Source organism: Phoca vitulina, unplaced genomic scaffold (assembly GCF_004348235.1).
Source record: "Phoca vitulina isolate PV1807 unplaced genomic scaffold, GSC_HSeal_1.0 scaffold33, whole genome shotgun sequence".
NCBI lineage: Eukaryota > Metazoa > Chordata > Mammalia > Carnivora > Phocidae > Phoca > Phoca vitulina.
The window spans coordinates 2047058-2110072 of NW_022589736.1; the positions used below are offsets into that span (position 1 = coordinate 2047058).

Genomic DNA, 63015 nt, shown 5'->3' on the forward strand with positions numbered 1-63015 from the left:
GAAATGAACAAAAGTGGGCAGATTTTGATGAGGAATTGGCACTTGAGGGAGGAGATTTCCCTCTGTGTGTGTAGCTTTGCCCTGAAGACAGCCAGAGGCGAGGCTGCAGTGTGCCAGGGCTCAGGCTCCAGCAGAGATTCCCACCGTCTTTCTGGCCGAAGGAGGAAGGAGTCCACGATAAGCAGACACCAGAGAATGAGTGGAGAACTCTGGAAAGGAGAGAGCCAGAGGAGAGGACCCCAAATTCTGTGTTTGAAGGCTACCCAAGACTCTTGCTGACCCCTGAGTCATGCACGTGCAGGGCATACTGAAACAGCTCAGCCAAAGATGAAATACGGACGGAGATGGACCTCTGCCCACCTCAGGGTTTGCAGACCTCACAGCTCAAGCCCGAACACATTCAATGCCACCGAAACCAAAAGCAGCCACAGTTTTCATAGGAATATAACAGAACGCAGTGTCTCTACAACCTGATGGTCACAGCGTTCGTGATAAAATCCAAGACTGTGTCAACTATACTTAGCTACTTGTCAGAGGAAGAGCCAGGAAACGGTGACTCATCCTCAGAGGAAAGGAATCCACTGAGGCCAATGCCAAGATGAGTCGGTTATTAGAATTATCACACAAGGTTTTTTCTTAAGATTTTATTTTTAAGTACTGTCCACACCCAACATGGGGCTCGAACTCACAACCCCGAGATCAAGAGTCACACAGCCTACCACCACCGACCAGGCAGTCAGGCGCCCCATGAGACAAGGATTTTAAAGCAGCTACTACAACTGTACTCAACTGGGTAATGGAAAGTAGGCTTTCATGAATGGAGATGTAGGAAATACACACACGCGCGTATGACCAAATAGGAAGTTTTAGAACAACCTGGAATTTTAAAATCCACAGGATGGACTTAATAACAAGATTAATCACTTCCAATTGAGTTAAATGGATTTTGAGGTATGGAAATTTCCTTTGCGAGTCCACTGAGGGGCTGTGGTTTGAGCTCACAACATTCAACCGCTGCAGATGTGTATGGGCGCGGGGAGCCCATTTCTTGCTCCAGCTCTGACAGCATGGGAAGGACATAAACCACGTCCCTTGCGGCTCACATAACATTAGTTGTTGAAATGATGGTAACGCGTTATAGGTTTTGCATACAAGTGCTTCTTTCCCTTGTAAACTTAGGTTGAATTCATTAAGAGGCATCAAACATGAAGGAAAAATTAAATTCCAAAGCAATTTGGTGTGTGATCATTTAGGTGAAAGGAGGTTCTTCACAGTGAATACACTGGCAGATATTGGATTGTGCACTTCAGAGGGGTAAGCTGTGTGCTGTGGGAATTATAGCTCAGGAAAGCTGTTTTTAAAACATAGGCCAAAGGCAAGAATACACAAAGGGAAGAGGACAGTCTCTTCAACAAATGGTGTTGGGAAATCGGACAGCCACGTGCAGAAGAATGAAACTGGACCATTTTTTTTACACCATACACAAAAATAAACTCAAAATGGATGAAATACCTAAATGTGAGACCTGAAACCATAAAAATCCTAGAAGAGCGCACAGGCAATAACTTAACCGACATCGGCTGTAGCAACTTCTTTCTAGATATGTCTCCCGAGGGAAAGGAAATACAAGCAAAACTAAACTGTTGGGACTACACCAAAATAAAAAGGTTCTGCCCAGTGGAAGAAACAATCAACAAAACTAAAATGCAGCCTATGGAATGGGAGAAGATATTCGCAAACAACATATCTGATAGAGGGTTAGTATCCCAAATATATAAAGAACTTAGCAAACTCAACACCCAAAAAGAATAATCTATTTAAAAAGTGGGCAGAAGGCATGAACAGACATTTTTCCAAAGACACAGAGATGGCCAACAGACACATGAAAAGATGCTCATCATCACTCGTCATCAGGAAAATACAAATCAAAACTACAATGAGATACCACCTCACACCTGTCAAAATGGCTAAAATCAACAACAGGTGTTGGGGAGGATGCGGAGAAAGGGGAACCCTCCTACACTGTTGGTGGGAACACAAACTGGTGCAGCCACTCTGGAAAACAGTATGGAGGTTCCTCAAAAAAGTCAAAAATAGAACTACTCTACGATCCAACAATTGCACTACTGTTTACCCAAAGAATATAAGAACACTAATTCAAAGGGATATACGTACCCTGATGTTTATTGCAGCATAATTTACAACAGCGAAATTAGGGAAGGGGCGCCTGGGCGGCTCAGTCGTTAAGCGTCTGCCTTCGGCTCGGGTCATGATCCCAGGGTCCTGGGATCGAGCCCCGCATCGGGCTCCCTGCTCTGCGGGAAGCCTGCTTCTCCCACTCCCCCTGCTTGTGTTCCCTCTCTCACTGTCTCTCTCTCTGTTAAAAAATAAATAAAAAATCTTAAAAAAAAAAAAATTAGGAAAGAAACCCGAGTGTCCATCGATAAATGAATGGATAAAGTACAGGTGGCATATATACAAGGGAATATTACTCAGCCATAAAAAAGAATGAGATCTTGTCATTTCCAACAAATGGATGGAGCTAGAGAGTATTATGCCAAGTGAAATAAGTCAATCAGAGAAAGACAAATATCATATGATTTCACTCATATGTGGAATTTAAGAAACAAACAAACAAAGGGAAAAGAAGAGAGACAAGCCAAGAAATAGACTCTTGAGAAGAAACATGGTTACCAGAGGAGAGGCGGGTGGGGAGAAAGGTTAAGTAAGTAATGGGGATTAAGGAGCGCACCTGTCATGATGAGCACAAAGTAATGGATAGAATTGTTGAATCACTGTATCGTACACCTGAAATTATTATAACACTGTGTGTTAACTACACTGGAATTAAAATATAAATAAATAAGCAAACAAATCAATAAATAAGGCCAAGGGTTTGAAGAGACACTTCACAAAAGAAGATGTGTGAATAACCAATCAACACATGGAAAGATGCCCAACATCGCCACTCAGGGAAGGCAAATCAAATCCACAAGACATGCACTCACCTCAGTGAGTAAATTTATTTTTTTTAAAGATTTTATTTATTTATTTGACAGAGAGAGCAAGAGAGCACAAGCAGGGACAACAGTAGAGGGAGAAGGAGAAGCAGGCTCCCCGCCAAGCAGGGAGCCCGATGTGGGGCTCAATCCCAGGACCCTGAGATCATGACCTGAGCCGAAGGCAGACGCTTAACCATCTGAGCCACCCAGGCGCCCCACAGTGAGTAAATTTAAAGTGCAGAGTCTGCTTGTCCCTCTCCCTCTGCCCTTCTCCCTGCTCATGCTCTTCGCTCGCTTGCTCGTTCTCTCTCAAATAAAAAAATAAAATCTTTAAGAAAAAAATAAAGGGGCTGACAACGCCAAGTGTTGGCCGAGATATGGAGCAACCCGAACTCTCATACAATGCTGGCAGATGTACGTGTTAATACAGTCACTTTTGTTTTGCATTTACTTTTTTTTTTTTAAGATTTTATTTATGAGGCGAGTGCCTTCTGCTCAGGTCATAATCCCGGAGTCCTGGGATCGAGTCTCACATTGGGCTCCCAGCTCGGCGGGGAGCCTGCTTCGCCCTCTGACCCTCTCCCTTCTCATACTGTTTCTCTCTCTCTCTCAAATAAAATCTTAAAAAAAAAAAAGATTTTATTTATTTATTCATGAGAAACAGAGAGAGAGAGGGAGGGAGAGAGGCAGAGGGTCCCGCCGGTGCCGCTGGCTGGTCAGCCCTGGACTCCTGGAGATGATCAGATTACACTGAAGTGCGTCCACACCAGCAGTCAAACCAGGAGTGACTATTTGTCCAACTCCGGAGGCTGATTATCGGTAACTGTGACTTCATCAGAATTCAGGATTCCTGTTCAACAGACACTTGGCAGCTGACAGGCAGACGTGAACCAGGTGCGGGACGCCCAATGCCTCAAAGCGCCCGAGGCTCAGTGAGCACCTGGAACGCAGGGAAAACAGGAGCCCGGGCAACCACAGACATTCCAGTTCGAACAGGGAGATTCACAAAATTAGAAGGGTGGGTGGTAACAGGTGCTGGTGACCCTCGGAGGGACAGACCGACAGCAGACGTGCGGAGCGGAGCCCTCGCCTGGCTCCCACCGCCCTCCCCGGCAACGTCACAACTCGGAGGCTCGGTCCCTCCCAGGGTCGTCCTCGGCGGCCTCGGCCGGTGGCACTCAGGCGCGCCGCTGCCTTTGCCTTCCTCGTGCACGACCTGTTTGTCCTTGCTCTCCATCAGGCGTGGGCTGTATTTGCCCCCAGGCTGTCACTGGTCCTGTCGCTCTTTGGGTCAACAAATTTGGGACTTTATTCTGCACAAGAAGAAAAAGCCTCTTTTTCTTTTACGTTCACATGACTAAATCCTGGTCACTCCTGGTTTGACTGCTGGTGTGGAAGTACTTCAGTGTAATCTGATCATCCCCATGAGTCCAGGGGTGACCAGCCAGCAGCCCCAGCAGGACCCACGTTTCTCGGGGGCAACGTCTGTTGCCCCGAGTTCCATAGGCGGTCTCCTGTCTGATTTCTCGGAACATCTGTCCCCTGATGTGGGCAAAATAGAAAAAGGGACCAGAGTCTGCTGGCCTGGAGCCTGGAGCAGACCTGTCATGAGTCTCTGCACCAGGCTGCCTCTTCCTGGAAGCCTTCCTTGGCTGGCCCAGCCTTCTTGACTCTGGGAGGTCAGCCCCTCTCCTCTGAGCCACAGTTTCCTCCATGATGCCAGTCCAGAGCACGACATTCATTCCGTCAATGAAGAACCACTGGAGATGGCTTTTTAATCCCCATTTTACGGAGAAGAAAACTGAGGCCCAGAGACCTCTAATGACTGGCCAGAGCACACCTAAAAACCAGGTCTCCTGGCTTTGGTGGAGGAGCATGGGGACAGTTCTGGTGTCAGGCACCCTTGGGGCCAAGTTCTTGCTCAGCTGCAGCCCTCCGTTTCCAGCTCTGCAGAATGGGCATCAGCGTGCAGGGGAGCCGCACGCCTGGCACAGGGTGGGGTGTCTGCCATCAGCGGGCTCTGCATGCTGGACAGCTTTGCTTCTTCAGAGCTTCGCCGACTTCAGCAAATGCCTGCAACTGAGCCCCAGCTTCAAGGGCGTGCGGGGGCCCCTTCCTGCCCCCCAGAACTGGCCAGGTCCAGTTGGTGGGCAGGAGAGCTTCTCTTCCCAGGCTGCGGGACTGCAGCCATCAGTGAGACAGTCAGGCTGGCCTGAGGCTGACTGTGGACAGAGCCTGTGCGAGGGCTGGGTGGCTGCAGCTCGTCTCCAGGCCCAGCAGACGTCCCCTGCCCTGCTGAGCCTGACCTTTGCTCACAGTGACAGACCCACTTGTCTTCTTGGACATTCTGGGAGTGTCTGCAGAGGCCACGGCTGAGGCTGCCAGCCCTGTGGGCTTCTGTATGCCGTGGATCCCCAGGGCTGCAGGGGCTGGAGCGGCCTCACTGGAGGAAATGCTCCGGTCGGGCCCTGCCCAGTCCTCCCACCACTACCTCCCAGGGGTCCGCACCAGCGTCCCAGAGGCTGCACTCCATTGCCTGGGGCCAGAGCTCCCACCATGGCCATCACTGAACTCAAGGGCTGGTTCTGAGGGCCACTGACCCTCTTCCCGGCCTCTGCAACTCCTGTCCCAGCTCAGTGCCTGCTCCCAGCTGGGGCCCCTGTGCAGCCCCCCACACACACACACACAACAGGGGCAGGACTGTTGGCAGGTCTGGACTGCTTCATCCAGGGGTGAGGAATACAGGCCGGGGCCCGGGGGGGTGGGGCACATGGGCCAGGACTCAGGGTGGGGGTGTGTGTGGGCCGGGGCCCGGGGTGGGGGTGGGCCAGGATCAGGTTTGACCTGGGTGCCCACCTGCCTGTTGGGGCTGCCGTCCCGAGCCCTGGGCTATGAGGCCCAGTGGAACCTGTGTCCCCCACTGGCCCCCGGGTGCTGGGTCTCCAGGCCCTCTCCCTGACCATCACCCCCCTCAGCATGACTAATCTGGCCACCTTCATGCCTTCTGAAAGGAGCAGAGGTTGCTCATGAGCAGCTAGATGGGGGGGCAGCACGCCTCCAGCACAGCACAACAGTATGGGGGGGAGGGGGCCATCCCAGGGCTGACCCCAGATCTCTCCTTGGGCCCTGCTGACCCTGCCCCAGCCGGCTGCACTGGCCAAGATGAGCGCTGGCCCCACGCACACACTCCCTGGCTGGCTTCCGGGACGCATTGGCGTCTGTGAGTAGCTGATCCCTGTTCCTCAGGCCTGGTGGGGTGAACCTGGCCGTGGGGTCTTCTGCTCTGCAGAGTGGCTCCCTACCCCCGTCTACACCGAGGCAGCTGGCTCCTTTGTCCCAGTGCCCCCAGCATAAGGAAGACCTCATCTTCTATAGAGTGTGGGGGACCCCCCAGCCCACCTACTCCCAGCTACTACAGCCCGAGCTAGCTGAGCTGGAGGGTGTCCTCAAAGGAGACGTTCAGGGCAGGAGGGAAGGGAGCCTGGCTGGGGGTCTTCTGAGGAGGGCCCATGACCTCATGAGCTGGGATCTCTCCAGGCTCAGCTCTGGGGCCCAGTGCTCAGGGCGACCCTCCCACAGGGAACAGGCCAGGCCTGACCTTCACAAACCAACAAAAACACCATGCAGAGAAAACCAAGTGGGCTGCTGATGGCCCTCCAGTCACTGTGCTGGGCAGGCCCCCTGAGCTATCCCGGGGTGCTGATGAGCCAGCCCCACCCCGAACCCCATGGAGCACCTTCCAGGGTCCTTGCAGAGCCGGAGGCCTGGGGGGCAGGTGGCAGGCAGGACAGCGTCAGAGGGGCCACGCCCAGGGCCGGGGAGAGGTGTCCACAGAGGTGGGGAGTCAGGAGGGGGCTCAGACATGTCCGCAGGGCAGGGATAATGCCCATGTCCCCAAAAAGGTGTCCCAGAGGACCACCTGGTGCTGCTGGCTGCCAAGGGGTGAGACGTGAACGTCTCATGTGTGTGACCCTCAGCCCCAGGGAGGTCTGGATGGTCGGCCCTTCCCGTCTCTGAGCCTGTCGTCTTCCCAGGGCCAGCCCAGGGGGGGCAGCACTGGGGCCCCTACACCCCCACCAGGGGTTCCTGGACTGACAGGCCCGCCGTGAGCCCGGATGGGGCCAGTGATGGCGGAGGGGGTTGCTCCCTCCAGAAGCCAAGCTCCCAGAGCCGCTGGGTGAGCCCGCAGAGCTGAAGCTCGTGAACACCAGGTGTCCGTGGGCCCTGAGGTCTGGGGTCTCCCAACAGGACCCCGCCCCACCAGCAGCCCCGCAGTTCTGCCACCAGGCATGCGCTGCCCAGACCCCCCATATGGCTCACTTGATGACTTGGGGCCTGAATACGGACTGTGGGGGCAGCGAGGCTGCCGGCCTGGCCTTGACATGCTCTCATGGTGGGCGGGGTGAAGCGTGCCACAGAGCAGCTGCCGACCTGCCCCCACACAGCCCGGGCACAGCTGGCTCGCGCAGGCCTGCGGTGCCCCACGCCGTGTGCCACGGGGCCTAACCAGCCTCCGGCCCAACCTCCCGTGAGCACACCGTGTGCTCGCCATGCTTCCCGGGCCACGGTCCCGCAGGCCCCGAGACACAGACTGGCCGTCCTGGCTCTCTCCTTCCAGCACCTGGTTGGGCAAACCCGTGGGGGGCTTCTCCCTCCCTCTCAGCCTACCTGCTGGCGTGGCACCCCCAGAGACGCAGCCTCTGTGCCCCGTGCTCGGCTTCCGTGCCTGTGGATGTGTGTGCAGTGGTGAGGCCTTCTTGGCGACTGGCGCCTTCCTCTGCTTCTTGCACCAGTGGGTGCAGAGGGAGGCCCCCAGAAGCGCCCGCGCCCTCTCTCTGACCCCCTGCCCCCCCGCCCGCCGGCCCCGTGCCCACAGCATTCTCTCCCTTGGAAGAGCAGGTCACGGCAGGCCTTCTCATTAGCTGCTAATTGCAGCATGCGCTGGGACTCCCCGGGGCCGTTGCCGGATCACACCTGTTGACAAGATGTGGCGGCCCCAGCGGGAAGGCGCCGTGTGCTGATTATTCCGCTAATGATGTGCTCATTGCCCACGGTAATTTCCTTCAACAAATAAACGCTGTGTCTGTTCAGCCCTGGGACAATTCTGGCTTCACGAGGAGCCCAGGGTGCGCCTGGGGTTTGGGAGGCCTCCTTGTTTGGGTGTGAGGTTGGCCTTGTTCTACATGACTGACATGCAGCGGGAAGTCCCTCCCTTGTGGGCCCTGGTTGTCCCCCCCCACCCCTGTGTCCGGCGCCGGGGCCGGGGGCCTCCATGCAGGCCCCAACTGTCTGGGTGGGTCCACTGGGCAGACAGACACCCCACCCCAGTGGGCCACTCCTAAGCACACGTCCCTCCCCCTACACCCATGCAGAGCAGGGGAAGCAAACCCCACTTCTACTTCGCAGCATCTCGGGGGGCCTTGAGACACCATACAGTAGCACTGGAGAATGTAGTAAATGTTTTGAAATCACATATTTGAGAAAAATTTTTTATTAAGTTTTTTATTTATTTAAGCAATTTCCACACTCAACATGGGGCTTGAGCTCATGACCCCAAGATCAAGAGTTGCACGGTCTTCTGACTGACCCAGACAGGAGCCCCTAAACATTTTTTGGTTAAGACAAAACATCTTTTACTCTTCCTGACCCTGGATTGTTGTAATCCTACTGCACATGGGCTGTCTGCCCCCCCCAAAGACACCTGCGGGCCCCAGCCTGGCTTTCCAGACAGCCTAGCAGGTGTGGTCCATCCCAGCCCCGCCCCCCAGGGCCAGCGCAGTCTGTGTGAGAGGTGGGCTATGACCTGGGGAGACACATCCCATTATGCAGCTGTCCTCTGACCTCTGAGGGTGCCACAAAAACTTGGACATGAGGGCTGTGGTGGGTTGAACAGTGCCCCCAAAATAACATGTCCCCCAAACCTGTAAATGGGACCTCACTTGGAAATAGGGTCTTTGCAGATGTAATTAAGTTGAGGGTTTTGAGATGAGATCCTGCTGGGTAGTAGGCTGGGCCCTGAATCCAATGACAGGTGTTCTTAGGAGGAGGAGACACACAGGAGCCCCGGGACGGAGCCGCGGAGGCTGGAGGGATGGAGCCACGTGCCCAGGGCTGCCCGGGGCCACCAGGAGCTGGACCAGGCAGGAGGGATCCTTTGGAAGGACCTGGCAACACCTTGGCCTCAGACCTGTGGCCTCAAGAACTGAGAGGATAAACTTCTATTGTTGTAAACCCCCCATTGTGACCCCCTGTTGCAGCAGCGCTGGACCCTAACACAGGGCCAGCCCCTCCGACGGTGAGACTGTGATGTCCGCCTGCCGGAGGGGACGGCAGCTCCATGCACCTCGGTGGAAACCGTGCCTGTTCCCACCCAAAGATCTGCTGGCCAGCTTCGGGCAAAGGGGGTCCTGTGGGCACACCTAGAGCAGAGGCCAAGCTCTGCATCTGTCCCAGCTCAGGGAGAGGGGTGCCCGCACCCAGTCCCAGCATCCTGGCAGCTGCCCAGGCTGGCTGCAGGGCCCTCAGTTTCCTCCACGTGTTGAAACCCTGGCATTGCACGTGGGAAGTGTATGGCAAATACTCACTAATGATGATGATGAAACAATCTGCAGGTGTGAGAGCAGGTGCACAGAGGAGGCAGGCATGGTGTTGGCTCAAGAGCCTCAGGGTCTCCAGGGGCCCTCATCGTGTGTGTGTGCACACGACATCAGAGACCCCCAGTCAGATTTTCTGAACCAGATGCTGTTTCGGTCACCCAGGCACTCCCCAGGGACAGTGGGACTGAGGGTTCGAAACCAGGTGGACCCAGGTGCACTCACTGTCCCGATCTCTTGGAGACACCTTGGGGCAGCCAGTTTTGAGATATAGACACATATCATACAATCCACCCACTTAAACTGTGCAATTCAACGGTTTTTGATACTTTCCATTATTTTTAAATTGTAGTAAAATGTATGCAATAGAATTTGCCACAGTGCCCCCGCGTACGCGCACAAGTCCATGGTGTTAGTTGTGTTCACGGTGTGGTGCAACCATACCTCTCTCTCCAACCCTTTTCATCACCGCACACCGAAACCTCCTCCCCAGCCCCTGGCAACCTCCAAGCTACTTACTGTCTCTACGGAGTTGACTATTCTGCACACGTCCTGGAAATGGAATCCTGCATTTGGGGCTTTCTGGGTGGCTCCCCTCACCGAGCATCATGTTTTTGGGGGTCATCCACGTGGCAGCAGGGGTCAGTGGTTCATCCTGCTTTACGGTTGAGTACTAATCCATGGGCAGGGATGGACCACAATTCGTTTCTCCACTCATCTGCTGATGGACAATTGGGCTGTTCCCACCTTTTGTCCACCCCACCCTTTGCTCCATTTGGTTTGTACCTACAGACTTGGGTTCCAGGGGACAGAGAGATTGAAGCCTGCCCTGCATAGACGTGGGCTCTGACATCTACATGATGCACTCCCCCATTCCAGTGTTGGGAGAACGTTCCCTGCACTCCCAGCCTCAGCCAGAGCCCCTCCCGTGTAAATCCTCTCCATCACGCCCTAAGGTTATTCCGAGCTCGCCTACTTCTAAAAATCACTTGGGATTGTTCAGATTTCAGGCATCATATCTCAGACCTTGGTCAGGTGTTACCAGGACAGGGGATGGGTGGGGCCTGGAAGCCCACCTGGTATAGCTGCGGGGGAAAGCCACCCCTCCACAGCCCCAGCTGCTGAACAGGAAAGTCCAGTCCTGGCAGCCAAGAGAAGAAGCGCAGCTCCCCCCGCCCCCCCAAAAGGCTGCCCCAGCAGCTGGGCCTTGGCTCTCTGGACCTCCAAGAAAACCCACAAGCGGGTGTGGGAGTCACCACACAAGCCCACACTGGGGCAGGAACTCCAAGAAGAGTGGGAGCACCGGTCAGTCTGGGCCCTGCGACTCGACATTACGCCCGATGTTCTGGGGCTGAGCCCAGCGGGGTTCGCAGGACATGCCAGACTCAGCTACTGGAGTTCTCCGGAAAGCCCCAATAAAAAGTGGTCATTAAATTTAAAACTGGACTTGACTCGGTTTGCAGTGGCTCAAGACCTGAGTCTGTTGCATACTAGAAAATCTGACAGGGAAATGGTTTTCTCGGGCTGGTCTCCAAAGTAACAGAAGAGGGCGTCGGAGGCCGGGACAGAAGCGCCTCGAGCGCCCTCTCGGAACCCCAAGGCTCCATGCCGAGCCTCTGCAGAGTGAGGAGCCGCTGCCTGTCCCTGTCACTCTCATTGTCCTCACTCTGCAACACAGATTGGGTGCCCATGAGTGCCAGGCGCCCTTCTGGGGTCTTGAGCGCCTGTGGGACCAAGTAAAGCAAGGCTGCTGCCTCTGCGAGCTCCCAGGTCAAGGACTGCAGGGCCGCACACCTGGCGGGCAGGTGAGCCCTGGGGGAGCGAGACGTCACTCCGGTCTACTTGGCCCTTCCTCCCGATCCCAGGAGGCGGGGAAGGCCACAGGCTCTTCCGCGGGGCAGGGCGCGCCAGCAGGGGGCACGCGCCCCCCAGGTCCGGCGGGGGGGCAGATGCGCATGCGCCGCGCGGGGCACTTTCCGGCAGCGTGGCGGAAAGAGCCTGCCGTTTCGCGCCGTTTGGCGACTTCTGCGCTCCGAGCCCAGCGGCAGTACGGCAGCCATGGCGTCGCCCTTTAGCGGGGCGCTGCAGCTGACGGACCTGGATGACTTCATCGGGCCGTCTCAGGTGGGCCGGCCCGCCTGGACAGCGGCCGTGTCTGGGGCGGGGCCCCCCTGCCCCCTCAGTTTCTTCCCCTGAGAAACGGGATCGGAACCCAGGGACCCCCGCCCGCGCTCCCCGGGCCTCCGGCGTTCTGGCCAGCTTCCTGCCGATGGGAAACCGAGGCCAGGGATGGCGATGCCCCGAGCCGGGTTACTGCTCCGCAAGGCATCGAGGAGCGAAGCGAGGCCAAGTCCGCGGGTGTGGGGTCGGGGCGAGCGGGTGAGGGGCGTGCCGAGTGCCCTGTCACTGTGGGTCCCCGGAAGCCGGGGGGAGCCGGGCAGGGCCGCCAGAGTCACCCCGCTGGGCAGCGGCGGGCTCGGGGCCAGGACGACCCTGTCCGCTTCCTCTGGTAGACAGCTGGGACCATCCCACCGGTCTGGAGGGCAGGGGAGTTGGTCCCCTGGAGTCACCTGCCTTGACTGGGGCCCAGTACACGTCAGGGTGTGCGGTCGTCGTTGACAGAGCTTGCCCCTAAGGGAGGCAGGACGGCCACACTTGAAAGTGGGTGTCGTCCTTATCTGGTGTACCTGCCTATCAAGCGCACCAGCTGCGCTGGACCAGGGCTGGGAGGGCCATAGCTGAGGAGTACCGGGAGGAGGGAAAGGGTGGGGCTGGTCACAGCACCGTGGACAGGGCGTTCTGGGCCGAATCATCCCTGGGAAGGCAACGGCCAAAGAGGTTCTCGTAGTGACAGTGAGACCGCAAGAACTCGGGGAGTTGGGAAGAAAAATGAACTTGCACTGGGCACTGGGCAGGGCGGTGACCTCCAAGCAAAGCGTTCCTGCAGAGGTGCAGGAATGATGGTTCCTGGGTGTCCTCTTAGTGACCAGTCCACGTGCTGAGAACAAGAATAAAGGTCAGAGCCAGCAGGCGTGCAGGGGGTTAGCCTGCGGCCCGGTAACGCCGGCCTTCATCTGACTATGAGCTGCAGAGTAACCGCTGGTGCCGGCGGGGTGTTAGAATGTGTGCCCCGTGTGCACGCAGGGTCAGCAGCCATCCTGCTGAGACTGCTTCTGTGGCCAGAGGAGAGGAGTCGGGCGTGGTGGCATGACCATCAGGTTGTCCCTCTTCTTGGGGAACCTCCACGCACTCAGGCCACCATTTAGGGTCTCTTCCTGGTATAGGACTGCATCAAGCCCATGAAGGTGGATAAGAGACCAGGAAGTGGCGTGGCCAAGATCCACATCGAAGATGATGGGAGTTACTTCCAGGTCAGTCAGGTAAGTTCCAGCCCAGATGACCAAAAACATGTTTTTGCTGCTCTTTCCAGTCATGAGTACGGTGATCATGAGACCTTTCACAGTGGTCAGATTCACTGTCACCAAGGCCAGGAGGGCAGGGATGGGACTGGGGTAGGGGTGGAGGGGCACAGAGGCCCTCTCTCTCCGTGAGTTCTAATTGTGTGGGATTTTCCAGTTCAGACAGCTTGTTTTTGGTGAACATCTGCTTTTTGAATAATTACGCAATAACAAGATCCTAGTCTAAGGACTGTCTGCTATTTGGACCCTCAAGAACGTCTGTGCCATCCCATGACCACAGACATGGGCATACCTGGTCCAGGAACTCCTCCCAAGCAGGGGAGGAGCCTCAGGGTGGCACATGGTAGGGCTGGACCCGGGGTTCAAGCATTCCCAGGGAGAGAGCCAGCCGTTTGCTCAGGCCAGGAGCGTGACCCCGCAGCACACCACAGCTCCTGCCCAAGCCCATCACAGCACAGGGAAACGCCACCTCAGGGTTGGGGGGGGTCCCACAAGGGAAGGTGAGGTGGGGGCACCAGTGGGCCCTGCCGTCCCAAGCAGCCGTGGCTGATTTGGAGGGAAGTTGGGAAACTTATTGGTCTCTTGACACAAAACCAAAGCCTGGGCCTTTAGGCCCATCTAACTCAAAAAATATGCACTGAGCTCAAATTGTGGCTTTGATGTGAAGCGCCACCCTGATGAGCTGGGCTGGAAGGGAGTCCCCATCTCCTCAGCCCTCTGGTCACATTCTGGGCTCTGCAGCTTGCCCTGGCTCAACCCTTCCTGAGTCTACAGAGGGAGTAAAGGGGCTCAGCTGGGATCGCTTGCATCTAGAGACAGTTGCAGAATATCAGCCTGGAGACCCACGTCCAACACAAAGTTCTGCAACTGTTTGGCCCTCTGGCTTTTGCTGCCTGTGTGTCTGTCCCCGTCTGGGGCTGGTGCTCACTGGGCAGAGTGCTGCCACACTCTGCCCTCTGCCCCTTCATCTCAGCCTTGCCTTTCTCATCCTCCCGTTGGAGCCTGGCCTTTGACATTTTCCTATCTTCACAGCCCCACGAGTGCAGACTAGGAACCTCTGGCAAGTCACCCGCTCTTCTGCAGATTTCACGCCCACATTCCACCCCTGACAGGCTACAGGCCTCATTAATACAATTCTGATGTGCCAAGTGAGCTTATGCCAAAGTTAGAATTTGATGGAGCTAGAATATGTATAGAATGTACGAATTTCTGTGACAAATATTTAATTTTTAGAAAGTCGGTGGCATTCAAAGCCAGCCAACTACCATGTTGCTTGTCGGTGTTGCAAGCCAGAGAATAAAAGTTTCCTGTAGGTTCCATTATCCCAAGAGCTCATGTCCTTGTGCAGAGGGCCCTGTTGAATACTGAGTGCCTGTGCTTCCAGGATGGAGGGACTCAGAAGCTGGAGAAGGCCAAGATCTCGCTGGATGACTGCCTGGCATGCAGTGGCTGTGTCACCTCAGCGGAGACTGTGCTCATCACTCAGCAAAGCCACGAGGAGCTGCGGAAAGTTCTAGATGCCAATAAGGTAAGTGGTGGGCGGTCTTGGAGACTTTTTTAACCTGACACCGACCCCAGTATACTTTGCTCTTGCTGTCAAGGGCCGCTGATCTCCAGGTCACTCCCACATTTTTAAAGGGGCGTCAGTGGGATGTCAGTGAAGTACTTGTCATACTTGAACATTGAAGCGTTGGGCCCTACACGTATATAGAAACGACATGCCCTGGCAGTAGGGCATGCACTCACCAGCACTGGACCACTGGGGATCAGTGTGAAACACTCCGAGTGAGCACATGTCCCTTGCTTTGCAGACGGCGGCCCCCGATCAGCAGAAGCTGGTTGTGGTTTCTGTCTCACCCCAATCCAGAGCGTCGCTGGCCGCAAGATTTCAGCTGAGCCCTGCAGACGCTGCCAAGAAGCTGACTGCATTCTTTAAGAAACTCGGTAGGCACCAAACGTCGTGTGAGCACTGTAGCTCAGCAGGGGGGGGGGGGGCCCGCGAGGGGGCACCTCCGGCCTCCGAGTCACTGAGCTCAAACACACCAGAACCCTCCGAGTTGACCTCAGCCCAAAGCTTTGGTTTGACACAGGAGAGCTGTGCCTTTTAAGAGAGAGCCTTCTGAATCCTCTGCTTTCCTGGTCTGGAACTCGCCTGCTCCTCGTGTTGTTTTTAAATGATCACCATCGAGGCCCATTTCCCAGGTTCCTGGCAGGTTCCTGCTCAGGTCGACTTTGGTCGACCTCTGTGAGCCACGAGCTGGGCTGGGAGGTTGTGGGCTTTGTGCCACCAGGGGCGTGGCCTGGTCCTGGACAAGTCATGGTGGGATCAGCTCCCTGGGGCATGGTCAGCTGTGCCTCACCATTCAGCCACCCTTCATGTGGGTGAGGTGGGTGCTTGCTTTCCAGGGGTGCACTACGTGTTCGATACCGCCTTCTCGAGGAACTTCAGTCTCCTTGAGAGCCAGAGAGAATTTGTGCAGCGGTTCCGAGGACAGGCCAACTCCACGCAGGCCTTGCCTGTGCTCACGTCCGCCTGCCCAGGTGTGTCCACGCTGCTGGATGCGGGGAACGGGAATGCTGGGGAGGGGGGCAGCGCAGGCTTCTGGCAGGATGGCTTCCTTGGCAGAAGGAGGCACCCTGAGAGTCACTTAGCTCCCCAAGACCGTGATCTCACGGATGCTAGCAGCACAAGACAGTGGCAGCAGGGCAGGGACGTTCTGTAACGGGACCGTAACTCCTTGTACGAGTCGGTCTGTCCTAAAATGTCCTGGCACTCATTGCCTAGCTGGTGAGATGCTCCGTTTGTTCCGTGTCGGCCTCAGGCTGGATTTGCTATGCTGAGAAGACGCACGGGAGCTTCCTCATCCCTTACCTCAGCACTGCCCGGTCCCCACAGCAGGTCATGGGCTCCCTGGTCAAGGACTTCTTTGCCCAGCAGCAGGTAACGGGAATGTTCCAGCTGTGAACAATTCACTGTCATTATCCTGAAAGATAAGCCAAGAGTTACAGTGTCCACAGACCCATACAAAGAATCTTGGTTACATCCTGGCCACTGGCCGGCTCTGCCACCCCCGCCTTACCCAGTGGGCCCCTTTACTGTTGGGTCAGGTAGCGACTCCACATTTCCACATCTCTCGGCAGCATTTGACCCCCGACAGGATCTACCATGTGACAGTGATGCCCTGCTATGACAAAAAGCTGGAAGCTTCCAGACCAGACTTCTTCAGCCAGGAGCACCAGACTCGTGACGTGGATTGCGTTGTCACCACAGGTTGGGTCCTGCCGTCCTGAGCCCAGGGCATGAATGGCGTTGCCTGGGTCCTGCCCATCGGCTCTGGCTGGAGCTGCCATCCCCTGTGCATGAGGCACCCCCCGGCACTACCTGGGCGTTTGCTCTAAAACAGTCTGCATGGGGAGGTGGGCGGAGATTCTTGTCAGCCGCTCTCACATGGGTCACCCCATTTCTGAGTTGAGCAGCCTCACAGAGTCTCCCAAGTGCTTAAAATCCAGAAAAGTAAATGCTCAGGACCCCAAACAGTGGGGGGAAGGCCTCCCTGCGTGAACACGTGCCCCTGTCCACCTTGTGGGGAGCTGTGACCACCCCGCTGCAGGCGCACCCTAGGGATGGGCATGCCCACCCCCCGCCATGTTGCTCTGAGGGTGGGCTGCGGGTCTGGGGAGCAGGCTGGCTCTTCTGAGGGGCTTCAGAAGTGGGCCTTCCTTGCCTCTGTGCCTGGGTTCATCCTCCACCCACAAGCCAGGAGGTGGACGTTTGGGTGTCCATCTGCCGGGGACGCAGATGATGTGGGTTTCCACGATGTTGTTTTTATCGAGATCTCAACTGAAGAGCGTCTGTGCTGGGGTCTTCTTGTAGGGGAAGTCTTCAAGTTGCTCGAGGAAGAAGGGGTCTCCCTCTCGCAACTGGAGCCAGCCCCCCTGGACAGTCTGTGAGTCACCTCCTAGTATGGTGGAGCCTGGCGTCAGGGTCTCCTGCTGTGGGTTTGGGGGCTGCAGGTGTCTCAACAAGCAAAAGTGAGCACGTGGGAGTAGGCAGCGTCCCCTCCCTTTCTCTTCCCCACCATGGCTTCCTTCTAGTTGGTCCCATGTTTGCCCTGTGGTCTGTCTCGGGTGTCCACAGAGGTAATCAAGTTCATGAGATGGCCAGTGGACAGCTAACTGATGGTCATCAGAGCTGACCCCAACTTGACACAGGTCTGCATTCCCCAAAACAGGTTACTCAACAGAGGGACAATCTTTCTCCCACCTGAGCTACCTCCTGACACACAGACAAAACCCCCAGGTTTTGGGCTCCTTTTCCATTTAGAAAAGCAACTCTCTCAAACATGAGACAGAAGTCACCCAAAATCTCTGTGGACAGCAGCCCTGCTGCCACCTGAGGCCGTGCTCTGCTCCCCAGGTGCAGCAGCGCGTCTGCCCAAGAGCCCACCAGCCATCGGGGCGGGGGTTCTGGGGGCTACCTGGAGCACGTGTTCCAGCATGCAGCCCGGGAGCTCTTTGGAATCCACGTGGATGAGGTCACCTACAGACCCCTGAGGTCAGTGAGAAGGGCTGGAGCTTGGGGACAGGGGACAGGGCAGCCCAGCTCGGGCAGCCTTGGCCCTGGGTCCCCTCGCTGAGGTGGGCTTGGAGGACAGCAGGCTGGGTTTGGTGAAGACGCAGGGCACCAGGTAGGAGCTGAGCCCTCCTCTCTGGCCGGAGCTCTCCAGGGCTCTGCCTCCCCATCATAGTGGTCGAGAGCCCCCAGAGGCCATGGTGGCAGGGTCCGTCCCCACATAATGCCCCCTTCCACAGACGGGGGGCCGGGGGCTGTCTGACAAGGCCATCCTCGGGAGGGAGGCAGTTCCCATTCTAAAGATCAGGACACTGAGCGGAAGTGAGCTTTCTGCCCTCCCCTTCCATCACCATCCCCCCGTGGAGGAGCCTGTCAGGGTGGCCCATGTGCCTGCAGGGGTGGGAAGCAGGAGGGAACCTGGCCTGTGCCCCCCTCAGGAACAAGGACTTCCAGGAGGTGACCCTGGAGAAGGAGGGCCGCGTCCTGCTGCACTTTGCCGCAGCCTACGGTTTCCGCAACATCCAGAACCTGGTGCAGAAGCTCAAGCGAGGGCGCTGCCCGTACCATTACGTGGAGGTCATGGCCTGCCCCGCAGGTAGCTGTGGCACGGAGGCCCTTTCTAGCATCAGGGCTGTAGGCAGGGTCCCACCCGGGCAGGGGGGCTGGAAGTGGAGCCCTGTCCTCGCCCCGACCTGGGTGGTCAGGAGAGCCAGTGTGGGGGGGCCTGTGCCGTATCCCCTGCGCAGGCATCCCCGTCATGACCATGCTCTTGCCTGCCCCGCTCACAGGCTGTCTGAACGGCGGAGGCCAGCTCAAGGCCCTCGGCACGCCCAGCAAGGAGCTTCTCCAGCACGTGGAGATGCTGTACGGCATGGTCAGGACCGAGGCGCCGGAGGAGGCGCCTGGCGTCCAGGAACTGTACAGGTGCTGGCTGCAGGGCGAGGGCTCGGAGCGGGCTGGCCACCTGCTGCACACGAGCTACCACGCGGTGGAGAAGGCCAGCTCTGGCCTCAGCATCAGGTGGTAGGAGGCCTCCTCGCAGGGCTGCTGGGCCCAGCACAGCCCATACTGGGACTCCCACGAAGCTCATGTCCTGAGACCCCAGGGATCGCCCCCAAACCACTGACTGCGCTAACCCACACAGAAACGGGACTCAGGACCCAGTCGGGCAAGGTGACCTCCAGCCTGCCCTCACCCAGACTCCCTAGGGCAGGGGGCCGGCGGTCCCACAAGGTCCCAGAACCTCCCCATGGGCCCAGGTCTGCGAGCAGTGTCCTCGCTGCTCCTGCCTGGAGACCCAGGTGAGGCCCAGTCCCGTGGGCAGCTTAAGGCAGAGCGAAAGTGGGACTCCTCATCCCCATTCCTGGAGTCACCCCTGAAGCTGGGTCTGCCAGGCTGGGGGCAACCCACCTGCCCTGGACAGCAGAGAACGCTGGCCGGAGAGGGGCACCCAGCCCACTGAGCCCCATGCTGGGGATGGCGTACCTGCCCCACCTGGAACTGGGCGTTGAGGACGCCGTGGCCTCGGACCTGACAACGCGCATTTCTGGGCAGAGTTCCAGGCGAGAAGCAGGCTCTGTTAGAGAGACCCTGTGAGATGAGGCACTAAGTCCATCTCCACAGCTGGGTTACGGGGGTGGGGGAGAGGCAGATTGGGGTAAGCCCGCCAGGCCTGTTGTCACAGAGCTCCCAATCTAATAAAGGGATCTCTCTGAAAACGGCTCCGAGTCCAAGAGCATTGACCAGCGTCAAGAACCTTTCACAGCTTTATTCAAAGTTTGGAAGCCCTGTGCACTCCAGCACGCTGCTTCCGAAACGCCCAGGCCTCGGGGCTCACATGCACCCCAGAGAGGGGCCTCACATGTCCAGTGCCAGGGTGCCCCCCCTCCAAGGCTGGACAGCCAGCTGGGTAGGGCCATGGAAGGTTCCAGAGGCAATCCTCCTATGGGCTCAGTCGGCTGAGGTTTGAAGGAGAGATGTGCTGCCTGCCCCCACAGCAGGTCTACTTGGGGCTCATTTCTGTCGAGGTGTGCCCAGGAGCCCCCACTGCAGTGCCAGGAGAGCCCGAGCCTGTGGCTGCACCGGCTCAGCCGCCCGCTGGAAGCTCGCCCGCTCCTTGCAGAGTGCCTCCAGGACCTCAGCTGGGGCTCCCTTCCCCGTGAACTTGCGCACAGGCTCTTCTCTGTGGGGAAAGGGGACGCCGTGGGGAGTCTGTTGGGGAACTGCCAGGGGGTGTTAGCAGAGGACACTTAAAGAGCAGCCGCTCCCTGGTGCCAGTCAGCCCAATAACCAGTCCCCTGGCACCTCGTGCAGTGCCCAAATGACGCCAAGGAGGACCAAAGGACAGCAGGCCAGCCGCGAGGCATCCTGCTCTGCGGCACAGCCCCTGGGGTGGGCACGGGGCCCCCATAAGGCCTGGGACGCCGACCAGTACTCACGCCACCCTTAGGAAGGGGTTGTAGAGGAGCTCCTCGCTCAGGGTGGATGGCACTGTGGGCATGTCATCCTCGTCCCTCTTCTGGAATGACCACAGGCCCTTGTCACAGCCTTGTCTTGAGAGCCCCAGGCAACTTGGCTCCGCTCCTTCTACTCACCCCTTCCTGGGGGCGGGAGCAGAAGAAGGGCTACCTCGCCCCATCCGGCCCTTGAGGGCAGCCACCCCTGGGCCAGTCCTACCAGCTGCCCAGGCCCCTATCCAAAGCCAACCACTCCTCCCCTCCCCAGCAGGAGCCTCAGTCAGTGGTACAGCCCGGGCTAAGCCAGGTCTGGTCAAGTCTGACTCCCCCTGCAGTGCCCCTCCTCTGCCCCAACCTTCATCCACCCTCCAAACCTCTAGGAGAGAGGGAGGGGTGGCCGCACCTTAGCCCATGACAGCTTGGCTCTCACGTGGTCATTGCCGGGCTCCACTTTCTGTGCAAACTCAAGGTTGCCCAGCGTGTGCTCATGGCCACAGAACACCTTCTGGAGAAAGGAGGCACTCAGGGGGTGCACAATGCTGCCACAGGCAGAGATGAAGGAGGCGCTCACCCGGGCTGGCCTGGCCCCTCCCTGGACCCCAGCACCCCGTGCCTGGTCTGCCTTGGCTCCTCGGCTGATGAGTGTTCATTCTGCACCCCTGTGGCACAAGTCACGGACAGAGCCTCCAGGTTGTGCAGGGCGACTGGACCCTGCAGGAGGGGAAGGGATGGCCGCTCACCGTCTCCGGGGGCAGGCTGCCCAAGGTCTCCGTCAGGCTCTCATACATCTGCTGAGCTGTGCTCTCCAGGCGCAAGCCACAGCCGGCCACCGACAGCGCATCCCCTGGGGAGGACAGCAGGTCAGAGAAGGTGGGGCAAGGTCAGAGGGAGGCGGGGCTGGCGGGGCGGGGCAGCCAGTACCCGAGAACACCGCGGGCGGATCCGGACACTCCTCTTCCCACAGGAAGTAGCTCATGTGGCCGGAGGTGTGGCCCGGCGTCAGGAGACAGCGCACGTGGATGGCCCCAAACTGCGGCAGAGGGGCGGGCGGCTGGTGAGGCGGGAGGGCCCAAGGCGATTCCCCGCCCTCCCGGGCGCGCGCTCACCCGCAGCTCCTCGCCGTGCGCCAGCCTGCGGGTCAGCGCGCAGATGCGCTCGTCCGCGCCCAGCACAGCCAGCCCTGGCCGCAGCCGCGCCAGCTCCGCGTTTCCCCGCGCGTGGTCCCTGCGGACGGGCGGGAGCAGGATCACGCCGGGCTCGGGGTGGGGCAGGGGCGATGCCCTCGCGCCTCGGCCCGCCCCGACCGCGCTCACCAGTGGTGGTGGGTGGTCAGCACGGTGGTCAGTGATACCCCCTCCCGGCCCACGATCTCCAGCAGCTGAAAGGGACGGAGTTAGGGAGATTTGGTAGGGCCAGGTGGCCGCCCCCACCCCCCGCCCCCAACTAGGGCGCCAGGTGTGATGTACACAGAGTCCCAGGCGGGCCAGGGGGCGTAGGGGTAAGGGAGACCCCGCAGACAATAAATGAGCTCCCAGGGCGTACGACAACAGGCACCAAGGAGGGGAAAACGGAGGTCAGAGGTGGTCCTAACTTCAGGGCAGACCCAAGATAATCGGGGAACCGTAATCGCCAAGTACCCAGAGATGAGAGAACAGGGGAAGGGCCTGCTCCAACCACAGTTGTCGGGGGACCCCAGCGGCGCTCCCCGCCGCCCACAGGTTGCCCTCACCCTCTTGGGCACGGCCACGTCCACGGCCACAGCCTCCCGCGTGCGCTCCTCAATGACCAGGTACATGTAGTTATCCTCGAGCACAGGGATGACCTTGACCTTCATGGTCGCAGAGCTCAGGCACCCCGCGTCTTCTCGAGAGGCCCCCAGGCTTTCGAACCCCTTCCTCAGGGCGGGGGCTTCCCTCTCCAGGCCAAGGCAGGGCTGTGCAAGGGAGGGGTCAGCTCCACACACACATTGAGGGCCAGAAAGGGAGCCCGCTCGCTGCTCCACGGACGTCCCGGAGGAGCGGTGCGGAAGCCCACGCCCCAGGCTCAAGCCCGGACGGCCAGCGCGGACGCCAGCCCCCGGCGACAGCGACGCCGTCGCCGCCCGCCGCGCAGGCCCCGCCCCTCGCGACGACGCAACCGCCCGGGCCCCGCCCGTCCCGCGCCGCGGGCCCCGCCTTCCCCCTTGAACCACGCCCTCCTGTGCCACTCTGTGCATCGCGCCTAGGCCACGCCCCTCCCCAGGCCCGCCCCGCCCCCTAGGTCCCCCTGCCGCCGCGGCGAGACACCGGCCCGAACCGTTTCCTTACCCGCAGGGGCTACGCCAGCGCGGACCGTCTCAAAGACGGCCGGACAGACACGGGCCTCAGACACTGGCCACGGGACCTGAACGGAGCACGGCGCTCGGCCCGGCTGTCGCCAACGGCCTGTGCCCCGGCGCAGGGAGCAAGCGTGCGCGGGCTGGGGCGCGCGCGTTCCCGATGGGGGCCGCACGCACGTCCGGACCCGCAGCTCCCGGCCCTCCGGCGCCGCCTCCGCGAAGCCCTCCTGGCGCCGGGGCTGAGCCAGTCCTGAGTCCCCCAGCCCCTTGACTGGAACGTCTGCGCCCCCTTCCCTCGGGCTGGGGGCGGGGGAACCTTACAGTTCGTTCACCTGCCCATCCCAGCGCCCAACCAGAAACAGTAGGCACGCAGAATGCGCCTACTCTGTGAACCCCCATGGCAGGGCAGGCACCCTGCGCGAGGACAGCAGTGACAGCCGCGGTCGCTCCATTCTGTGCTGGGCCTTCTCATGAACTCCTGGTTCCATCAGTGCCCAGGATAAATGCTGCGGCGCCGGAAACCAGAAAGGATGGGGAAGCCATATACGGAAAGAGCTGAGGGAGTTCGCCTCCCCTCGAATGCCCTCGTGGGCGGGGCCCCCAGAGCTCCGGGGATCAGCAGGGGACCAACAGAGGCCTTGGCAACACAAGCCACAGTGTTGCAGCAACAGGCCAGTAGGTAAGGCGGCACTGCACCTGGGGAGGCCAGAGTCCCTTCTGTCTATGGAGCATGCAGCAGCCACAGGCCCCAGGCCAGCGCCCCGACCTGGGGCCAGTGAGAACGTGAGTCCCTCCAGGACACTTCTGCTTCTGCCATGGGGTCGGGGGTTCAGCCTATACCCTCAGAGGCCAGGAGAAACTGCCCTAGCTCAGGCAGTGTGTGTGTGGAGGGGTATTGGGGAGGGGGGAGTGCATGGCTGGTGGCTCCTTGGGAGTGGAGTCCACTGCCCAAGCCTGAGACCCAACTGGGGGGGGGGGGATGCCTCTCCAGGTTCTGCCACAAGCAGAGGACTGGACAACCAGCCTCAAGACAGAGCTTCCCTCAGATCTAGAGCTGAGTGAGGAGCACCAACTGCAGGTGGGTGTGGGGGCCCTAGAGTGCTAGCTAGCAAGAGGGAGGGTCCCACAGGCACCACCTCTTACCCTGGCCACCCACAGATCTCCAAGGAGTTGGTCGACCTGCAGATCACAACGCATCACCTGCGGGAGCAGCATGAGGCTGAACTCTTCAAGCTGAAGAGTGAGGTGGGTGCTGGTATGTGCCCACATGTGCCAGCCCGAGCACATGGAGGGAGGGTGCATACCTAGGACCAGTGCTGTGAGGGGTCCAGGTACACCCATGTGATTGTACACACTCATGCAGTGTCTGTGAGTCCCCACGTCTCCTGTGTGTGCTGTGTCCCTGTATGTACCCAGATGATGTTGACCTACCCTGGGTGGCCTGGCAGGCAGGTGCACCTGTTCACCCTGGTCACCCTGCAGGTCCTACGGCTGGAGAGCCGGGTGCTGGAGCTGGAACTGCATGGTGATTGCGCAGCCCCCCCCGAGGCTGGCCTGGGGCACCACCAGGAGCTGGCCCAGGGGCTCCAGCACAAGGCCTGGGAGCAGGGACACTCCGTCCACCACAGACCTCAGGTCACCATGAGTGCATGGAGGGCCTGGCTGGGTGGGAGCCCAACAGGGGTGCAGCAGAGGCACAGTGAGGTTGGGACCGACTCTCTCATACAGGCACAGCCTGAGGACTTCCTGACCCCTAGGGATGAACAGCAGAAGCTGGGGAACAGCGTGAGTGTGCAGCCACCTAGCCTGGGGATCTGTCCAGATTTCTCCCAGCCCAGGGTGGTGTTGGGCAGTGCCAGGAACCCAGAGCTTGTGTACCCCGCAGCTGCAGGGAGAATGGAAGCGGGTGCTGGAGCAGCACAAGGCCCAGAAGCAGGCACTGGAGACACGTGTGTGAGTGGCTGCCTCACTTGGGATGGAGGGGATCCAGACCGCACCAGGCTCAGAGTGGCTTTTCCCAAGAGCAGAGGGAGGGACCCTGGGCCCAGCAGAGCTTCACATGCTTGTCCACAGGGCAGACCTGGGCCGGCGACTGCAGGGAGCCCAACAGGAGGCCAGGACAGCTGGGCAGCGACTAGCCGCACAAGCCATGGTGAGGCCCAGCGTGACCCACTTTGAGATCTAGTAGGTGGTGTCCTACAGTCTACAAAGGTCCACCCTGTGGTGTGTCGGTTCAAGGCTGCCTCCACCCCCAGGTGTTGTCTGCCTGCCAAGGCCAGCTGCGCCAGTCTGAGGCAGAGAACGCCCAGCTGCAGTTGCAGCTCAAGAAACTGAACGAGGAGCATGCCGTCCAGCTGCAGCGCTGTGCCCGAGCCGTGGCCGTGAGCACCGGGTGGGGTGGCCCTGTGGTGAGAGGGAGGCCTCGCGTCCTGGGGAGTCCAAGCCCAGCCTGGGTGGGTCCGCCTGCAGCTCGGCCCCCTCCGCGGATTGTGGGAAGCAGTGTGCGCCCGGCAAGCCCCGCCCCCTCGGCCCTGGCCCCAGCCCCGCCCCACCCCCTCCAGGAGTATGCAAACGGCGTGGGCCGGGAGCCGGCCGCGGCAACCCTCCGCACATTCCTGGAGACCACTCTGGAGGACATGCGGGCAGCGCACCGCCGCCGTGAGCAGCAGTTGGCCCGGGCTGCTCGTGCCTACCGCAAGCGCCTGGCAGATATGAGCCGTAGACACGAGGAGCTGCTGGCCGCCTGCAGGTGGGCCCCTCCCTGAGACGGGCACCTGGGGTGGGGTGGCCCTATGTGACTTGGCACGTGGCTTAGTGTGCGGCAGGTGCTGGCCGACTCCACTGGGGCAGCCAGGACCCCCAAAGCTACTTTTGATGCAGCCACCTCACACCTGGAGCCACTGTCTCTGCACCTGGTCTCCGAACTTGGCCACCTGGGAGCGGCCCAGGCCAGGCTGGAGACAAAGCTCTGGAAGCTCCAGGCCCAGGTGAGCTCTCCCTGCTGCCCTACACTGGCCTTGGAGCACAGCACCCCAGAACACACCCCAGGCCCATCCCAGGCTCAGCAAAGACCCCATCCCTGAGCAGCCTGCCTCATTCAGCCAACAGAGAATCCCTCCCACAGCCCACCAGGCTCATGATGCTGCTCTTGTTCCTACAGAAGGGGCCCAATGAAGCCTCCCAGGGGGGCACGTCAGAGCCACAGTGAGTACCCTGGGGTGGGTGGTGGGGGGACCTGCAGGGAGATCATTCATTTATTCCCCCAACCCTAAGCCCTGGGTGGGGCTTTGGTTGCGGTGGTGAACAAGGTGGCCCATCTGTGCCCTTGGGTTTCAGTCTGTATGGGAGACATCAATAATCACAGAAAGCCAAGTACCTGGGTGAAGTGGGGCCCTGACAGGAGAGGGGCTAACCTTGAATGGGAGGGTCAGGGAGATCACCTGAGAAAGGCACATTTCAGTGAGACCCAGGGGACCTAAGGATGAAGAGGTGTGGTGGATGGCCAGCAGAGGCCCTGGCCCCGGGACAGGACAGAAGCAGGCTGCCTGGTGGCTTTTGCAGCCCTTGCTTCTGGGCCTCCATGTTCCGAACTGTGCAATGGGCAGGGGCTGGTATCAGCTCAACTCCCAGAGTTTTGAGAAATAAACCCCTAGAATGGGGGGAGGCCCCCCATCAACATTCATACAGCACCGGGGTCACTGTCTGGCCTTGTGGCTTAGCCCTCCGTGAGCGGCCAGTAGGCCCTCTGGACCTGGGCTGCCCTGCCCCCATGTACCTACTGATGGCTCAAAGGCCCAAGCAGGGCCCAGAGTGGCCAGGTGGGCCCATGCTGTCCTGACCTTGCTCCCAGCAGGCAAGTCAGCATCTAAGTGCCCCAACTTGAGCAAGGTGATTGACCAACACCTGGCCTAATGCTGGCCCTCATACCTGCCCCTCCCTCTCTCCTCACAGGGGCCAGGAAGCTGCATCCTGGGCCCAGATCCACCAGAAGCTCCAAGACTTCTCCCGTGGCACCCAGGTAATAGGCAAGGCCTGGCTGGGGGCCCCTTCTCATACTTTGTCCAGCCTCATAGCTTATGCCCTCCCCATGGCAGGCGGAGCTGGAACGCGAGCGGGCGCAGCTGCTAGTACGGGCCACGATGGCTGAGGAGCAACTTTCTGAGCTACAGGAGTATGTGGGCCAGCACCTCGGCAGGTGGGCCTCAGTCCCAGGTAACAGAGCCGGGCTTGTGCACAGCCAGGCAGGTAACTAATCCTGACCCCTCCAAGCAGGTACAGACAGGAGATCCTGAGGCTGAGGAAGCTCATGGGTACAGAGAACGCGTGGAAAGTGGGGGCCACAGCTCCCATCAAGCCCCAGCACCCAAAGACCCGAAGCCGCTAGCCAGCTGTCACTCAGAGCAGAACTCTTCACAGCCAGCATGGAGCCCTCCTCACAGCACCCCCTTGGGGGGGGGGGGTCATTCCACCCAGCCCTCCACCCAACAAGAGTCAGGACAGAGTCCACCGAGTCTTTATTGTGTCCAAATGGTCAGCCGCCCTGAGAATTGGGGGCCCCAGGGACTGATGCAGAACTGGGTCCTGCGGAGGCCTGACCAGCCAACCCACCACTACGGACATCATAGGCCCAGACACGGTCCACACCCTCACCCATCACAGCCACAGGCTGCCACGTGGGGAGGGGGTAGCGCCCCGACACCACTCGGGCCCCTTGGGGCAGCTCTGCCTGCAGCTTGTCTTCCAGCAGTGGGAGCTGTGGGAGAGAGCAGGAGGGTAGGGTATGCACAATGGAACACGGCTGCCCTGCCCATCCTCCTCCAGGCCCAGCACACACACGGAGGATGGCCTGGGCCTCCCCTGTAGCTAGCAGACCCCAGACCTACCACGCTAGGGGCCAGGAACACTGACAAGTTGTGGCAGTCCCTCAGGTTCACCTGCAAGAGGAGGGGAGTAGAGCCCCGGCCAAGGAGGTCTGGTGGGCATGTGGGCACTGTGGCTTCCAAGTCCTGGCCCCAGCCCACGCAGGTGGCAGGGGAACCTGGGGTTGTCAACACCGTGGCCAACCAGCACTGGAAGTGTGGAGGTCAGGTGCAGGGTCTGAGGGGCTCCCGGACTCCCTGGGTTACCTTCCAGAGGTCCTCACGGCGGTAGCAGACGCTGCCGGCACAGCCCGCCCTCCAGGCATGCAGCCGAGCCAGCCCCACTAGCCACGGGTTCAGCTCGTAGCCCACAGCTGGGCGGAGACCGCACCTGTGGGCGGCCAGCACCTGTGGGCACAGGAGACTGTGGGGACCAGAAGGAGGTGCGCTGGCAAGAACCGCCCCCCCCCCGCCACACACACACACACACACACACACACACACTCCTTACGATCCTGCCATCGCCAGCACCTGTGGGCACAGGAGACTGTGGGGACCAGAAGGAGGTGCGCTGGCAAGAACCGCCCCCCCCCCGCCACACACACACACACACACACACACACACACTCCTTACGATCCTGCCATCGCCAGCACCTGTGGGCACAGGAGACTGTGGGGACCAGAAGGAGGTGCGCTGGCAAGAACCGCCCCCCCCCCGCCACACACACACACACACACACACTCTCTCTCTCTCTCTCTCTCTCTCTCTCTCTCCTTACGATCCTGCCATCGCCAGAGCCCAGGTCCACCATCTTTCCCGGCCGACCTCGCAGCAGCGACAACACATGGTCCACCTGCCGCTCACTCGCACCGACATAGGGCACCTGGGCAAGGAGGCAGGCGAGGCTGGGTCCCCAAGCCTGAGTCACACGGCGGGGCGGGGAGGGAGGGCGCGGAGCCGGCCTCCGGAGCCTCCTGTCTGGGCGCGGGCGCCCTGCCCCACCTGCAGCCGGCCCCCACGCCCCGCTGGCCCCGAGGGGCAGCCCCCGGGCCCCGCACCTGTAGTCGCAGCGGCACTCGACGGAAGCCGGGCTGCAGCAGCAGCGCCCACACGGCGTAGGCGGCCAGGCCTGAGCCCACCGCCGCCTGCAGCAGCTCCAGCGCGCCCAGCCGCCGCTCGCGCAGCTCCGTCAGCGCCTCGCCTGGTTCGTCCTGCTCCATGGCTGCGGGCCGCGCGGCTCAGGGTCGTCCCGCCCCAACGTCCCTCCCGGGCTCGGGTCCGAGACCCTCACGCCGGCCGGGAGCTGGATGGCACCCTCGCCCCCGCCCCGTGCCCACCCGGCTCCTAACGGAGACGCCGGAAGTGGCGGGACCGAGGCCTCGGCGGGGCGCCGGAAGCGGCCCTACCCTGGCGTTCCGCCCGGGCCCGGGGCCCTTCCCGCGCGTTCCGCCCGGGCCCGGGGCCCTTCCCGCGCGTTCCGGGCCGCGGAGCTTGGCCCCGCCGGGTCCCGCTCGAAGCCTGCGCTCGCCAGCCCTCTCGGCCCAGTCCGCGCCCCCCCTGGCACGGGGACCCGTGGACCACACGTCCCCGCGCGGGGAGACACGACAGAAGCGCCGACCTCAGAGAGGGCTAGACGCTCCAGGGAAACGGGGTGCTGCGGCTCAGGGGAAGGGGAGCCCTCCCGGGGGTTCCCGCGGGCCCTGCGCGAGCGGCCGGTTTGGCGTGCCTGGAGCCCGGGGGGAAGGAGGCTCCTTTTCGGGGGTGGGGAGGCCGTCCTGGGGAGGCGCGTGTCCGCCCACAGGACACCCCGAAGGCCAGCCCAGCCAGGGGCAGGTGCAGGGAGGACACCTTCCGGCTCCTTCCCACAGCTGAAGGCAGTCAGTCCGAGTGCGCAGGGACTGGAGGCTGCGCCGGGGCCTGAGGAAGTTGGGCGCTCCGCTGAGAGGCAGGGTTGACCAGGAGATTGAGCGGACACTCCGTGAGTGTGGTAGGAGGGGAGCTGGCTCAGCCACGGGAGTGCGAGAAAGAGCCCCAAGAGGGGGAGATCACCTTCCTTCTCCAAAAAATGTCCTAACATATGAGATTCGAGAGGTGACTTGGCAAAGCCTGGGAGTGGGAGAAGCCAGCTGGGGGGACAGAGCCCTGAGCCAGGACCTCCTCCTCATCCCACCTGAGGCCAGGTGTCTCATGGATGGTAGGGACTTGGACCCATCTGCTGCCCTGGTCAAGAGCCTCGGCGTCAGACAATATAAACATGCCCAAGACCGCTGCCCCCACCCCCAAGTACAGACGGCCCCACGTGCCTGCCTGTACTTGGCCCCAGCTGCCACCAGTCCTGAAAGACAGGTGTCCCCGGGAGGCAGGGAACCCCAGTGCCCTGCTCCCAAGACCACTGGGGGGGGTGGCCCCACCTGGCTCATAGCATTCTGTCTCCTTTGGGACTGTCACAGGGCCCTCCCCAGAAAGAAAGGTTGTGTACTGGGCTCTAGGCTGGGCGTGCTTACATGGCACCCTGCTCTTGTGTCTTCTGTTCCTTGCATTATTGCCACGGCCTAGAGCAGCACCTGACAGACACTCAATAAAAATGTGTTGACTGAATGAACGCACCCAACCCGATTCCTCAGTGCACACCCCACAACGCTCATGTTCACATCCTGCACTCTGCTCCTCCGCCTTTGGGCACTGGGCAGCTGGGTGTGTACCCGTGCGAGTGCGCGTGCCCGGAGGTGCCCCACAGGCCAGTTTCCGTAGCCCATGGCCCCCACATACATGCTCACCCGCACCGTTTCCCCTTGGCCCCTTCCCCCAGGGCAGGCATGAAGCCCCTGGCCCAGGACTTTGAGGCATGTCTTGGAGCACGCTGGGGGCTCCTTCGGCCCTGTTAGCCATACCCACAACTGCCCTTTGTGCACTTTATGAACAGAGAACTGGTTGCAAAGTCAGCACTTTCTCCGGGGAGGGTGTGTGCATGGGAGGCTCAGGCACTTCCTGGGGCAGGTGCGTAGAGACCACTGTCCAACCAAGAGCCCACCCCAGAGCAGCTGCCCCACATTTTTTTAGACAGGTGGTCTGAGAGGCAGTCCACAGTGACCCCTAGTGTGGCCAGGCATCTCCTTCCAATGAAAGGCTGTAGAGAGTTGACAGGACACACACCAAGTCAGGACAGACACCAAGGGTGAGGATGCTGCTTAGCCCTCGAGAGGAAGCCGTCCTTGGGGCCAGTCTGGACAGTGCAAAAACCTCCCGATAGGAGGAGGAGGATCAGAAGTGTACACTCATCTTCTCTGCTCTTTGCTAAGATACTCTTTGGTGAGGGGAAAGGGGCAGACGGGGAGACAGCCGTCTGCAGACCAGGGAAGAAGTCCAGGCTGGAGATCAAAATGTAGGGTCATCAATATCCTGATGGTTTTTAAAGCCACAAGGCTGGTCCAGCTCTCCAGTGAGAGAATATTAACGGTGAGGAGGAGAAGTCTAGTGCCTGAGCATGGAGCACGGAGCACCCCATGTTTGGGAGTTCGGGAAGAAGGGAGCAGCAGTGAACTTCAGCAGGGGCAGGTGGGCAGAAACCCACAGGAGCCTACCTCCCCTACCCATAATTGTCAGCCGAATCTGGAGGAAGGGGCCCTGCCTCAGTTCCTGCCTGAAAGATGACACGGCCTCTGGCCTCCATCCTCACTGTCAGCCCCTTCCTTAGTGTAGACTGGCAGGTAAGGATGGGACGCTGCTTCTGGGGCTCAGCGCATCAGCCCATGCATCCCCCCACCACAACCTGAGCTTTGGCTCTCTTGGGAAGTGTGGGGGTGGGGTGAGCAGAGGCAGCTTGTCCCCAGTTTAGGAGCCCCTGCATGCACCCCCACCCCAGGGGCATTCAGCCCAGGGCCCTGGGCTTTGTCCCAAACTGCACTGGCCTTTTGTGTGGCTGAGGCTGAGGAGGAAGGCAGAGGCAGCAACAATAGGGCCAGTGGCAGGAAAGGTTCCTTAGAGACCCCATCGTATGCCCCTGCCCTCCAGAAATGGGCAACATGCCTGGCTCTACAGGGGAGGCCCCACTCCCCCGAGGCTTCCAGCCATGTAGGGATGCTCTGCACGTCGCAAGGCCCTCCGGACAGAGGGGCCCATTCTTCCCCGAGGCTGGGATGGGGCCAGGATGACTCTGCTGGGCTCCCAGTGGACTACAGCAAGAAGTCCAGCACCCTGCCAGATTGCAACCCCCTTCCCTCACAGGCTAGGAGTGGTGTCTGCCTACCTGCCCCCCACTAAGGGACCCCACCCACCTCAGACCTTGGGAGTTACAGCCCTTTTCCACTCCCACTCCCACATAGAGGGGAGGCTCCCTGCTTCCCCCCAAGCCAAGCAGCAGCTCCTCCCCAAGGCACAGGCCTGGGCCATTCCCACTCACTAGCTGGGTGGCCTTAGACAAGGCACCACTGCCCTGAGCCTCAGTGTCCTACTCTGCAGCAGAAATCGGAGCAGTCCCAGGGCTATGGAGGCTCAGAGGAGGTAAGGGTCAGCTCAGGCATGGGACACTCCATCTACGCTGGCTAAGGAAATCAGTGTTCTTATTGGTTATCACTCTCACCTCAGAAGCAGCTGGTACCACCTGGAGGCGACCCCTCCCTACTCCCCCTCGACCAGCCCCTCCTCAGTGCCCTGCTCCCAGGCTCCTCAGTCCAGGGCCACCTCACAGGGGTGGAGGTGGTTGGCGTGGGCAGCCGCAGAGGCACGGCTGAATTCCTGGAAGCGAGGTGCACAGCCCAGCCAGGCCTCACCGAAGTGGCTCCAGCCCATGAAGAGGAAGCGGCCGGGGCCAGTGCAGACACTGAAGTGCAGCGGGGTGTGAATGGAGGCCTGCACGTGGCCCCCGGACTCCCCCACCCGGAACAGTGGCAGTGTCTGTCAGAGGACATGGGCAGCCGCCACCACGGTAACAGACTCCTGCAGCTCTGTGTCGTGGCCAACCCTGTGGATGGTTCCAGTGATCACTGTGGGGAGACACACTGGCCAGTGGCATGCAGGGGAGGATGGAGGGTGGACCCCAGGCTCCCCCCACGGCAGAGACACTCACCAAAGTCGCTGGTGCACGCGGCCAGCAGGAGCTCAGGGTCACTGCAGGGCCTGCAGGCACCTGGCATGAAGGGGACATGGTGAGGGTAGGTCCTGCCTTCTCCTGGACCACCCTAGGCCGCCCCCAGCTGGAGGCAGGAGGGAAAGGGCAGGCCACCAGACCCTCCCCTGCCTGATGACAACTGGGGACCGGAGGGAGCATGTGGGCACCTGACACTTGAATGCTCACACATGCACAGACATGGGTCTAGGGGCTGTGCCCAGCGTACGGGCACGAGGACTCACGCACTGGGGGTGGGTGTCCAGGGGCACACTCTCACACACCCATCTTAACATGTGCACACCAGCACACCCCTGTGGCTTCCCAGAGCTGTATCCTTGGGCCCAAAGACACCAGCCCAACCCAGGTGGGTGGCAGGAGGCTATCGTGAGCTTTGGAGTCTCTGGCCTGGGGCCCAATGCAGAACAGAAAGACCCCCAACCCCTGTGGGGTCAGGCTCCACGTTCTAGGAAAGTAAAGAGCTGGGCCTGGTGCCCTACAGGGAGGCAAGGCAGCATCTCCATGGTGACCAGACACACACTGGACTTTTGTTGTATTGGACTGGGGGAAGGGAGGGAGGTCACTGCTGGGCCAAGGAGCCCTGGACAGCTTTGGCTAGAGGCTTTGATTCTGTCCCCCATCATCCCCTCCCCCCACCCCTCAAGGACCAAGAGTCCTGCCCGCCCTTTCCCTAAGCTGAATCCTGAGAGATTGCCCACACCTCTCTCTGTCTCTTGGACCTGTCCTCACTAGCTGTGTGATCTTTAGTAACCCACTTCACTCTCATGCCTCAGTTTCTCCCTCTGTACGATGGGGATGACAGGCACATCACCACCCAGCCCATCACTCACCATCAGCACCAAGACCGTGGGCCTGTGGAGGCAGTTCTGGATACCTGTCCTCGTGCATTTCAAAGCGGAAAGAGGCCACGCAGCAGCTGATGTCTGGGTGCTGGGTGGCCTGCAGGAAGAGGGACCGGCGCTCACGGGGACCCCAGCGCACGCATCGGCCCCGCGCTGGGCCCAAACCCTCAGCCAGCAGCAGCTCCAGGGCGTCGCCCGCCCGCCCGCCGGCTCCTCGAAGACTTGCGCGCCTGCGAAGGACCGCGCCGGGCACAAGGAAGGCGGTGCTGGAGCGCCTGAGGGAGTCGGGAGTCGGAGCTGGCCAGGGTCAGGCGCAGCGCCCCGGCCGGGTACAGCCACTGGATCACGCCCTCCGAACAGGCCAGGGACAGCTGCCCCACGCTGCCCGGCTCCTGGGTCAGGCCGCTGGGGACAGGACAGGACGAGAGGCGCTGAGGCGGGCGGCTCGCGTCCGCCCCCGGCGCAGCCCCCTCGTCCTGCACCCTCCCCCGAAGCCAGAAGCAGCTGCGTCCACCTGGTTCTCTGGACCCCGGGGGCGCGGAGGGGCCCCACAGCCCCAGAGCGCGGCCTTCTGGGGCTTCGTACCTGCCGCTCCAGCCGCAGCGGTCCTCCGGGTAGCCGGCGCAGGTGGCGGTGGCCAGGAGGCCCGAGCAGAGCGCGCGCCCAGCAGCGCAAGGAGCGCCTTGGCGCGGGCGGGCGGGGCGGCGGCGGGAGCACCCCGGGCTCCGGCCGGCTCCGCGCACCGTTCCGCCCGCGCCCCACCTCTGGCCCGCAGCCCCGTGGGGGCCAAGAGCGGGAGGCGACGGGCCGGGCACGGCCAATCGCGGCGCGGCCCAGGAACTTTCCACCAATCGCAGCGGCGCTCGTGGGGGCGGGAGGCCGAGCCTCGGCTATGGTGGCGCGGAGGACAGAGCTCCAGGCTCTGTGTGCTGTGTCGCCCTCTCGCACCCCCCGCCCCGCATTGCCGTATGCGCCCTTGTCCTCGAGCCATAGGCCGGGATAGGGGTGGGAGTAAAGCCCACTGGAACCTGTCTGGGGGGTAGGAGGAAGAGCGGCTCATCTCGGGTGGCCCTTTCCAAGAGTGGCCCTGGGCTTCCAGTCTCCATGCTGCCCCAGCCTGGCCCTGCTGATTGGTCCCAAGAGATGGCACCTAGGGATGAGGGGCCAGATGCTGGGCCGGTGGGCACCATGGAGAAGCAGAAGCCAAAGGACAGCCCTGAGCTCCAGAATCAGGCCCCCGGGAGGTCCAGACAAGCTGAAATGGGGCCAAGACACGTGTAGGCTGAGGGGAGTATCTGGGAGCCCAGAGATTTCTTGGTAGCAAGGACTTCCCCTGAGGGGAGGGGTGGAACAGAGAGCCAGATAGGCACTGGGGAGAATTCCAGGCAGGGGAGAGGAGCAGACTGCCTAGGCAAAGGCCAGAACAGGGTAAAATCCCTGGGTCAGATCACTGAGGCCCTAGGCACAAAGCCAGGAGTCCAACCACGTACTCGAATCCTTGGGGTCATTGAGAGCTTTAACCAAGGTCTGCAGGAAACTGCATAGCTTGCAAACCAAGGTCTGCACTCTCTGCCACCTATGGGTGTGAGCCCTCCACCCCACTATTCACCTACCCCAGCCCTGCAGCTACCCCTGAGCCTGAAGGGCATGGCTGACAGATGAGGGAGGTGGCCCCAAGGGGAAGGGTGAGACACCCACAGGCTACAAGAGACCCCTTGCTCTGGACAACGAGAGTGAGGAGCTGCCATCCCAACAGCCACAGGGCAGGTGCAACCTCAGTGTCTATCGACAGATGAATGAATAAATAAAATGCGGTCCGTCCAACAGTGGACTATGATTCCACCTTAAAGAGGAAGGAGATTTGGGGGCGCCTGGCTGGCTCAGGTCGTGATCAGGGGTCCTGGGGTCGAGCCCTACATCGGGCTCCTTGCTCAGTGGGGAGCCTGCTTCTCCTTCTGCCTGCCATTCCCCCTGCTTGTGCTCTCTCTGTGTCTCTCTGACAAATCCATAAATAAAATATTTTAAAGAAATAAAAATAAAAATAAAAAAATAAAAAATCTAGGGTCCCCTGGGTGGCTCAGTTGGTTAAGCATCTGTCTTTAGCTCAGGTTATGATCTCAGGGTCCTGGGATTGAGCCCCACGTCCCAGGCTCCCTGCTCAGCAGGGAGTCTGCTCCTCCCTCTCCCTCTGCCCCCCCCCCCGACCCGTGCTCTTTCTCTCTCTCTCGTAAATAAATAAAATCTAAAAAAAAAAAAACTATTAAAAAATTTTTTTTAATTTAAAAAAAAAGGAAGGAGATGTGGACACCTGCCACAGCACGGATGAACCTTGAGGGCATTCTGCTGAGTGCAATCAGCCAGACACAAAAGGACAAATACCACATGATTCCACCGCTAGGAGCCCTGGAGTTGTCAAGTTCATAGAGACAGAAGGTAGGTGGTGGGTGCCAGGGGCTGCAGCAGGGGGTGGGGAGAGGGTGTGTAATGGAGACAGGGCTTCAGGTGGAAAGATGGAAAGATGGGCCGTCTGCACAGCGATGGGAATGTGCCAAACACTACTCAACTGTGCACTTACTTAAAAATGGTGAGGATGCGGGGCGCCTGGGTGGCTCAGATGGTTGAGCGTCTGCTTTCAGCTCAGGTCATGATCCCAGGGTCCTGGGATCGAGCCCCGCGTCGGGCTCCATGCTCAGCAGGGAGCCTGCTTCTCCTTCTCCCTCTGCCTCTCTCCCTGCTCATGCTTTCTCTCTCTCTCTGTATCTCTGTGTCTCAAATGAATAAATAAAATCTTTAAAAAAAAAAAAATGGTGAGGATGCATAATTGTAAAAGTAAAGTAAAAATGCAAGAGGTAGACAGGGCCAGTGCTGGGCACGTAGAAGGTAAAAGAGGCGCCAGGAGGAGGAGGAAAGAGGGCACTCCGGTCAGCACCACAGCTGCCCTGGCCAAGGGGCACGTGTCCCCTTCCCACCTTCTGACCAGGCCTTGGGGCCCGAGCCCCTGCCCAGGTCTCCGAGGCAGATGGTGGCTCTGGGCGCCCTCTGGCGGCAGTGCGAGGAGTCACCCACCCCGGCCGGCCTGGGGCCCCTGGCCCCCCTTGCCAGCTTTCCCACAGAGAATGAGTCCATGCCTGTGGGTGCGAGGGAAGGGTTCCTGGCCAGTGGCCTGGTCTGGAAGGGGCACGCACGTGGCCCTGGGCCACTCCTCATCACCAGGCTTCCCCTGCCCAGGCCTCTTGCCCAGGGCCCGTGATAATGCCAAATGTCACCCACAGAAAACCTGGACAGGGGCCACCTGTCTTCACAGGTGCTGTCCCCCAACAGCAAAGTACCTGGGTGGCGTTAGCCATCAAAGATCTGCTGCCCACGGGACAGGGAGCCCAGAAGGCCATGCCTGCCCTGGATCGGCAGTGACCAGACACACTGCAGGTGCTCAGTAAACACACGGGCAAGGAGCGTGTGCACCAGTGAGCGAATGGGTGAGTGGATGACACCCCAAACCTCAGGCAACTCCCCCAGTGTCTATGCTCAGTATGGGGGCTCCTTCACAGGCCCTGGGCCAGAGGCCTGGGTCAGGGTCCTGACCCTCCAAAAGGGCCTCTCTTCATTCCCACCCAAACCCTAGTTCTTGGCAGGGGCTGCAGCTGATGCTGGGGCAACAAGCTGCATCTCAGCTGAGCCCCACACTCCAGCAGGGGGGTGACCCCAAACGGCAAAGGGCACCTGACCGGAAGCCCGCAGTACTGGAGGCATAAGGAAGGAGCACTCATGACCAAGTCAGGTGCTGAGCTGGTCAAGGACCCGGGGGGGGGGGGGGGCGACAGGAAGGCGGGGCAGATCTGATGGCTGATGAGGGCAGGAAGACGGCCCAGGTCCAAGAAACAGGGCGAGGGTCCCAAGGACAGTATGGAGCTGAGGGCAGACCAGGAACCAAGAAGGTGGCCAGTGAGAGAGGAGTGGAGGGCCAGCCCCAGGCCCATCGGCCATGGGAGAGCTAGGACTTGGCCTGGAGGAGACAGTGAACCGGGCTGAAATGATGAGACAGCCCAGAGAAGGAAGTCAAGGTGTTTCTCTTGCATGAGACCCACGTGGGCTCTCATTTCAGCAACAGCGGGGGGAAAACAGGCCAGCCCTGACCGAGTCCCCAGCTGAGCCCGCGGCCACCCAGACCCTTGCAGCCAGGACCAGCTGAGTGTGTGCTGCTCCAGCTGGTCCAGAGCAGCGTGCTGCACCCCTGGGGCGGGGCTGAGGGCTGGGGTCAGCAGAGACAGTTCCCCAACTAAATGCCAGGGGGTGCCAGGAGCCTGCCAGCACCTGGGCCGCCCAGTGATGGGCTCTGGTGGTGCCCACCATGAGCACTGGCCTGGATTGTCTCTACCCAGCTTGACCCAGGGAGTCCCAGGGTTCTGGAGTGACCAGCCTGCCCAGAGACCCCATTAGGGACATGGTCGTGTCTGGCAACTCCTCTGGCTCCCCGCCAGCTGCACCCCATTCCCCTGACCCTCACCCCCAGCGGAACCGGGCCTTGCCCACCTATGGATGCTGTATCTGGAGACACGTGGCAGCAAGGTTCCTGTCATGGGGATGTGTTCTTCCCTGTGACAAGAAATCCACCCCCAACACACCTTGCATCTTGTGGAGGAGCCAAAAATGCAGCTGCAGATTGAGTTGCAGCTGAGCTAAAAATAACCGCTAGGCTCCAGCCAGGGCCCAGGAAAATATCCCATTGCTAGGAGACAGCCGTTCCTGGGAGACGGCCATTGCTAGGCGACGGGGTTGCCGTGGTGACAGCTGGGCCCTGAGTCATGCTCCACCCTGGCCGCCCCGCCCCTCTGCCCCTGGCGGGTGGGGCCTGGGTCCGGGGAGGAGGAAAGGTTGGAGGCAGAAGTCGGCAGGCAGCCAAGGGGCCCACACTCTGATGCCCACAGTCACCATGGCCACCCGGGCTTCCCCGTTCTCACTGCTGCGGGCGCCCACTCTGGCAGCTGAGCGGCGAGGACAGCTGACCGCACCCCCCCGTGCCCCACACGGTCCCCCCACCAGGCGCTGGGGCGTGGGGGCAGGGAGGGTTGCAGTGTCCATCTGGCCCTGTGCCTCCAGAGCAGGAGGCTTCACAGTGGGCCATTTACAATCAGACATGCGGCTCTCACCGCCTATGCTGTCCTAGGTGCCGCACTGACCTTCAGGGCACCCCCGGGGACCCCAGACCTATTTGCCAGGAGGGGAAGTACTTGCCTGAGCACCCCCCCCTGCCCCCATGGAGAGGAGGATTTGAGCCAGGCAGGTGGCTCCAGAGCACATGCACCCAGAGCCCCCCAGAGCAGCAGCTTGAGGACCCTCCTGTGAAGAGCCTCAGGAAGTCCAGAGTGGCTGCCCCACTCCTCAGGAGCCATGAGGCTTGACCCTTCATGGGCAGACCCAACCCCTGAGGTGACAGTGGCCCCCTCTCTCATGGGAGGGTCTCAGGGTGGGATGCACCAACAGCTTTTGCTCCTCACCCTCCCATGACTAAAGAACTGGAAACCTCCTGCAGTCTGCACTGGGGAGACTCCTCCGTGTCCAGGCATCAGGACAAGGAGTGCTGCAGTGAGGGGTGCTCCAGGTGAGGAGTGCTGCAGGTGAGGGGTGCTCCAGGTGAGGAGTGCTGCAGGTGAAGGGTGCTGCAGGTGAGGGGTGCTCCCAGTGAGGGGTGCTCCAGGTAAAGGAGTGCTGCAGGTGAGGGGTGCTCCAGGTGAGGGGTGCTGCAGGTGAAGAGTGCTCCAGGTAAAGGAGTGCTGCAGGTGAGGGGTGCTCCAGGTGAGGGGTGCTCCAGGTAAAGGAGTGCTCCAGGTGAGGGGCGCTCCAGGTGAGGTGATGCCAAGGGTAGGAATGTGGCCCTGGTGGCTGAAGTTCCAAGAGCAAGGGACCAGGTGTCCGGCAAAGCTGCGGTCAGTGGTGCGGGAGACTCAGGCTTTCTCGGGCCACAGCAAAGAGCAGACAGAGCCCTGGGAGCATGGAGGCTGTGTCTACACTGCCAAGCGATGCCCCTGCACCGGGGAGAATGGGAGCTGCCCATCGGCTGTGGTGGAGAAAGAGAAGCCAGCTGGTACAGGGCAGGGTGACAGCGGTGGGGAGGGGGCGGCATCCACAGGTACTGGGGAGGTTACTTCCACATTCCTCCGAAACAAGGTCTTTCTTTGCTCAGATTCGTCCAAGGCGGGGAGACTTCTCGGGCCCCACTGAGGGCAGAACGTGCTCTCTGCCCGAGGCCCTGGCACCTGCTGAGGGACAGAAGAGCCTGGAAGCGGGAGGTGAAGCCCCGCCCTGCTGGTCACCATCCCCGCTGGGGTCCACACGTGTGGAGGCTGAACTGGGAGGTCAGCCTGCTGGACCTGCACACCACAAGTGACTGTACGGGTCAGACAACACTGTCCCAGGCACCCCAAAGGCCTTCATGCATCCATTCTGACTGCCCACACCAAGCTCCCTGTTTTGACCAGAGTCCGCACTAGGGCAAGACCGTGATTCCTCAGCCCCTGCCACACGGGAGAGCCGCCTTCACCCCAGCCTTGGCAAACTGGCTCCCATGCCCTGCACACAGCACAGGCGGCACCCAGCTCCCAAACAGCCAGGGTCCAGCCAGCGTGGCTCCCCGCTTCAGCTGCCCCCACCTCACGCCAGCCCCACTGGGTCCTGCTTCCCCTCAAAATGCTGCAAACACCAGCTGTTTTCATTTCTCTCACTCTCTCTCAGGGGCTTCCTTAAGGCTCTTTCCCTAATGTGAAGACCCCTGTCTGCTCTCCCACACCTGATCCCTCCACAGTCTCTGCTCCCGGGAGACCCCAGGATGGGTACCATTAGCCTCCATTCTCCACTCTGAGCCTGCTGGGAGGTCTGGCATCTCCAGTGGCCAGGAGAGAGCCCTGCACACCCTCCCTCTGCACCCCACCCCGGCTCCTCTCCCAGCCTGGTCCCTACAAAGTGGCCACCACCACCTGCCTCCAAGGGGTTCCAGGCTCAAGACCTCAAAACCTAAAGCCCTGTGCGCACTCCTTCCTGGATAACTTCGCCCACCTCTCATCCTTGGGGTTTCCCGTGAAGTGTCCTGTCCTCAGGAGCCACACCACCACCACCCTCCCGGGGTCACCATCACGTGGCCCTCTTGAACTTCCATCGCACTTGTCACCCTCTGAAATGGTCTGGTGGTTGTTTCTCGGCTCTGCGGAGTGGGGGGACACTGAGGGGGGTTTCTGGGCCTGGCACCCAGCAGGTGCGCGGGAGATGTGAGCGCCATGGAGGCTGCCTGGCCGCCCGCTCCGCCCCGCTAAGCAGGAAAGCTGGGAGGGTGAGGGTTGGACAGTCCTCGCCCCCGCAGGTGGCATCCAAGGGTCGGGATGCGCGGAGCTGGCCCCCCGCTCCACAAGACCGCGCACCCCCGGGGCCAGTCGCCGGCGCCAAAGAGCTCGAGTCCTCTTCCCCCGCAGGATTCCGGGACCCCACTGCTCCGCGCAGGCAGGGCTCTCCCCTGGCCAGCTCTCCGGCCGCGCGCCCTGCCCGCCCCGCCCCGCCGTGCGCGCGGGTTTGTTGTTGTGCGGGCGCCCGCGGAGAAGGGGTGGGGGAGCTGCCGGGCCGGCGCGTGCCCGTGGGCGCCGCGGCGGGAGCGCGCGGGGCGCGCGGCAGGGCGCGGCGGGCGGGGCGGGGCTCGGCATCCTCGGCGCCCCCGCCCGGGCTCGCCAACCGGATTGGCTCCCGGCGCCGGGAGCGCGCGAGGGCGCGGCGCGTAGAGCCGGGCGGGGGGCGCGCGCGGCGCCGCCGGCGGCCGCGGAGGAGCGCGGGGAGGAGGGCGAGGGGAGGGAGGAGGCGCCCGCCCGGCTCCCTGCAAAGCGGCCTTATTTATCTGGGCACTGCCTCAGCCTCCCCGGTGGGAGGCTCGGGGCAGCCGATCCTCTCCCACCGGGGAGCTCCTCTCGGGCGCGGCCGAGGGGGCCGGCCAGGCCGGGGCGCGGGGCGCGGCAAGGCCCTGCCGGCCAGGCCAGCACCTCGGCCGCCTCCCCGCTTCGCCAGCGCCCATGCTGGGCTCCCCATGACGAGAAGACGCCCGGCGGACAGCGTGGCATGAGCCAGGTGCCCGGGCCGAGGTAAGGTGTGTGCACCGGGCCAGGCTGCGGGGCGGGGAAGGGGCCAGGCCGCGCCATCGCGGCGGCCACAATGAGGATTGGGGAGGGGGCTTCGGAGGGGGCCGCCACCCCCCCCCCCCACGGGGTCTCACATAGGCGCAGTCCCTTCCCAGGCCCAGGTCACCGGGCCTCTGGCCCTGACAGGCCCTCCCACAGATCCTGATCCCAGCGCCGCCTGGTTGAAGCATGCTCCCCAAAGCAACTGGACCAGGGCTGTGGGCTGGTGCCACCTGCCTACAGCCCTGGGGAAGCAGAATTGCAGGCCCCGAGCCCACCAGGTTGGGTGAGGTCCTGGACTTCCTTTGAGCTCTGAGCTCCCCTCCCCACCCAACACCATGAGCCCCTGGGCCTATGAGACAGGTGTTAGATACAATTACACTCCAGGAGGAGCCATGCGGATGCATGGCCGGGGGCTAGTCTGCCCTGGGCACCTGGGCCTGTGTGGAGCTGCCACAGCAGGAGAATGAGAGGGAAGGCCTGGCCATGTGCCTGTTCTGGAGGAGGGGTCGGGCTTTGGCCAAGGTTGGAGGGCTTCAGAAGGAGAACTGGGCACCCTGAGGCTTGCTGGGTGGGGGGGTCTGGCCTCCTGGGATTTGGGGGGAAGAGAGCCCCCACCCATCACCCCAAGAGGAAAGAAGGCCTAGCTGTTGGAGCCTCAGGGAGCCCATGGCCCAGTGGCCACTCCTCTAGCCCCTCCCGGCCTCTGCACAGGAAGCCTTCCCTCCAAAGAGAGAGCAGATGGCGGATGCCGCTTCACCTGCCCACTCGGTCAGTCCCCTCCTGCTACCCGCCACCTCCTAGGCCCCTTCTTTCAGCCAACCCCTTTGAGCAGAGGCCTGGGCTGGGACTCTGGGAGGGCCAAGGCTTGATGGAGACTTGCTGGCCTGGCAGGAGATGGCCATAGGGCTGGACCAGGTGCTGTGGGGAGGAGGGAGATCCAAACCCCCATCATAAACCTGGGCAGCGCAGGGCAGCCTGTTCAGGTCCCAGGGGGCCCGGGGACTCAGCTGCCTGCTATCTCCACTACTCGGCTCCCCTCGTCCTCAGCCACCTCTTACTTGGGCCAGGCAGGCCTCTCAGCACCTATAATGCTGGGCAGGCCCACTGGACAGGCGCTCCCCTCCAGTTCATGCCCACTTCTAGAGCACTTCAGTGAGTCCCATCTCCCAGTGCAATGAGAAAACAAGTAGTCCTGAGGCCAGGGGACCTAGGCCCCTCAAGACTACTGGCCTAGGCCCAGCAACCCTGTGCTGCTGAGAGCCAGGGAGACACTCACCCCAAGGTGGGGCACTGCTCAGCTGCCTGCAGCCCCATCTTGTCACACGTGGGTGCTCACTGCTGTGTTTCAGAGGGGAAGAGTGGAGGTGGCAGTGAAGGAAGGCTCTGTGGGCTAAGTGGGTGGTTCAGCACCTTCCCCACCGCTGACGAGGAGGAGCTTCAGCCAGACCAGCCACAAAGAGTGGGCTTGGGCCACACGGCCTCACTTGGCAGGGAAGAGGGGGAGGGTTTGAGGCAGCCGCCCAAAGAAGCAGGCACTAGATGCCCCCAGTCTAGGCACTGGGAGAGGGGGGTGCTCAGATCCTTCAGAGTAGAAGAACCAAGATGATGCTTGGAGCCCAAGCTCATTCCCCAAAGTGCCCAGTCTCACATGGCTGAGCTGTCCTGAGCGTGACCACAGGACTCGGTCTGATGAAGCACCAATTCTGGTCTCTTTTGAGGCCACGTGCTCACTTCCTGGAGCCCCTGGTGCACGGGTGGGGCAGCTTGCACCCCAGAAGCATCTCTGAGCTGGGGGCGGGAAGGGAGCATTCTGCTGGCTCATGTGCAAAGTGGCTGTGATGTGAATGTGCCTGAGTCACGGGGCATGGAGTTTGTCAGCCCGTGCTGTGTCCCCAGTCCCAAGCTACCCTGGTTGTCACAACTGTCCCTGGGGCTGTCACCGCAGATCAACCTGATGTGAATTTCTCTGGCTACCCACGCCCTGCCCAGCTCCACGGCCCTCAGTGGGTGGGCAGGGAGAAACGGTCAGTGCAGGTCCTATTGGGGCCAGACCGCTCCAGCGCTCCGGGCAGGCTGTGTCAGACTGAGCATCAGAGATGAGGGAAGAGATCTCTGAGTTGGGAGCCATGAGGACTGGGGGGTTTCCTAGGCATGAGCAGTCCAAAAGGAGCGTGTCCTGGGAGTGAGCATGCAGCTTGCAGCCTCTGGAGTGAGAGCAGGGGCACGACAGAGACAGTGCTGGGAGAGACCAGCAGCCCAAGGTCCCGGGCTGGGAGGACACAGGGGACTGAAGAAGCAGAACAGGGCACAGAAAGGAGGGAAGTACCCCTGGCCAGCAGCAGGCTGGCTGGATGCCCAGCATTGCCCTCTGCACCTCAGGGCCTGAGTCAGGCAGGGAGTCAGACAGACTAGGGGTCCTAGGATCAAATCCCAGCTCTGTGCAACTTCTGAAAATTCAGTCCCCGACTCTCCCTTTCCCCACTTGTGGTCAGGAAGTGTGTGAAGGGCTTGGACCAGCAATAGGGGAGTGGCACTGGGAAGAGCAGGGCAGGACCAGCTCCTCCCTCCCTTCTGGTGGCTCCTGTCCCCTCCTTGGATCTGGCCAGATTATGGGGGATGGGCAGCCAGCCTCCTTACCGTGCAACTCCCAAAGTGGGGACTCAGCCAAAAACGAGGTGTAAGCTGTCCTCTTCCCAAGGGTCTGAATAATTGCAAGGCTCGCCCCAAACGCCAGGTTCTTGGGAGCCTTTTCAGAGTCTCTGGCACCCAGACTCTGGCCCACCCTCACTGTGGACACTGGCCTCTGTCACAACCAAGATTAACAAACTGAGCTACACCCCCCTACCATCCACCTGCCCTCTTCTGAATCTGGCCTGTCCTCCACCAAGCCTCCTGGGTCCCTGGCAGCCATACCCCTTTCTTCATGACCCTGCTGACTGCCATTCCTCATTCATTCATTCATTCATTCATTCAGCAAGCATTCAGAGACCATTCAGCCATGGTGCTGCCTGTCTTCAAGAGGTCCTTAGCCAAGGGAAGAGACAGATGGGTTGACGTAATGACTGAGACCCTGGAGATGCTTTTCTTGGTGCTGGGGAGTCCCACAGTGGGAGACAGGGGATGGCAGTCACACTGAGGTGTGGAGGATAAGGAGCTGGCAGGGTTAAGAAGCAGGGAGGCCTCCTGAGCCAGCAGGGGGACCAGCATGTGCCCAGGCAAAGAGAGAGAGGGGAGGAGGAATACTGAACAGCAGGTCTGGCTGGACTGTAGGGTCAAGGCTGGGGAGGAGCCAGAGGTGAAGCTGTAAGGGCAACATGCTAGGTCTCGGGGCCCAGTGACTTGACAGCAAAAGAGGCAGCTCCTCTCAAAGCCTCAGCGTGGACATCTGCAGACTGTCAGCCTGGAAGCCACCAAGTTCTGGAGTCCTCCCAGGAGACTTGAGCCCCCGCAGCCTATCCCAGGAGGACCTCCTCCAGAATTCCGCTCCACACGGAGGCACAACACACCAGGGGCTGAGGCTGAGAATAGTGCAAGTTTGGCCATCTTTTTAAAACGCCTCTTTTCCTAGCGTTAGCTCCTGGTGCTTATTTCTAAAGGAGGAGGCAGTCCGCATCAGATTGGCAGCGGCCCCTTCCCCATCCTAACAAGAAACTCCGGGCAAGTCTTCTGAGCCTCACTGGGCACAGTGGGGGCAGTAGCAAGTACCAAAAGGGTTGGGGTCTCAGCCTATCTGGCTGGGTGGATGGGACAAGGCATAGGGGCACTTGTCCCAGCTCCCTCAAGAGACCTCTTGCCTAACTGACAGGAAGACCCATCTCTGACCACAAGCTCAGTTCTCTCCTAAAGCTCTGACCCCTGGGCTAAGCTGTGGCTATTTCCAGTTTTGAGCCACGGAGCAAGGGATTCTCAGTCTGGGTCAGTGAGGCTGGGGTGTGCAGCTGGAGTCCAGCAGGACCATGGACAAGGTCGGGGAGCGGCAGGGCTGCCTCCAGGAAGAGGCAGCTCCAATCCGGGGCACAGCAGAAGGGCTGACGGACTGGGAGGGCAGAGCCTTCTGGCCAGGGATGTGGGTGTGGGGATAAAGGGCAGCCAGGCCTCGGACACCCCCCCAGGCTGAGGCCATCCTCCGCCTGGCCCCTCCCTCCCGTGGGCTCTCTCCACCGGCTGGCTTGTTTTCACCAGCTCCACCCTGAGGCCTGAAGAGTGGGGATGGGACTGTGGGCGTGTGCAAATGTGAGCTCCGGTGGAGTGGGGGTAAAGAGCCCCGCAGATGCCCGGGGCATCCACGTGCATCCCCCCCAATCAACTCAGGCACTCCACGTGCACACCCCATGGCTGGTGCATCTTTAACCTAAATCGGCACTGCTCTGGAGTTATTTCTCCCCTGGTGCCACCTCCGCCGCCTCCTCCGGATCTTAGCGGAGCGGGCGGCTTCTCGCCCCGCCCCGTCGCCTGCAGGGCCTCTCCCTGCTGAGCTGGGTTTGCCGGGGCCGGCCCCCACCCCGCCCCCACCAGCCGCTGTCCGCGGTGGAGCCCGCCCGGGCCTGGCCTCCGAGCACGCGCACAGCGGCTGCAGGGGCGCTGTCCATGGTGCTGCGCTCCGGGGCCGACCGAGCGGCGCCTGGTCTGCGGGAAGGGGCAGAGGCTGGGTGCGCGGCGCGCCCCGAGCCCTGAAATCATGGCGCCCCGCTCCGGCGACACAGAAGGTATTCAGGCTGGGGCTGCCTCTCTGAACCCAGCACAGCCCACAGGAGGGAGTCCACAGGACAGCCTCTCCCCTGCTCCCTGCAGAGGGGACCAGTCGTGGGCTTCCTCCTGTCCCTTACACGATGGTCTCCTCCTCACGTACTAGTTTTAAGAGATCTGGGGCAGCCCTCGTGTCAGGCTGCCCCCCCATCTGCCACCGTGGGTAAACTGTAACTCCTTGGAGCCTCAGGTTACCAATCTGAAAGTGGGGTTAACAGTGGATTCCCCCCTCCCCTCGCCAACACACACATACACGCGCACGGCTGCCATGAGGCTGGAACACATGATTATCCCAGTGGGTATTCAGCAAATGTTACAAGTGTCGTGTTTCCGCCAGTGTGAGGCTGCCACTATCTGGCCATGAGCTGCAGTAAGGGGACAGCCAAAGTGGGGGAGTCTCCCCTGGAGTCTCCCCACCTGGCCCGATGTGGACTGCGAGCCTGGGGGCTCATGGCTGCCAGGACAGGAAGGCCTTTGGACCCAAAGCTGAGTTGGCAGCCATGAGGGCCACGTGTTCTAGTAGACCCCTGGTCCCAGCCTAGGTCTGCAGCCCCTCCCCAGATGTGGAATGCCAGCAAGGGTTGTCCTGTCCAGGGCTTGGAAGCCAGTGGGGGGCATGGTGCTGGGTAGAGCAGGGCAGGGCAGCCCACTTCCCTCCTTCCCAATGGTTCCTGACCCCTTCCCCCAAGGCGGGCCATGGGGCTCAGAAGCAGCCTCCATGCCACTTTCCAAATGCTCATTGTGAGCCATGCACTATGCGTAGCCCTTTTTTAAATTTTTTTAAAAAGATTTTATTTATTTGACAGAGAGAGAGAGACAGCGAGAGAGGGAACAGAAGCAGGGGGAGTGGGAGAGGGAGAAGCAGGCTTCCCGCTGAGCAGGGAGCCCGACGCGGGGCTCGATCCCAGGACGCTGGGATCATGACCTGAGCCGAAGGCAGACGCTTAACGACTGAGCCACCCAGGCGCCCCTATGCATAGCCCTTTGCACATGTTGTCCTGTGGGGTGGATCATCCCTTCTCAGGCTTCAAAGTAAGGAAAAAAGAGGCTCGGAGAAAGGAAGTGGCTCACTGAGGCCACAGAGCCAGGGTGTGTGACCCCAGAGCCTGTGCCTGAGCCCCTGGGTGCACTGCCTTTCCGCTGGATATCTGGAGTGGGGGTGGGCAGGGGAAGATCTGGAATGTGGGGCAGATGGTGGCACTGTGAGGGTCCTGCTGTCCCCCTCTCCAGGGCTGTCTGTGCTCAAACCCCTCTGCCACCCATTCACAGCCTGAGAGGGGGAACTGGGGGTGGGGGTCCAGTCCCACCTTGTGAGGAACTCCCTATAAATAGGCTTCCACAGCCAGCTCTGGTTCAAGCCTCGGCCCCCCCGCTTACTGTGACCTTGGGCAAACAGTTCATGCTGCTTTGTTTTCCTCATCTGTACAATGGGCACGGTGTTCATAGCAGCATCGTGAATGGGTTGGATAGAGGATTAAAGTGACAGTACGTGTCCAGGGCTCACTGTGCTAGCATCGTACATAGTAAACTCCTGTCCTTTCTTTGGGTAGATTATGAACCATGGAACCTCCAGTAGCCACTGAGATTCCCAGGGGTTGGTATGTGAGTCTCAGACAGGGTACTGGAACCACTCCATAGAGCGAGGATGGCACCCCATAGTGGAGGGGCCCGAGACCACCCCAAACCATGTCCCTCAGTTTTCCAGTCCCTGCCCAGTGGAGGTAGGCCTGGCAGGCACTGACGGGGGACATCAGGGTAGTAAAGGTGAAGGGAGCAGTCACGAGCGAGTGTCTGTCTCTGCCTGCCTCTTTTCTCATCTCTAAAATGGGAACCATAGTACCTAGGTGTCAAAAAAGATCTGTGAGGACAGGTTGAGCTCAGTGCACACAGTAGGGGCTCAGGGAATGTCATGGTCATCAACAGCCCTGATCTCCTGTTGCTGCTCACACTCAGAGACGGAATGACTTGGATTCAGATCCTTTATGTTGGGTGGTTCTGGGGGTGCCATGGGAGGAGATGCCCTGGGATGGGGAGCCCAGCTCTGGTCCCACAGCAACTCATGACCCCCTCCCGGACCCCGTCCGCAGATCGCGCGAGGAAGATGTCGAGCCCGGGTGTGGACGGCGACCCCAAGCCTCCATGCTTGCCTCGCAATGGCCTTGTGAAGCTGCCAGGCCAGCCCAACGGCCTGGGTGCAGCCAGTATCACCAAGGGCACGCCAGCTGCCAAGAACCGCCCCTGCCAACCACCTCCCCCACCCACTCTCCCACCACCCAGCCTGGCTGCCCCACTGCCACGGGCTGCCCTGGCTGGGGGCCTGTGCCCCCCAGCAGGGCTCCCCCTTGGTGGACCAGCCTCAGCCCCAGTTCCCGGGCCCCCAGTGGAGCGGCCACCACTGGCCACAGACGAAAAGATCCTCAATGGCCTCTTCTGGTACTTCTCAGCCTGTGAGAAGTGCGTGTTGGCCCAAGTGTGCAAGGCCTGGCGGCGTGTGCTCTACCAGCCCAAATTCTGGGCAGGCCTCACACCTGTGCTGCACGCCAAGGAGCTCTACAATGTGCTGCCTGGTGGCGAGAAGGAGTTTGTGAACCTGCAGGGCTTCGCTGCGCGGGGCTTTGAGGGTTTCTGCCTGGTTGGCGTCTCCGACCTGGACATCTGTGAGTTCATCGACAACTACGCCCTCTCTAAGAAGGGTGTCAAGGCCATGAGCCTCAAGCGCTCCACCATCACGGATGCTGGCCTGGAGGTGCGCCCCACCGTTGGCCTGGAAGGGACAGGGATGGTGTGGGCAGGGCCAAGCAGGTGCAACTGAGCTGGTGTGTGTGTGTGGGGGGAAGGGCTGCCCCCAGAGGGAACTTGGGCGTATGAGGAGCAAAGTAGCTGAGGGAAGGGCCGGTGCTCTGAGGATCATGGCTCTGGGGTGAGGGGAAGCAGGACTGGTTACATAATTTGGGGGACCCAGTCCAGAATGAAAAATTCAAGTCCCTTGTTCAAAGATGACTAAGAATTTCAAGACAGCAACATCAAAGCAATCAATCAAATGGGAGGCTCTTCTAAGCTCAGGGCCCTACATGCCTGTGAGGCCAGCCTTGGGTGGGGAGGGCGCTGCCAGGGAGCAGGTGCACGGGTCAGAGGAGCCTCTGTGCTGGCAGCCCCTTCCCCAGGGCCAGGACTCTAACCATCAAATCATAACACCAACTGCTCCCCAGCACCTGCTCTGGGGAGGCCCTGAGCTCCCAGCTCCCCTGTGCTCTGCCTCTTAGAATGTTGCTGTGAGGTGACAAACACACTGTAAAGTGCACTTGTCACGGCGCAGCTTGATGCATGTTTTACACACGGCTACGTTCGAAAACCCTGCTTCCTGCCCCTCAGTGGGCTCCTGCCACCCTCACCACGCCCTGCTGCCTGCTCGCCTGCAGGTGATGCTGGAGCAGATGCAGGGCGTCGTGCGCCTCGAGCTGTCGGGCTGCAACGACTTCACCGAGGCGGGGCTGTGGTCCAGCCTGAGCGCGCGCATCACTTCGCTGAGCGTCAGCGACTGCATCAACGTGGCCGACGACGCCATTGCGGCCATCTCGCAGCTGCTGCCCAACCTGGCCGAGCTGAGCTTGCAGGCCTACCACGTGACGGACACGGCGCTGGCCTACTTCACAGCACGCCAGGGCCACAGCACGCACACCCTGCGCCTGCTCTCCTGCTGGGAGATCACCAACCACGGCGTGGTCAACGTGGTGCACAGCCTGCCCAACCTCACAGCGCTCAGCCTCTCCGGCTGCTCCAAGGTCACCGACGACGGTGTCGAGCTCGTGGCGGAAAACCTGCGCAAGCTGCGCAGCCTCGACCTTTCGTGGTGCCCGCGCATCACCGACATGGCGCTCGAGTACGTGGCCTGCGACCTGCACCGCCTGGAGGAGCTGGTGCTGGACAGGTGCGCGCGTCCCCCACCCACGGGACACTTGGAGGGCAGGACCGGGGCGGGGCGGGGCAAGGCCGGCAAGACCTTCTAAGCAGGGAGCCTAGATTAACGGACAGACCTGTAGCTGCGGAGCCCCGAGGAGCGGGTTGAGGGGCGGGCCCTCAGAAACCCCGGACCTAGAATGGGCTGTAACTGCCAAGCACCTGGGTAAGGGGCGGAGCCTGGCTGGGGGGAGGCTGTGCAAAGGGAGGAACTATCCTAAGTGCTGCCGGAGGGGACGCCCTGGGAAAAGGAGGAAGGGATCGGGGCTAACGCGCGGGGCGAGGTGTTCTGAAGGTGGGCAGCGCCCCTCTGTCGCCCCCACAGGTGTGTACGCATCACGGATACTGGCCTCAGCTATTTGTCCACCATGTCCTCCCTCCGCAGCCTCTACCTGCGATGGTGCTGCCAGGTACCAGCCTTTCCCGCCTCCGAAGGTTGAGGAGTAGGCAAGGGGAGGTGGGGAACTCGGGCAAAGCCCCCGCGCACACAATCCGCTGACCTGCCCCCGGCGCCCTCAGATCCCGTGAAGAAGTATGGGATCCCTCCACACCCACCCCGGGGTCCTCACCGCCACTCTCCAGCTGCCTCCTGGCTCCTTGCGAAGCCGAGAAACCCCCGTTTTGAACCCCGCCCCCTGCCCCTCCAGCAGCTCCAGGCCTAAGGCCTGACCCCAGCAGTGGGCTCCCCCAGGGCGCGAGCGGAGGTCCTTAACCCGCCCCGCCCTCCCGCCCAGGTGCAGGACTTCGGGCTGAAGCACCTCCTGGCCATGAGGAGTCTGCGTCTCTTGTCTCTGGCAGGTGAGACCCCACCCCACCCCACCCCCACCTACTCCGACTCCGCCAGCCCTGCCGGGTCCCTCGCACTGATTCATACCTGGCGCTGAGTCCCGGGGTCCCCGGCCCCGGTCCAGACGGAGACGCCGGGCGAGCCCCGCCCAGCCCGGCCCCGCCCTCGCGCTGCTCTCGGGCCCCCGCGCGCTCAGCCGCCGCCCCGCCTCCCGCCCGCTGCAGGCTGCCCGCTGCTGACCACCACGGGGCTGTCTGGCCTGGTGCAGCTGCAGGAGCTGGAGGAGCTGGAGCTGACCAACTGCCCCGGGGCCACCCCCGAGCTCTTCAAGTACTTCTCGCAGCACCTGCCCCGCTGTCTCGTCATCGAGTAGCGCGGGCCTTCCCGCCCCCGGCGCAGGAAGCCGCCACGCTCCCGGCGGGGACGCCTTCTCCCGGCCCTGCCCTCAGGGCAGCCCTCGCGCCCGCGGCCCAGCGCGGGAGGCAGGGCGAACCCAGTGAAAGCCCCGCCCCGCGCCCCTCCTGGCCCCGCCCGGGCCGGGAGGGGCGGCGGGCGGGCCCAGCCCCACGCACGCACGCACACTCGGGGACTCTGTGCATGCCCCTCGTGCCCGCACTGCACGCCCGCCCTCCACCGCACCACAGCCGCCTCCATCTTTCGTCCGCCCGTTGGGGGAGGGCGGGGGCGGGGCTCGGTCCTAGGGGGGCGCTTTGAGCTCTCCTGACGGCCCCCCTACCGCCTTTCCCGCCACACCCCGCTCTGTCTCCCCGCTGTCCCCCCATCTCGGGCAGGGCCCAGAGGGATTGAGGGGAGCTGGGTCCCCCAGGACACAGGGGCCAGAAGAGCCCCAAGGGCTTCCCGCATCTTCCACTGCACCACGCCTGGAGCCCTCGGAGGGGTGCGAGGGGGAACAGGCCACCGCCAAAGCCATGGCCCGCCAAGGAGCCCAAGTCCCACCCCCCCTTGCCCCAGCTCATGCCAGCCTGACCCAAGAGACCTCCCCTTTTCCTTGCCCCCGTGTGAGGCAGCCCCCTGCTCGCCCCACCCCCACCTGCAGGCCTACAGGTCCTTGGGCCAGGCTAGGGAAGAACTGTGTTTGAGGGAGGAACAGACTGGCTGACAACCATCTTGCTATAATCAACATTAACCCAGCCGGCTGTAGCTTACCTCAGCTGCAGGGGGGATACAACCACCTTGAGAGACCACAAGCTGGAGTGGCCCTCAGGCCCCACAGGCCTTGCACGCAGTCCTGAGTGGACCCCACACCACAGCCCCTGTAGCCACCGGGGCCCAGCCTCCTCAGTGCCACACTGCATCCCAGGCGGGTCTCTGTCAGGTGGAAGCTGGATAAGCAGGCCCAGCCAAGACTCAGGATCAGCGCCAGCAGGCAAGTCCAGTCTTATAAGTGGCCAGCACACCCTCAGCATCCAGAGGAGGGAGGGCTCCTTTCGAGCTGCCCCCCTCCCCTCCCCAGCTTCCCACACCTCCGCCTGCCCAAAGGGGCTCTGGCCATGTTCTGTCCAATCCCAAGACACATGTGAGTCCTGGGGGGATGCTGGCACATCTTGGCAATTGCTGAGGAGGGGGCTGGGACCCCTTCCCATCCCAACCTTGGAGCCCCAGGAAGTACAGTGCCCACACCCAATCTTGGGACACCCCCCATCTGGTTGGAAGAAAGTAACCAGTTTCCAGAGAGCCAGAGAGTGAGAGAGAGAGCGAGAGAGCGAGAGAGCGAGAGCGCACGAGCGAGCGAGCGATGCTGTTGAAGCAGAGAAAGAGTTCAACAGCCCAAAGATTTCCCTGTCCTGGAGTGCCCGCAGGAGGCTCCGGGGCTGAGGTGGTCAGGAGCCAGTTTCTTCAGCCCCTCCTCCTCACAGCTCCCTAGTGGGGAGGAGGCAGCTGTCCATTTGTCCAAAGTATTAATGCAACTGAAGCTGTGATATTTCCAACAATGTAGGAGGAAAAATTAAGGGGAGAGAGGAAAACAAACAAAACCAACCAACCCCTAAAACCATTTTCTTATTGTACATAACGACCTCATTCTCCTGTATATGCGGAAGATATAACCTTATATTTGGTAAGTGTTTCTTGTGCTATTTTATCACGTGACCTGTTTATAAAAATATATATTAAAAAAGTTGTAAAAACACGCGTCTGAGTTGTTTTTAGGTCATCAGACCATGGCAAGGGAAGGTGTATCCGCTCTGGGCGGCCCCCAGGCTCTGCATTCTTGTGCACCTCTCCACTCATCAGACTTACTGGTTCTTTCAACACGTACAGGCCGTGCCACGTACCAGACTGGAAACAGCAGTGACCAACCCAGAAGGTCCTTAACCCTTCATTGCCTATGGGGGAAGTGAATGATGCTAAAGTCATTACATATAATATTAACCTCAAAATATTCAGCTTCTTGGGGCGCCTGGGTGGCTCAGTCGGTGATGCGGCTGCCTTCTGCTCAGGTCCTGATCTCAGGATTCTGGGATCCAGCCCCACATCGGGTTCCCTGCTCAGCCAGGAGTCGGCTGGCCCCTCCCCAGTCATGCCCGCGCTCTCTTTCACTCAAATAAATAAAATCTGGGGAAAAAAAAAAAAAGATCTAGCCCACTCTGCCAGAAGAGAAAAATGAGCTTCCAGGGCGCCGGGACAGGCGCACCGCAGGCTGCGGGGTTCCCATCAGGGGAACCAGGGTAGACGACTGGAGGGATTCGGACTCGTCAGGAGTGGCTGGACTTGCTGGGGGAGAGATGGGCACGAGTATGAAAACACTGTGGCAAAAAGGCCAACCGCAGAGGCGGGACCGGGGGAGCCCCGCGCAGCGCCTCTACCTCCGCCTCCCCCAGCTCAGCTCCCTGATCCGGAACGCTTGCGGTGCGAGTGCCCGCTTCTGGTGAGAGGCTGGCAAGAAGGGACCACTTCCGGCGAGCAGGGCGGCGGGGAACGGGAAAGAGAAGGGCTGCTTCCGGCGCGGCGGTTCCGGCCAGGCCCGGCCCGGCAATTTTAGGAAATGGTTCTGGTGCCCGCGGAGGGAGAGGCTTCTCGGAGCCCTCGGGCCGCGTTCCCGCCGCCTCCGCTCCCTGGCGCGCGCCGCTCTCAGTGCTCCGCGCCGCCGGCCTCCCGTCCGGCGCGCCCGGCCAGTGCCCTCAAGCTCCCTAAACAGCTCGGCCCTTGACGTCCGTGTGTGTCCCCCGCGCCCCTCTGCCCCTCCCTGGAGGCCCCGGGACGCCCTGTGTAGACTGGGGGGACTCCCTCGCTTCCTTGCAGGGACTGCCTGGCCGAAAGCCCAGTCAGTGACCACCCAGATCTGTTCGGGGGATGGAGCGGTGGCCCGGGCTGGGACTGACCAGGTAGGGTCTCCCGGGAAGGCAGACGGGACGGCTGAGCTCCAGGGCATTGATGTCTCCTTCTCACTGAGTAGCAGCGAACTGTTCTGGACGGGCTCGCCCAGACTGACCCGCCCAGGACGAAGCAATTTTGGGGGCCCCAACCAGGGTGAAGGGTCTGAACTGACTGGCCCCTCCAGGCTGACCAGGCCAGCCCACTTCACCGACCTCGTGTCCCCACCCCCCCGTGCAGCCATGGAGAAGATGTCCCGAGTGACCACGGCCCTGGGTGGCAGCGCGCTGACGGGCCGCACTATGCACTGCCACCTGGATGCACCAGCCAATGCCATCAGCGTGTGCCGTGATGCGGCCCAGGTGGTCGTGGCAGGCCGCAGCATCTTCAAGATCTATGCCATTGAGGACGAGCAGTTTGTGGAGAAGCTGAACCTCCGTGTGGGCCGCAAGCCCTCACTCAACCTGAGCTGCGCGGACGTAGTCTGGCACCAGATGGACGAGAACCTGCTGGCCACGGCGGCCACCAATGGCGTGGTGGTCACATGGAACCTGGGCCGGCCATCCCGCAACAAGCAGGACCAGCTGTTCACAGAGCACAAGCGCACAGTGAACAAAGTCTGCTTCCATCCCACTGAGGCCCACGTGCTGCTCAGCGGTTCCCAGGACGGCTTCATGAAGTGCTTTGACCTCCGCAGGAAGGACTCTGTCAGCACCTTCTCGGGTGAGACCCTGGAGGCGGGTCGGGCAGGTGGAGAAGTGCATCGTGTGCATCAGAGGTCTTCAGATATGCCCCCAGAGAGCACTAGAAGAGTGGATGAGGGTCAGCACGGGAGGGGCAGGATATGGGACCAGGGAGAGGGCAGAGCCTGAGCAGACTACAGCCAACCTGAGCTGTTGAGCAGAGGGTTTGTTTTGCTGCCCAGAGCTCCAGGCCACTTCACAGCAGGAAGCCCACCGGGACCTCCAGGGTCCTCAGCTCAGGGATGGAGAGGAGGTGGGGTATGCTGCCTGGCACCCTTTCCCAGCAGGCCCAGCTCCTTGGCAGCTGGCCTTAAGCCACCTATCCCTTGTGCACCTTGAAGAGACCAAACAAAGCACGGGGCAGAAGCCTCAGTCGCCTCAGAGAATTGGGGGCCTCTTTAGACAGACCCTTAACTACCTGTGCTGTGGAAAAGCTAGAGTCCTTGAAGGCTCTTGGGTGGTGGTCCATGGGGGTGGACATAGACCTTTAAGGTCTCCAGTCCCGTGGGGCTGACCCAGCTGCTCCAGCTCAAGGTGAAGGGATGGGGCAGAAGTTAGGGCACCCTCATCCAGGCCTCCTTGGGCCTCCCTTAGGGGAGTGCGTACAGATAGCACAGTGAGGCTCCTGTTTGCTCACTGCTCCGACAGCCAGTCCTGAAGCCGGGCCACTGCTCTGTGCAAGAACTGCTGTCAGAAGCACAATCCAGGGGAGGATGGAGGTCCAGGTTTTGGGTTCAAAAACTACACGGTGCCTGGAATCCTGCTTCCCGGCCTAATCTACCCTGTCTTCTCCGTGAAGCCTCTCCTCGCCACCCACCACCCCAGGGCAAGCTTAGCAATGTCTACCCCACCTTCTAGGCCTCCCCACCTTGGCCGCGGGCAGGCATATGACTGCAGTCCACAGTCTGTCCAAGGCCTCCACCATTGGCCACTCTCTCTCCCGGAGCCCCTTCACCTTCTCCCTCCATTGACATCCTGCCCACAGGCCAGTCAGAGAGTGTGCGGGACGTCCAGTTCAGCATCCGGGACTACTTCACCTTCGCATCCACCTTTGAGAATGGCAACGTGCAGCTCTGGGACATCCGGAGGCCTGACCGCTGTGAGAGAATGTTCACCGCCCACAACGGGCCTGTCTTCTGCTGCGACTGGCACCCTGAGGACAGGTGTGGGGTGACGTGGCGTGGGGGCACGGGCGGCAGGGTGGGATGGGTGGGCTCCTGGAGGGGCTGCCTCCAGGCCTGTGAGGCAGAGAGTGGGGAGCCATCCTATCCCCGGAGAGGACCCTGAGGGCTTCGTGGATCTATTGTAGGGGCTGGCTGGCCACGGGTGGGCGTGACAAGATGGTGAAGGTCTGGGACATGACCACACACCGTGCCAAGGAGGTGCACTGCGTGCAAACCATCGCCTCAGTAGCCCGTGTCAAGTGGCGGCCTGAGTGCCGCCACCACCTGGCCACCTGCTCCATGATGGTGGACCATAACATCTACGTGTGGGACGTGCGCCGGCCTTTTGTCCCGGCTGCCATGTTCGAGGAGCACCGCGACGTCACAACAGGCATTGCCTGGCGCCACCCACACGACCCCTCCTTCCTGCTCTCGGGCTCTAAGGACAGCACACTGTGCCAGCACCTGTTCCGTGATGCCAGCCAGCCTGTTGAACGGGCCAACCCCGAGGGCCTCTGCTATGGCCTCTTTGGGGACCTGGCCTTCGCCGCTAAGGAGAGCCTAGTGGCCACCGAATCTGGGCGCAAGCCCTATGCCGGTGACCGGCGCCACCCCATCTTCTTCAAGCGCAAGCTGGACCCTGCCGAACCTTTCGTGGGCCTCGCGTCCAGTGCCCTCAGCGTCTTTGAGATAGAGCCTGGCAGTGGCAGCATGAGCTGGTTCGTGGACACCGCCGAGCGTTATGCCCTGACTGGTCGGCCTCTGGCTGAGCTCTGTGACCACAATGCAAAAGTGGCTCGGGAGCTTGGCCGCAACCAGGTAGGTGAGGTGGCCCAGGGACCATGACCTTGGGGGCTCCCCCAACTGCTCTACCCAGACCCTGCCCTGGGTTCAGTGCTCAGCTTTGGCGGCTGCCACCACCAGCCACCACCCTGGTACCTGAGGGTACCCAGTGCCATCATTGGGGTGCAGGCTTGAAGCCCCCTCTTGTGGCTCATTTTTGCTTTTGGATTTCCCAAGGTGTCTGACCCCACAGAGGCCCACATAGCTTCTCATTGTCTTCCTGGGACCACAGGCTCATTTCCATGTTGGCTGCCTTCAATTTCTGCTTCTTCCTATTCCCTCGTAGGGTAGAGACTAAGATTTTTGTCTTTGGTATAGACTTCAGTTTCCCCAGCTGCGGTGGACCAGGACATTGGGTGCCTGGGGCAGCTGAACATTGAGAGTTTGTGGTTCCATCCAGGAGTGGGGGAGGGGGGGTGCATGGCATGCCAGGAACCCAGGCCCCTTTTGAGTGCCTGGCGCCCGTCCCTAGGTAGCACAGACCTGGACCATGCTGCGGATCATCTACTGTAGCCCTGGCCTGGCGTCTGCCACCAGCCTCAACCACAGTGTGGGCAAGGGCAGCTCTTGTGGCTTGCCACTCATGAACAGGTAGACATCTGGGGGTGGCTCTCCTCAGAGGGTGGGGCTGTTGGAACCCATCTACCCATTGGCCTTCCCTACCCCCAGTTTCAACCTGAAGGATATGGCCCCAGGGTTGGGCAGTGAGACCAGACTGGACCGTAGCAAGGGTGATACACGGAGCGACACGGTGCTGCTTGACTCCTCAGCCACACTCATCACCAATGAGGGTAGGCTGGGGGGCGCACAGGGCATTGATGGGAGCGGGGCTAGGGCATCCCAGAATCAGCTCCTCTGGAACGCCCCCCGTCTCTGTTATGGGCAGATAATGAAGAGACAGAGGGCAGCGACGTGCCTGCAGACTACCTGCTGGGCGACGTGGAGGGCGAGGAGGATGAGCTGTACCTGTTGGACCCGGAGCATGCACACCGTGAGTCGGGGCTGGGGGTGGGGCTGGCCGGTGGGGCCAGCGGCTCAGACCCCATCCCTGCCTTGCAGCAGAGGACCCGGAGTACGTGCTGCCCCAGGAAGCCTTCCCACTACGCCACGAGATCGTGGACACTCCGCCTGGCCCCGAGCACCTGCAGGACAAGGCCGACTCGCCCCACGTGAGCGGCAGCGAGGCTGATGCGGCTTCCCTGGCGCCCGTGGACTCCTCCTTCTCGCTCCTCTCCGTCTCACATGCTCTCCACGACACCCGGCTGCCCCCTGACTTCTTCAGTGCCCTGGTGTGTGACATGCTGCGCTTCTACGCCGAGCAGGGTGACGTGCAGATGGCTGTGTCCGTGCTCATCGTGCTGGGCGAGCGCGTGCGCAAGGACATCGACGAGCAGACGCAGGTAGGTGACTGGGACGGGGGAGGGCCTCCCTGCCCGCCCCCAGGACTGCCCCCCGCCCCCAGCGCGCTCCGGGGGGAGCCCCCCAGTGTGCCCATCTCCAGACCTCTGCCTCCCTCCCCTCCCCGCCAGGAGCACTGGTACACGTCCTACATCGACCTGTTGCAGCGCTTCTGCCTCTGGAACGTGTCCAACCAGGTGGTGAAGCTCAGCACCAGCCGCGCCATCAGCTGCCTCAACCAGGCGTCCACCACTCTGCACGTCAACTGCAGCCACTGCAAGCGGCCCATGAGCAGCCGCGGCTGGGTCTGTGACCGGTGCCACCGCTGCGCCAGCATGTGCGCCGTGTGCCACCACGTGGTCAAGGGTCTGTTCGTGTGGTGCCAGGGTTGCAGCCACGGCGGCCACCTGCAGCACATCATGAAGTGGCTGGAGGGCAGCTCCCACTGCCCCGCGGGCTGCGGCCACCTGTGCGAGTACTCCTGACCCGCCCGCGCTGGGCTCGGGGCGGGAGGGGCTGGGCGTGGCAAGCCAATAAAGGAAGCAGGAGCCGCAGTCTGAGGCTGCCTGTCCCCCGCCACTCGCGCCGCCGATGGCCCACGCCCTGCGCCGGGCGACTCCGGTGGGTGGGTGGCAGCGTCGCCATGGGAACTGGCAGCGGCCGCTAGCCCCTCTCCCGCGGCCTTCGCGCCGCCTTCCGAACAAACCCTCCCTTCCGGGGCGGGCCAAAGGAACTGCTTCCGGGGCGGGGCCGGCGCCGTTGCCGCGACGATGGAAATCCCGGCGTGCTTCGCGGCGGCGGGCTCATGGCGCCGGTGGCGCGACTGCTCTTCCTGCTGGCGGTGTGGACGCTGGCTGCTCTGGCCCGGCGCGGCGCCGGGGAGGCGGGCGATGGAGGGTGGTGAGCGGCGCCGGCGGCCGGGGCGGGCCGGGGCGGACCGCGGGGTGGGGCGGGCCGCTGACCCGCTGTGCCCGCAGGCAGCGGCCCGGGTCCGGGGCGCCGGCGGCCCTGGCGGAGGAGCAGCGCTGCGCCGTGGAACGTCGGGCGGACCTCAGCTACTCCGAGTTCGTGCAGCAGTACGTGCGTCCCCTCGCACTGGCCACCCCTCCCACACCCCAGTGCGTGTCCCCCTGAGCGCTGCTGTCCCCACTCCCTTGTTTGCCGACCCGTCCGCTCGGGCCCCCCTAGTCCGCCCCCCCCTTTCAGCTAACGCGGATGGACGAGGCTGAGACCTGGCCGTGACTCTGCCCTTGCAGCTACGCCTTCTCCAGACCCGTCATTCTGCAGGGGCTCACAGACAACTCGGTGAGTGCTGGCGCCCCTCCTGGCCACTTGTCAGCCGTGCTGGGCCCGGCCCTTGAGTCTCTTCCCCACCCCCTCAGAGGTTCCGGGCTTTGTGCTCCCGAGAAAGGCTACTGGCTTCCTTTGGGGACAGCGTGGTTCGGCTGAGCACTGCCAATACCTACTCCTACCGGAAAGGTGAGTTGCCCCACCCTGCAGCCCAGCCTGCTTGCCAGCATCTTGCAAGTAGCTTCGGCCAGTCCTGATCAGCCCCTTTCTCGCAGTGGACCTGCCCTTTCAGGAGTATGTGGAGCACTTGCTGTATCCCCAGGACCCTACCTCCCTGGGCAACGGTGAGTCCAATTTGGTTGGCCATGGGCTGGGATGGGGGCACCCAGGTGCCAAGATCTCTGCGCCTCCCATGTTCTTTGTTGGCAGACACCTTGTATTTCTTTGGGGACAACAATTTCAGCGAATGGGCATCGCTCTTTCAGCACTACTCCCCACCACCATTTAGTCTGCTGGGTACCACTACTGCTTACAGTTTTGGAATCGCAGGTGGGTACTTTGTAAAGCGGATTTGGAAGGGAAGGGAAGACTATAAGTTGGGTTACCTCAGCAACTGCTCATAAATGACCCCACAGGAGCTGGTTCTGGGGTGCCCTTCCACTGGCATGGGCCCGGGTTCTCAGAGGTGATCTACGGCCGCAAGGTCAGCACAGGATGGGGGCTGGGGCTCGGGGCTTACTGACTGCAACAGAGTGACCTTATTGCTCCCATCCTCAGCGCTGGTTCCTATACCCCCCTGAGAAGACACCCGAGTTCCATCCCAATAAAACCACGCTGGCCTGGCTTCAGGACATGTACCCAACCCTGGCACCATCTGCAAGGCCCTTGGAGTGCACCGTCCAGGCTGGTGAGGTCAGTAGGTGGCAGAAAGGGGCCAGGCTGGACCAGACGCCACCAACTAATCCCTGTGCCCCACCCCCACCTCCCAGCAGGTGCTGTATTTCCCTGACCGGTGGTGGCATGCCACGCTCAACCTGGACACCAGTGTTTTCATCTCTACCTTCCTCAACTAGCCAGAGTGGGCGGCTGGTGAGCCCAGCACACACCAGCGCACACCCCTAGAGTGCTCACAGATTTTATTACAGGACAGTGGTGGCAGCAGCCCACCCTCACCTGCTGTTTCTGGCCCAGATGGGGGTGGAGGTGGGGCTCACGGTCCAGCAGCAAAACTGATGGGGGGGGGGTTGGGGACACCAGGGCAGGGATCTAGGGACACCAACTATGTACAGGAACTGGAGCTACTGCCCCAAAGCCGTCCTGGGCCAGGGCACTAGGCAAGGCGGGCAGCCCTGGCCCTTGCTCAGCCTCAGTAGTCCTCCACCCAGCCGTTCTCGGAGATGAAAGCATCAATGACCTCTTTCATGGCCAGGTTGGGGATGAGCTGTTCCTGGGTCAGGGGGCTCCGGGTGACAGGGTCAAAGTGGCCCACGCGCTGCAGTGTGCAGTGACAACAGGATCAGAAAGTGCTCAGTGGTTATGGGTCCTACTCCCAACACTTTCTGGGCCCTCACCTGCAGATGCTCCTCAATGTCCTTTCGGTCATAGGTGATGCCGCTGGGCGTGATGCACGGTTCCCGCATGAGCTCAAAGCTGATCTTGCCACACAGATAGTCCGGGATGTCTCGCTTCTGCAGCATATGGGGTGAGGTCAGGCACCAGGATGGGGACGCTGGTCCAACTCCTGCTACCCAGAGGACAGACAGCTTACCTTTCTCTTCTCATCCACCTGGGAGAAAAGCTCATCCATGTCTGCTAAATACTTGTCCTGCGAAGAACCAAGCAGCTACGCGTGGGCCAGATGCCCCCTCCCCCTCCCCTGGGCACACCCTCCCGTCACAGGCACGCAAACATGCACACATCTACACGTGGGCCGGGGCACCCTCACATGCTTGGCCTCGATGCAGGCCTGCTGGGCCCGGATGTGGCCATCGTCCTCATCACCCTCGTGGTTCCGCTGACATTCTTCTAGTTCCCTGGGGGTCAACCAGGAGCTAGTCAGAAATGGCTCTGGCCAGAAGAGGTCACACTCCACCCCAACCTTGGGCTCATTCAGGTCTCGCCTTCCCTCCATCTCCTGCTTGCCAGTATTGGCCTTCAATAAACACTTGTGTTCTTGACTCAGAGTTAACCCCGGAGTGCTGACTTGGGGCTGGGTGGGGCCCTGGAGCCTGCCACTACCACAGCCCACCTCTCCCGCTCGGCCACAATAAGCCGAGTGAGGTAGGAGTGCAGCTCGTTCTCCTGGTGGATGCGCCGCTCCTCGATGCTGTTCCAGCGCTTCTTCTTAGCGATGCGCAGAGCACTAGGGATGTCATCCCCAAAGTTGAGCCGTTGCTCCTTGGCCAGGTTGTAGGCTGGGGGAATAGGGGCTTCAGGTCACCTGGCCAGTCCATCCACCCGGTCCCAGGCGCCCCTGTAACCTGACAACCTGTAGGCCCACCTCGCTGCAGATTGGCAATGGCCTCATCATAGCTCTCCATCTCTAGCTGGCACTGCCCCAGGAAGAAGTGTGCCTTCACAGACTGCCCGTCCAGTTCCAAAGCCCGCCGGCAGTCTGCCAGAGCCTGCTCATGCTGCTGCATCTTCAGGTAGCACAATGCCCGGTTGGTGTAGTACACTGCCACCAGGGGATTCCGGGTCTGGGGACCAAGGCCAGGCCAGCCAGCATGAGGGAGTGAGCTCTGTGCTCCTTCTCCGTCCTAGGCCCTGTCCTAGGTCCAGTTTAGAGCCCACGGCTAGAATCAAGACACCAGAAACTTCTCAGCTTCAAAGCCCCTGTGTACTGAGGACTGGTGGAGGATGAACTCCCGCTCCTGAGGCCTGCATGAGCCCACCCTCTTGACTCCCAGCAGGTCTTGTAAATCTAAGTTTCTCAGACCTGTGGAGATCCCCAGCTTTGGGCCTGGAATTCTCAAGGAACAAGGATCCCTGGTCCTCGGTCTGGGGGCCTCAAACACCTTGAAGCTCCCACCCGCCACACTTCTCCAGCAACCAGCAGTGGCTCGAGAGCCGCAGCCCTGACCCGACTGAAACAAGATCATCACTGAGCTCTCAGGGCCCAAACGCCCCCGCGTACGAACCAAGAGCCTCCGAAGGTCCGGTGGGAATGGCCGGGCAGGGGCTCCGGGGAGGACGCGGGGCCGAAGCCCGGGCCCCGCCCCCTCCCCTGGCCCGGACGCCGGTCCCTTCCCCCGGCGCGGGCGCACTCACGATGGCGCGGCCGTAGCAGGCCGCCGCCTCCGGGTACTTGCGGCCCACGAAGAGCCGGTTGCCCTGCTCCTTGAGCTCCTGCGCGCTCGGGCTCTTTTCGGGGCTTCCGCCGCCGGCGCCCAGCCGCGCGCCGCCCTCCTTCTCC

The 63015-nt window shown here is 61.3% G+C and overlaps 7 protein-coding genes across 20 annotated transcripts in view; 5 read left to right on the top strand and 2 right to left on the bottom strand.

Moving 5' to 3' along the window:
• Window positions 1-11608: 11608 nt before the first annotated feature.
• Window positions 11609-18681, top strand: CIAO3 (cytosolic iron-sulfur assembly component 3). Of its 2 annotated transcripts, none has more exons than XM_032425727.1 (11): window positions 11609-11719; window positions 12880-12975; window positions 14399-14542; window positions 14826-14958; window positions 15421-15555; window positions 15837-15955; window positions 16156-16285; window positions 16889-16961; window positions 17432-17569; window positions 18025-18182; window positions 18376-18681. In XM_032425727.1, the coding sequence occupies exons 1-11, from the start codon at window positions 11654-11656 to the stop codon at window positions 18612-18614; spliced, it is 1431 nt and encodes a 476-aa protein (XP_032281618.1). In that variant the 5' UTR covers window positions 11609-11653; the 3' UTR covers window positions 18615-18681. The 2 variants fall into 2 exon arrangements, with proteins under 2 accessions (XP_032281618.1, XP_032281617.1); XM_032425726.1 differs by lacking the exon at window positions 11609-11719 and adding an exon at window positions 11733-11974.
• LOC116645478 (hydroxyacylglutathione hydrolase-like protein) lies at window positions 15910-33898 on the bottom strand. Of its 9 annotated transcripts, XM_032425724.1 has the most exons (15): window positions 33773-33896; window positions 33176-33592; window positions 32286-32345; window positions 28279-32202; window positions 27999-28103; window positions 27487-27627; window positions 21773-21976; window positions 21357-21421; window positions 21150-21267; window positions 20965-21073; window positions 20784-20887; window positions 20447-20548; window positions 20026-20105; window positions 19073-19163; window positions 15910-15998 (listed from the first exon to the last, which is right to left on the bottom strand). In XM_032425724.1, exons 4-15 carry the CDS (start codon window positions 28438-28440, stop codon window positions 15930-15932), a joined length of 1350 nt encoding a protein of 449 aa, XP_032281615.1. In that variant the 5' UTR covers window positions 28441-32202; window positions 32286-32345; window positions 33176-33592; window positions 33773-33896; the 3' UTR covers window positions 15910-15929. The 9 variants fall into 9 exon arrangements, 8 of the variants coding, with proteins under 8 accessions (XP_032281615.1, XP_032281611.1, XP_032281610.1 ...); XM_032425720.1 differs by lacking the exon at window positions 15910-15998 and having other exon boundaries at window positions 18759-19163; window positions 20447-20545; window positions 33773-33898; XM_032425719.1 differs by lacking the exon at window positions 15910-15998 and having other exon boundaries at window positions 18759-19163; window positions 28279-32180; window positions 33773-33897.
• CCDC78 (coiled-coil domain containing 78) lies at window positions 23340-26870 on the top strand. The gene is made up of 12 exons (XM_032425496.1): window positions 23340-23438; window positions 23519-23605; window positions 23843-23995; window positions 24089-24145; window positions 24246-24313; window positions 24434-24512; window positions 24616-24741; window positions 24922-25109; window positions 25241-25564; window positions 26312-26378; window positions 26455-26555; window positions 26633-26870. Exons 1-12 carry the CDS (start codon window positions 23340-23342, stop codon window positions 26742-26744), a joined length of 1461 nt encoding a protein of 486 aa, XP_032281387.1. The 3' UTR covers window positions 26745-26870.
• A 7083-nt stretch (window positions 33899-40981) lies between the features above and the next one.
• FBXL16 (F-box and leucine rich repeat protein 16) lies at window positions 40982-52979 on the top strand. 2 transcript variants are annotated; one of them, XM_032425845.1, is made up of 6 exons: window positions 40982-41306; window positions 48174-48832; window positions 49506-50014; window positions 50369-50453; window positions 50778-50841; window positions 51055-52979. In XM_032425845.1, the coding sequence occupies exons 2-6, from the start codon at window positions 48188-48190 to the stop codon at window positions 51201-51203; spliced, it is 1452 nt and encodes a 483-aa protein (XP_032281736.1). In that variant the 5' UTR covers window positions 40982-41306; window positions 48174-48187; the 3' UTR covers window positions 51204-52979. The 2 variants fall into 2 exon arrangements, with proteins under 2 accessions (XP_032281736.1, XP_032281735.1); XM_032425844.1 differs by having other exon boundaries at window positions 40982-41301.
• A 468-nt stretch (window positions 52980-53447) lies between these two features.
• WDR24 (WD repeat domain 24) lies at window positions 53448-58864 on the top strand. 2 transcript variants are annotated; one of them, XM_032425852.1, is made up of 8 exons: window positions 53448-54886; window positions 55892-56069; window positions 56216-56888; window positions 57385-57503; window positions 57582-57703; window positions 57799-57903; window positions 57972-58312; window positions 58442-58864. In XM_032425852.1, the coding sequence occupies exons 1-8, from the start codon at window positions 54406-54408 to the stop codon at window positions 58793-58795; spliced, it is 2373 nt and encodes a 790-aa protein (XP_032281743.1). In that variant the 5' UTR covers window positions 53448-54405; the 3' UTR covers window positions 58796-58864. The 2 variants fall into 2 exon arrangements, with proteins under 2 accessions (XP_032281743.1, XP_032281742.1); XM_032425851.1 differs by having other exon boundaries at window positions 53776-54886; window positions 57975-58312.
• A 69-nt stretch (window positions 58865-58933) lies between these two features.
• Window positions 58934-61783, top strand: JMJD8 (jumonji domain containing 8). 3 transcript variants are annotated; one of them, XM_032425856.1, is made up of 10 exons: window positions 58934-59151; window positions 59288-59386; window positions 59567-59615; window positions 59693-59789; window positions 59876-59944; window positions 60030-60149; window positions 60236-60303; window positions 60378-60512; window positions 60590-60689; window positions 61206-61783. In XM_032425856.1, the coding sequence occupies exons 1-9, from the start codon at window positions 59081-59083 to the stop codon at window positions 60671-60673; spliced, it is 792 nt and encodes a 263-aa protein (XP_032281747.1). In that variant the 5' UTR covers window positions 58934-59080; the 3' UTR covers window positions 60674-60689; window positions 61206-61783. The 3 variants fall into 3 exon arrangements, with proteins under 3 accessions (XP_032281747.1, XP_032281745.1, XP_032281746.1); XM_032425854.1 differs by having other exon boundaries at window positions 59066-59210; XM_032425855.1 differs by having other exon boundaries at window positions 59070-59210; window positions 60593-60689; window positions 61206-61436.
• Window positions 60723-63015, bottom strand: part of STUB1 (STIP1 homology and U-box containing protein 1) — a 2490-nt gene continuing 197 nt past the window's right edge. Inside the window, exons 1-7 of the mRNA XM_032425853.1 lie at window positions 62871-63015; window positions 62101-62299; window positions 61849-62014; window positions 61546-61633; window positions 61369-61425; window positions 61172-61288; window positions 60723-61092 (exon numbers count right to left, since the gene is read on the bottom strand). The exon at window positions 62871-63015 is cut by the window's right edge and continues 197 nt beyond it. Of these exons, the coding sequence (XP_032281744.1) occupies window positions 60967-61092; window positions 61172-61288; window positions 61369-61425; window positions 61546-61633; window positions 61849-62014; window positions 62101-62299; window positions 62871-63015 (898 nt within the window). The 3' untranslated portion in view covers window positions 60723-60966. The remainder of the gene's footprint in view (window positions 61093-61171; window positions 61289-61368; window positions 61426-61545; window positions 61634-61848; window positions 62015-62100; window positions 62300-62870) is intronic.

Bases quoted from the DNA above. Each gene is read 5' to 3' on its own strand.
- LOC116645478 (XM_032425719.1), bottom strand. From the start codon at position 28,440: ATGGAGCAGGACGAACCAGGCGAGGCGCTGACGGAGCTGCGCGAGCGG. The intron at 21,422-21,772 runs GTGAGGGCAACC...CGTCCCTTTCAG, and splicing joins ACGTGGCCGTGCCCAAGAGG to CTGCTGGAGATCGTGGGCCG. The intron at 20,549-20,783 runs GTGAGCGGCCAT...TCCTTTCTCCAG, and splicing joins GCAGCCTGCCCCCGGAGACG to AAGGTGTTCTGTGGCCATGA.
- FBXL16 (XM_032425845.1), top strand. From the start codon at position 48,188: ATGTCGAGCCCGGGTGTGGACGGCGACCCCAAGCCTCCATGCTTGCCT. The intron at 50,015-50,368 runs GTGCGCGCGTCC...TCGCCCCCACAG, and splicing joins GAGGAGCTGGTGCTGGACAG to GTGTGTACGCATCACGGATA. The intron at 50,842-51,054 runs GTGAGACCCCAC...CGCCCGCTGCAG, and splicing joins GCGTCTCTTGTCTCTGGCAG to GCTGCCCGCTGCTGACCACC.
- CIAO3 (XM_032425726.1), top strand. From the start codon at position 11,885: ATGGCGATGCCCCGAGCCGGGTTACTGCTCCGCAAGGCATCGAGGAGC. The intron at 11,975-12,879 runs GTGAGGGGCGTG...TTCCTGGTATAG, and splicing joins TGTGGGGTCGGGGCGAGCGG to GACTGCATCAAGCCCATGAA. The intron at 15,556-15,836 runs GTGTGTCCACGC...TGTCGGCCTCAG, and splicing joins GCTCACGTCCGCCTGCCCAG to GCTGGATTTGCTATGCTGAG.
- WDR24 (XM_032425852.1), top strand. From the start codon at position 54,406: ATGGAGAAGATGTCCCGAGTGACCACGGCCCTGGGTGGCAGCGCGCTG. The intron at 56,889-57,384 runs GTAGGTGAGGTG...GCCCGTCCCTAG, and splicing joins GGGAGCTTGGCCGCAACCAG to GTAGCACAGACCTGGACCAT. The intron at 57,704-57,798 runs GTAGGCTGGGGG...TGTTATGGGCAG, and splicing joins CACACTCATCACCAATGAGG to ATAATGAAGAGACAGAGGGC.
- JMJD8 (XM_032425854.1), top strand. From the start codon at position 59,116: ATGGCGCCGGTGGCGCGACTGCTCTTCCTGCTGGCGGTGTGGACGCTG. The intron at 59,211-59,287 runs GTGAGCGGCGCC...CTGTGCCCGCAG, and splicing joins GAGGCGGGCGATGGAGGGTG to GCAGCGGCCCGGGTCCGGGG. The intron at 59,616-59,692 runs GTGAGTGCTGGC...CCACCCCCTCAG, and splicing joins AGGGGCTCACAGACAACTCG to AGGTTCCGGGCTTTGTGCTC.
- CCDC78 (XM_032425496.1), top strand. From the start codon at position 23,340: ATGCCTCTCCAGGTTCTGCCACAAGCAGAGGACTGGACAACCAGCCTC. The intron at 24,146-24,245 runs GTGAGTGTGCAG...TGTACCCCGCAG, and splicing joins AGCAGAAGCTGGGGAACAGC to CTGCAGGGAGAATGGAAGCG. The intron at 25,565-26,311 runs GTGAGTACCCTG...CTCTCCTCACAG, and splicing joins GGGGGCACGTCAGAGCCACA to GGGCCAGGAAGCTGCATCCT.